Below are 72089 nucleotides of genomic sequence, written 5' to 3' on the forward strand. Positions count from 1 at the left end.
GTGTCAGCGTTTCCGTTCACGATGTCAGACCACTGGTAGGCAAAGTTCGATGTCGGATAGGGTGAGTTTGGGGGTAAAATACCTCACGATATTCGGACCACTGTTAGGCACTGTTATCTAGATAACTACCCCTGACTTAATTGTCTTGTGGTTCTTTCTTTTACGAATGAAGGTTCGTGGTGAAACTTATTCCATTCCCCTCATTTGATGTCTTTATCGATCCTCGTTTGCTGCTAGGAAATTTCTGAAGCAGCTTCGTCAGTTTGTTGCTCATATCGATCCTTTAGGCTAGATCTTGTAAGATCATTGTATAGGATCAGTACGTGGGGATCGACGTTCGTTAGTGCTTGTAGTATAAACCTCGGGCAGCGATGGACTTCGTGCCTATTCTTTAAGATAATCCTTAGGAATGAAGGATAGATGATTCTTAGGGTAGATCCGTAAGATTAAAGAAGATAATGGGGATGTGTAATTGGGTTGATTGTTTGATGTTTAAACAGAATAATTATATTATTGTGGGTTGAAAACCCTATGTGCTCACCAGGTTTCCCAACCTGATGTCACACCCCAAACCGAAACGGCGGAAACGTTCGGGGGTGGTTGACGTCATGCGTAGTATCACAACAATTGTATCATAGCAAGCATAGTAAACACAACCAGACATTGAATACATATATGAAAAAGGTTTACATTGTTTAATACATAGTTTTGTTCATATCAAAAGTAAAATGGAAAGGCGTGACTCTAACGCTCCGACTTCTCCAAATTCCTGGAAGTACCTGTCTACTAATTCCCTGAGAATACAAGCAGTTTTGAAAGAATATCAGCATAAAGCCGGTGAGTTCATAAGCGTTTAGTTTTTGGTGGAAATTGTTCTTTGATCCTTTTGAAAAGTGTTCCTCAAGAAAATCCTATATTTTCTTAATAAAAGCATGTTTGAAAACCCATTTCTTCCATGACGTCCAGATTCGTACCAAGATACGTACAATCCAAGGTGTCGTGGAATGAATATGAATATCCATTGATTACATGATAAACAAATCCGTTTTGAATAGCCGGTTTATCCCGGGAAAATCCTATATTTTCCCTAAAGGTTGATGGTTGATATTTCGTTTTAAACTGAGGTATGCAAGTATCTACCATACTCGTATTATTAAAAGCAGTTTTCTTTTAAAAACCCTGGTTACACCCAGAGATGTACATTAGCTTTAAAAACTAAGTAAAAGAAAATTGTGATGAACTAAGTCCTGAAGATATTATTATTAATACCCTCCAGTAATTAAATCGGTTATTACTTTGAGGTTAGTTCACTTGATTCATTATTACAAAAGTAAATCTCTTTTATCTACATTGTGAGTTTCATGACCATAACTGACTGGATATGGCCCGCAACGGCCGATATCCTTAATGACTTTGTCACCCGTAGACCTGCCGGTCCGACTGTAGCTAGTAGCCAGGTGCGGGATTGTCAGTCCCGTATAGATCTATACACAACAGTCACGCTCTCCCTACAAGAGATTCTGGTCACAAGTGCTAGTCCTACACTCTGATTCTGTGGGAGTGTTACCAAGGACGTGTCTCCAACTAGACTAACAAATTTACAAGTAATAATATGGAAAATCCTTTTTATGATTTGCAGGAATCCTTTATAAAATGATACATTTTACGACATGATTCACGAGTTCGTTACCCTAGTTTTGAAAACTGTTTCTACGAGTTGATTTCTTAATCGTTTGGTAAAAACTGTTTTCCATGTTAAAAGCATACTAGAAATATAGTTATCTTAAACAAAATAATATATTTTGAGCACAAGTTTCCTTGTACTTTTGCTTGTATTCCCCCCTGAAAACATGAAAAACTCGGAAAAGCATAGGGGTATGAACTCACAGTTTGACGTGGGATTTGGATGTAGGTCGATAGTAATGCTGAGTGTCAATTGAAGCCTCGGACCCAATTGGATCCTATTTAACACATGGTTGCACATACATGTATTAGGTAAAGGCATAACACTATTTGTTATGGAAGGAAACCACCTTAGGGACTAGGAAACACTTGAAACTAAGTGTTAGAATCACAAGTGATTGAAGAGGGGAGTTTATGGCCGTAATCAGGAGTGTACGGTCACGGGTTTACGGTCCATGGGTTTACGGTTCTATGGGTTCACGGTCTAATGACCTTACGGTCATAAGGTTTACGGTTCATGGGTTTACGGCCCATGAATATACGGTCATTGAAGGGTGTACGGTCTAAGGAGATACACTAGACCGTAAACACCTTTTGTTCATGGAAAAGTGACGATTTCAAGGCAAAACTCAAGAATCCTAACTAGATATAAGTATAAGAGGATGATACTTACGATTTAGAGGCAAATGGGGGTGTTTTCGGCCCAAAAACCCTCAAGTGTTCTTGATGATCTTGAGGATCTTGAAGATCTAGACTCAAAAGATGAGATTTGTGGATGAATTCAAGAGTGAATCAAGAAGAAGAGATGTATTAACTCAAAAAGGGAAGGAAACACTTACATTTTAGGGGATTTGCGAGAAGATCCTATGATACTTGAGAGAGTTTTCGAGATTCTAGGCTTGAAATGGAAGAAATGGTCAAAAATGACCATGAAATATATATATATATATATATATATATATATATATATATATATATATATATATATATATATATATATATATATATATATATATAGGAGGGAGTTTACGGTCACCCTGACCGTAAACTCAAGGGTCCTGACCGTAAACGGGTCTACGGTCTACACGAGTTTACGGTCGTAAACTGTCCTGACCGTGAACTCGATGATTTTCGAGGAAATTTCAAGTTTTTCGCGTGATTCCTGGTTTATTCCGAATCGTATAAAATACATATTATTTATTTAAATCTTAAGGTCCTTCCAAATTAAGAAATTTGACGGAATTAAATAAAAACCCAAATTTTATTAACGGAAACTGGGTAAGGATAACGGGAAAAGTTTCGGGTTGTCACACCTGACCCACTCAGTCTATTTGTATCACAGGTGTCGATACGAAGCTACTTTACACTGAGAGATTTAAAGGAGATGTAGATCACTAGTGTAAATAAATGTAAGGTCTGTTTATGCTTATGTTTCAGTATTGACGATGACATCCCAAAGTTTTAATATGAACAAAATACATTTCTTCGGAAATGCTTTGATAATATATTTATCATGTTTTTCTGGGAACAAATTTCGCAATATATTTATTTAAAAATATACTCTGATTTTCAAATAAAGCATAAACAAATCGGTCTTTTCTGGCCGTGAAATTTGGGGATGTCACATGTGCTTACGGTTTTCGATTTATGTTTTGAATATTTATGGTTTCAAAGGTAGGAGCTCAAGATGATTGCAAGGCACACACCACCTCGTTCCGCGTTTTGTGATTTACTATGATTTCATATGTCGATTGATACGCTTGTTTTATTGGGTTTGTATCGATGATGTTTTTGGAATACTTATTTTATTAATTTAAAAATGGAACTTCTGTGTCTTATTTTTGGGACGTTACAAGTTTGTATCAAAGCCTTGATTTGATGGATTCGAACATACTCTCGGGTGTGTCTGAACTCAAACTGAGGATTTTGTAAAGTTTTTCAAAAATGAGAGAAAAAAATTATTTAAAAAGGAGAATACATTTTCTAAAACAAGAAAGGGTGTGGTGCATGCAATCTACCGAACTCAAGTAAGTTTTCCCAAAATACTCATACATGTTATCTGTTATGATTTGATTTATGAAATTGTGAACCACATGCTAGTTGGGGCTAAGGATCTGCTCAGTGTTTGCATGATAGAATGTTAGGAGAGATGACTTGTATTCCTATTGTATGAACTTGTAGATTTGCATGCTAGTTTTGATTGGTCAGTGATAAATTGGTCTGATATGTGATGTCTTGTAGCTTAGAAAACATGAGATGCTAGATTGTGTATAAATTGTATGCGTAAGACAGTCGGCAGTGAGTGAATGTTCCTAACATAAGTTATGTGTGAGATATTAATTAGTGGAATTATTTATATTGTTGATTTAAATATTTAATACGATGAATACTTTATATATATGATAAAGATATTAATAAGTGGAATTAATTAATTTTTAATTAATAAAAAATAAAAACATCACAATGATACATAGAATTTAGGTAATTCAAAAATCTCATAGAAAACGATACGTGTAAAAATGATTTTCATTTGTTACCATAGAAAAGTTAAAACTTACTACCAAGTTCTAATTTTGAGAACTTCACTTCCTCTAATCTTTGATTTTGTAAGTTGTAAATTGTAATGAAGTAAATAGCGATGAGATTCTCCTTTTCGGCGGAACACGTTTTCACAGGTTCAAAACAAAAGAGCGTGCCCCACAAGAACTAAAATCCAGAGAAGACGGTGAAAATCAACAATTAATTGGGTCGCAAATTCAGCTCCTTGCGTGGGCCTTTTTTTCGATTGATAATCCCATTAAAGTCTCACTGTACTTTCACCTAATCTCTCTCTGCCTCTGTGCACCCTAGATAAAAACACTCAACTATACAGGTGATACATGAGCTCCAGCTCTCATAATTTGGTTTTATACGCAACCGACATCCCCAAATTCCTCTAATCTCAAAATCTGTATCCTGTAATCCCCCTATTTTCCACTGGCAAGAAATGGGTAATCGATTTAGTTGCAAGACGAAGAACAATAGTAACGGGTCAAAGAGTAGTAGGAGATTCGGTGGGGGGAATCGATCACAGAGGAAATTGCAATCAGATGAGGAGTTATTACACATGCAAGCTTTGTCTCTTGCAATTCAACACCATCAATCGTCTCAGCGATTCGATGGTTCTTTGTCTAGACGAATTGGATCCACCAGTTCTCGCCGCCGCAATAACCCCATCTCGGATCCGACCTTGACTAACCCCAAACAGCAAAAACAGGTCACTTCATTTATATCCTTTTGCTTTTTCTTTAGTGGGTTTACTTTGCTTATTTAATATGTTTAATTTTTGTGAAAAAGCGTGAGGGAAAAAGTTAATTTGATTTGTTTGAAGAATTCAATAGCCTAAAAAGGAGCTTTTTCTTTTTCTTTAGTAGTATCTTGATAATCATATAGCCTTTCTGCAGCGTTGACTATTTCTATTGGGTTGCTCCTTTGTTCTTTTAACTATGCATTCATACCGGTTTTGCCTTTGAAGCAACTTTTAAGCTTTTTGTGTTTTTTCTCAAAGGGAAGCTTCTATATATCTAACAATTTTGTTTCAAGATAATGGCTAAATTTATGATGTGTTGAGAAGGGATGAGTAGAATCGGAGATAAATGATTACAATAGGACTTGTTAGTACCATAAGTTCATATCTTCATTGAATTTACCATTCAATTTCCATCTATTGTATATGTTCTCTGTTGTTGTTGTGTGTGATTTGGAAGTATGGGACACTGCTTGATGTTTATGAGCATTGATAGAAGCTTTTAGTTTTTGGTGCAAAATCATAAATGAAATAATTTATATCTCCAAAAGGAAAACTGTAAATCAGTTCGTAAATTTCTGCATAAGTACATTTTCTGCACTAATGGTGAAATCATTCTGTAAATTATCCATAACATTGTACTTGAAAAACTCCACCCAATTACAACATTGTACTTTCATTTATTGTCTTATCAGGACATTGTATTTTAAATATTCTCCAAAATACATTGCTATAATTAGGTAGATCTTTCAAACTACAATGGTGTGAGAAGAAAAAATGAAAGTGTTATGCTATAATACACGAATAAGTGAAAGTATGTGGCTATTTCTTGCAATTAACACTTTTTTTTATATTCAGTCACCAGAATTCTTGGAGAATCTTGAAACGAAGAAAATTGTTTTGATACATGGAGAAGGATTTGGAGCATGGTGTTGGTATAAAACCATTGCTCTTCTAGAAGAATCCGGAATGCTTCCTACTGCATTAGATCTTACTGGATCCGGTATTGATTTGAAGGACACAAACAATGTCACTACACTTGAGGACTATTCAAAACCACTAACTGATTATTTGCAAAATTTACCCGAAGATGAAAAGGTAAAACATATTTCTATTCTACCTCTTTTTACTTTTAACATCATTACATGATTGTTTTTTATAGCTTGGTTTATCTGTAAACATTTGTAGGTAATTTTAGTGGGACATAGTAGTGGAGGTGCTTGTGTTTCATATGCATTAGAGCATTTTCAAGATAAGATTTCTAAAGCAATCTTTTTATGTGGGACAATGGTAGCCGATGGACAAAAACCCTTTGATGTTTTTGCTGAAGAGGTATGTATTTTTTGCACATTATACATATTGTTTGGTGTTCACTGAAAAACAGCTTATTGGATTAAGTCATGTAGTATATAAATTCTCTTTTTGCAGCTTGGATCTGCAGAACTGTTTATGAAGGAATCCAAGTTCTTGATACATGGAAATGGGAAAGACAATCCAGCAACTGGATTCATGTTTGAGAAGCAACAAATGCGTGGATTGTATTTCAATCAGTCACCTGCAAAAGTAATATTCCACTCCATTTATGCATTCTTGATGATTCATGAAACCTGATATAAGAATTTATTTCATGGAAAGTTTATTATAAATTGATGGATTATGAGTGATTGCAGGATATAGCTCTGGCTATGGTTTCAGTGAGACCGATCCCACTGGGACCCATAATGCAGAACCTGTCACTATCGAAAGAGAAATATGGGAAGGGGCGTAGGTTTTATGTTCAAACACTTGACGATCATGCCCTTTCACCAGATATTCAAGAAAAGCTTGTAAGAGAAAATCCACCAGAAGGTGTTTTCAAGATCAAGGGTAGTGATCATTGCCCTTTCTTCTCTAAACCACAGTCACTGCACAAAATTTTGCTGGAGATAGCTCAAATTGCATAAGGGTCGAGTGGGGGATATGATAGAAAGAAACTGAGATGTTTTGTTTTTATGTATTTATTATATTCATATTGTTATCAAATGTTTTAGAGTTTAAGTTGTTAATTTGTTCATAGGTGCCCGGTTATAAAGAACATCAATATAGCATCCCTTTTTAATTCCCAAAGTGTATGAGGTTGATTTTAACAATAATTATTACAAAGAGAACCCCTTAATGTCCCATAAAATCCATATGAGGGATAATTGTGATTCTATAGTGGCTGGCTTTTGGTTTGGGGGTCGTAAATTGGGGATAACAAATTTGGGGGAAAGTTTGTTTAGGGTGAGTAAAAACAAAATTGAAGATTCGGAACTGAAAATCATTAGTTTGGTTTTTGGTTGTTACAAAAATCAAGAGGTTTGGTGTCATTGTTCTTTACATAAAAACTGAAACCCAAATCGAACAACCAAGAGCATAATGTTTTATGTATAAGTCTTATTAATTATGTTAAAATTTAATGTAATTAATATACAGTTCTTTTTTTTTTTTTTTTTCTTTTAGTGGTACCTGTCAAACCCACCTTTGTCGATCAAATGGGGGCAAATCACGGATCATTAATAATATTTTAGGCAATTTTAGGCATATGGGAGACCTTGGATCCTCCGTGCACTACCCTCCGTTCTAAATTTTGCACTTCAACCATAGAGACTAAAAATTAAATTATGAACATACATATATGTCTTGTATCAATAAATTACTTTTCTTTTGCTGAACTTTAATGAAAAACACAAAAGTAAAAAGAAAACATGAAAAAAAAAAACCTTAACTCAAACATAATCCGTATTTCAAAGTCCAATCGATTTTTTTCGTTTAGCGAACCAAACATTGCTTCTAGCTTTATTTTTCAAAAAGTTTTATATTAATAATCATAATCTTAAGATTGAAACCAAGAGAATCGATGAAAACTAGTTATAGGTGGCATATTATGCTTACTTCGACACCCTTTATGTAAATCTTTTTTACTGACAAGATTGTGATTATTAATATGTCACCTTTAACCAGTTTTTTTTTTCAATATTCGGCTATGTTTGACAGATTAGTTGAAAAACTAGCTAGTAACTGAAAGGGTAGTCGATAGCTGAAAAGTTAGCTACTAGCTTATAAGCTAGCCAACAAAAAATGACATTTAGTAAAAACTAACTTATAAGCTAGTTGAAATATATAAAATGATATAAAAAGACATTTAGAAAATATATATATTTTTTTTTATAATTAGTTAAGGATATATTTGGAAATTTTTTAAAAGACTCTTGAAAAGATAAATCTAATTAGTTTTTTAAAAAGCAAGCTTATCAGCTACTTTTTGGCTTGCCAAACATAACGCGCCAAACACAACCTTAGAATACCAAGTTAAAGTTTAAGGACCATACGATATGATTTCCATGACCATTACATGCAATATTTTTTGTCATTTGGGTTTCAATTAATGTTTATTCATCCCTCATAGACGTATTATGTGTGTATGTGTCACACCCCAAAACCGGAACGGCGGAAACGTTCGGGGGCGGAGGACGTCATGTACAGTATCATAACAATGCAAAGTAGTAAATAAGTAACAACATCATCCATTGCATTAATAGTATAATTTCATACAAGTGTGTTCTTTAATAGTAATAAGACACCAAAAATGAATAATCAAAATAAAAGACGAGTCTTGAACATGCTCCGTCTTCTCAAAACCTGCCATCAGTACATGTCTACTGGTGACCTGAGAATACAAGTTATTTTGAAAGTGTAGATCAGCATTTAAGTTGGTGAGTCATAAGTATTTAGTGTCAATGTTTGTATAAGTTTGATGAAAATGTTTGTGAATGTTCATTGTAAATGTTTGTATATGTTTGAAAAACTCCTAGAAAATCCTATATTTTCTACTAGTATAAAAATAGTCTTTTACCAAGACCCGACTGTTTTGTATGTTTATTTCTCTGTAAAAGTGGAAGCTTTTCCCAAATATGACTATCGTTACTAGAATATAGTTTTATATTACCCTTTATGTGAGAAGATCACAATTTGAATATAATGGGAAAAATGTATGTGTACTGTAGTATTATTTGTATTAACTACTGAAGTAATAACTACCTTAAAACCAATGGTTTAATTAAGGCAAAATGTGATAAGATTGTTACCATACTAAACCGACTATAACACGACGATGAAAGACGTCGGAAGAAATGACATTTGGCACCCGTAGACTTGTAAGTCCCACTGTAGCGAACAGCAAGGTGTAGGATAGTCAATCCAGTATAGATCTATACGCAAACTCACGCTCTCCCTCCAGGAGATTTTGGTTACAAAACGTGACATAACGAAATGGTCGATGTGTCATGAAGTAGTATCTCACATTATGTTATCTCTTAATCTTGTTATAGTATACTTGTTATAGTAATAGTATTCTATGTATAGTATTCTCTGTATAGTATCCTTTGTATAGTGTTCTCTGTCTAGTATTCTCTGTTATAGTGTTCTCTGTTATAGTGTTCTCTGTTATAGTATTTGTATATGATAATATTCTCCTAAACTATACCTATTATAGTTTACTAGCAATTTCTATAGTTTGAATGAAGGAAGGTATGCCTTTGTTACCCAAAGGTACTGAACTGATTGATAGTACTTTTATATCTACATATGTATACATAATATATAATTGATATTTAAACGACCTTCGGACAAATAACCGATACTTTCAAGCCACATCCAAACAAGGAAAAGGAAATTAAGCGAGTTATCAGTCCTAAGTCCTTTAAACATTTCTTATATAACTATACATATATAGACATGCATTTGAAAATATATAAGTTTAAAAAGAAGTTCTGTAAAACATTTGAAGAGTTTAATAATAAATATTGATGACTTGATTTCAATTTATAAAGCGATTTAAAAGCAGTTTGATTGATAATACAGTTTGAAAGTATAAGAAATCCTTTGTTTGAAACACAGTTTGAAGTATATGAAACCCTTTGTTTGAAAAATAGTTATAAATCACATGTGATTGATTATATAACTAACATGTTTTCTACTTGTATCCCCCCCCCCCCCCATAAAAGCATTTAAAATCATTTAAAAGATAGATTAAGGGGTATGAACTCACCTGTAGTGAGTGATACGGAAGTATGTTTGGAAATAGGATGTAGAGTGTCAGGTGAAACCTTGAGCACACACAAAGATCCTAATAAACATATAATGACATGTATGTGTATTTGCTTAGTGTATAAGCAACTAATTATAAGGGATAACACCCTAATAGACTAGGAAACTCTTAGATTGAAGGGATACAATCACATATGATTGCATAGCTAAGGTATATGGCCACCCTATAGAGTTTACGGTCCAAATGGCATGACCATAAGTGTTTACGGTCCAAGTGGTTCACGGTCTAATGACCTTATGGTCATGGAGTTTACGGTCTAAGGAGATCCAACCGTAAACTCATCAAATCTTGCACAAATGATGGTTTACAAGGGCTGCATTCAAAGGCATCAGATTCTAGGGACCATGCTTAGCCTTAGGAAGGGTTTAGGGTCTCTAATGCACCTTTCATTAGAGTTTACGGTCTAAGGAGATACTCTTAGACCCTAAACACCTTGTTCTTGGCTAAAAATGATGTTTTCAAGGTGATTAACTAGTGATTCTAGTATATAACAAGCTAAGGGTAGTGTACTTACTTATTAGAAGCTTGTAAGGGTGATTAGGATCCAAGAACACCAGTGTGTGTTCTTGGTGAAATGAAGAATACTTGAAGATCTATCAAAATGAAGAGATTTCATGGATGAAATCATGCATAACCACTAGATAAAGAGATGTAACAACAAATCAAATGAAAGAATTCTTACATTTTTGGAAGATCAAGATGAAGATCTTATGATACCTGAGAGAGTTTTCGAGATTTTGGCTTGGAAATGAAAGAAATGATCAAAATGATCATAATTTATGTATATATAGGGAGTTTACGGTCACCATGACCGTAAGCTCTAAGCTTCTTGACCGTAAACTCCTTTTGAGGAGGTTTACAGTTTGCTAGCTGGTTTGGAACCCTAACTTATAAATCCAAACACTGATTCCTTTGATGCACTAGGCTCAGAATGCTCAAACAGACTCTAAACAGTGCTAAAAGTTAGCAGAAACAAGTCTGACTTTGATTGAAGTGAATGGTTGTACAAGATAGAAATTTCAGGTTGTCACAGTATGTATGTCTATTCTCTAATGCATGTAGTAATTGATGAGTTTGGTTAGCAATTAGTAGAGTTGTGAGGTTAACTTGGGGTGGAAGAATATCACATGCATATTCATTTACGTAAGGTTCATATTATGATGATATATTATTAATGGTTATATAATATTTACTGATGATGTGATTTTTGACAATGATTTGATATTCAACAAATGTTTGTGGAATGTTGATGATATAATATCTATTGTGTATAAAAAGTTTCTTCATGACTTTAAAGATCATATAAGACGGTTGTTATTCTACAAAAATAACCCATGCATTTTTTTTTTCCAAATATATTTGGTGAACTTAAATGTCAAAAAAGAATCCTTGAAGGAGTAAAATTGAATATACGAAATAGTGTAAGGACCAAACTGATTAGGGATATGATAATTTTACCCTCCGCATACAACTATATAAACGAACGCAATTAGGGTTTTCATATCTTTTAAGCCAGACGCCTCATCGCTCCGCAGCAAACAGCCGGACTAAACCATCTTCATCGTAGGTTTGTGTTCTATTCCTCCATCGTCCTCTTATGTATATCATAAATCTATACTATTGTTATTCTCCATTATGAATTGTTCAATTGAATTCCGCTCGAAACTGTTATTTATTTATTTTTTTTTATGTAAAACCTATGTTTCCGAAATGCGCTCTAGCACTGGCTTCTTTCCGATTAGATTCTCACTCTCAATGATATTTTTAAAGTGATTTATATTTTTCAGTTCGTAATTGATATGCTTGTTTTAGCTAGCGAAAAAAATTTGCTACTAATACCGACTAGAAATGTAGAAGTTTCATCGATTTTCTAATTTGTAAAGAAATATGTTGGAATTTTAAAATTGTTCTTGTTTAATAGGTAGTATTCGTTAGCAATGCCGGAGTCTCTTTATGGATGGAGCTCATACGGCGTACATGTTATCCTGTTCGATTATTTGTGCAATGTTTCTATGTTGTTGCCTCACACATTACACATAATTGCAAGCTTTTTTACATCAAATTTGATCTTTCATTCGTTCAGTTAGCTTCGATCATTAAAGCATTTTGCTTGCTATTCTTTGTAAAGATTGATTTTTTGTATGTTTGTTGTGTGAACTTACTTCAATAACTTTGAACTTAAAGTTAATAACAAGAATTTGGGCATTATACTGAATTATATAGGGATAATCCTTATCTTTATAGCTAATCTTGGCCTCTAATTTTGTCATTCTTTTTGTTTCTAGATTTAACGGTTGTCAAAAGAACTTGCAAACATGCAGAACGAAGAGGGACAGAACATGGATCTTTATATCCCAAGAAAATGGTATGGTTTTAAGCATGTATATTTTGCATTATAAAAGCAACAAATTGTGAAATTAGCTCAATCTATTTTTTGCTTTTCCAGCTCTGCTACAAACAGGCTAATTACCTCAAAAGATCATGCTTCAGTCCAAATCAATGTAGGGCATTTGGATGAAAGTGGCCGATATACTGGTCAGTTTTCCACATTTGCTCTCTGTGGTTTTGTCCGTGCCCAGGTTAGTTTCGTCATTTATCATATGGCATGTTTATAGCAAATGACTTAGTCTGTGATCATGTTTTATTGATATTTTTTCTTTGTATTTGTTTGTGTGTAGGGAGATGCTGATAGTGCACTTGATAGGCTGTGGCAGAAGAAGAAAGTTGAAGCCCAGCAATAGATTGCTTTACCCCCATTGGAATGTTGAGTTTTTCTTGGTGGAATTTTGTTGGACTTTTATTTAGATTCTGTTTCACTTCTATCCGGGAATGAAAGATTGCATTTAGTTTGAACATCAAGTTTGGAGTTTTATCTCAAAGTTGTGTTTTGGGGGTTATATTTTCACTACATATTTATATTTTACTATTATAAAACAAACCAAACAAAGTAAGTTTAGTTGAACAAACAAAAAAATATATAAAAACAAACCGATTTTTGTGCACTTATTTATGAATTGATAATTGTGAATGAAGAGATATTTGGGCAGAGTGGCAGAGATGACTGATCTGTAAAATATATTAACCCTCTATTCAAAGCATTCTAAATCTGAAAGTTATTATAAAATTTCTCAATTCTAAACAAAATCATTGAGATGATGAAACGGATTACTGAATGTAAGCAAGTGGATTATGTTTTTTTCATTCGGTTTCTTCAATGAACAAATTCGTTATGAAATGTTGCTTTGTTTAAAAACAAATTTTTTTTTGTAAAGTAATGAAACTTTGGTCTTATTTATTAAAAAATCACAACTTTGTTCTTTTTGAATAGAAAAAGAGAACGGAAAATTGTTAACATCACCTAATGAAAAAACAAATCTAAAAGATTTTTCTACATACTCTAGGCATATTAAAGAATAATTTATTAAGTTTCTTTTCAATGTTTTACTGAATTCATTCAAAATTTAGTAATAGGTAACCGTTATCGAACCTGATTCTCATCGGTTTAATGCATGATCTAAAACTTAAAAAAAACACTGTTGTTGGTCCAACGAGTTCCATCCAATAATCTAAAAACCAACTGGTTTGATTTTGGTACCAGTTTTATGAAATTTGGTTGGATACCTGCCGATGCGCAATCTAGTATTATAAAAAAAATTTAATTAATGTTATAAAATAACTAATTAGCTTGAAATATATTGATTTAATGGCCTTTATTGCAAATATATATAGATATGCCACAAGTAATTGCCCCTACGTGTATTATAATTTTAATATAATCAAGAATAAATAAATTATGCACTAATAATACGCAAATAGTTGTGCAAAACTCATGTTCTGGAAAGCATGTGATAATGGAGGGGGAGCGTCAAGAAGTCAACCCTTGATTTCAAATTATTAGACTTTCTCGATTTCATTGACTTCAAGAGTCGATCGATCTTCTTTTTCAATCCACGTTGATATCTTTGACCTGCCATGCAAATCCGATACATCCAATACAACCTACGCCACATGATACTTCGAGTCGTTTGTGGGTAAAACATTGGACATAATAAAATATTTTTATACAACTGTCTTCATTTTTTATGATTAATATTTTCTATTATAACATGTAATTTATTGATGTAATATTTTTTTGTTATTTAGTAACTAACAAACCAATCTTGCTTTCTGTAAAAAAAAAAATTATAAGCCATCAATATTTTTAGAGCCTTTATCAAATTTATCAAATTTAATTGTGACCCTAATTTATAATGTAAAAATAATCAATTTTTAATAAGGAAAATAGGAAGTTGAATAATCAAAAGAATCAATTTTTAATAAAGAAAATAGGAAGTTGAACAATCAACCAATACAACCCATATAAATAATTCAATCAATAATTGAACCTATAAAAACTTAAGAAAATGCTACAAAAAGAAATTTGAAAAATATTATCAACAATTTATCAAAAACCAACTACAATTTATCACATTCCCATTGCTATCTTTAAAACCAACTACAATTTATCACATTCCCATTGCTATCTTTTTTTCCTCTTTAAATTGTAAATATTATAAGGTCGGAACCCACAACCTTCCAGATAATTATGTCATGAAATGGACTGTTTCACGCAGAAGAGCTATTCGAGCTCCGAGAAAAAGAAGGGACCGTCAAACAAGCCATCAACGCCCTCTCCAAACACGAAACAACTTCACTCATACACGGTCGATCTCTACCCTCCAAAGTCACACAATCAACTGCTAAATATCCAACATATTTCACCGCCTCAATTTCAAAAGGTGTAGGCGGGGGAACTTTATGATCTAAAATTCGATGCATCTCCTCATGCACAATATACGGTACCACCACATCCACTACATTCCTCCTCTCTCCCGCCTCATTCTTGTGAATCGCACGAAGCCCAGATAACAGTTCCAACAAAACAACTCCAAAACTATAAACATCACTCTTAGCATTCAACTGCTCAAACTTGTAATACTCCGGGTCCATGTACCCAACCGTACCCGCTGCCCGTAACGAGAGGTGTGACCCATCATCCGGCGGGCCCATTAGCGACAGCCCGAAATCCGATACTTTTCCAGTCCAATCACCATCAAGCAAGATGTTGGAGGACTTAATGTCACGATGTATGATCGGTGGTTCCGCGTAAACATGAAGATACTCTACTCCGCGGGCCGCGTCTAAAGCCAATTTGATCCGGGCGGGCCATGACATGATGTTTGAGCTAAAAAATTCGTGTAAATGTTCATGAAGGCTACCGTTTTCCATGAACTCGTATACTAACACGAGTTCATTGTTTTCTTCACAAAACCCTAGTAATTGGACTAGGTTTTTGTGGTTAACACGCGAGAGAAACTCGAGCTCGTTTACAAACGCGTTGTCTGTATCTTCTTGGCGCTTTTTTGTCCCCCCAGGAAGGGAGGAGGAGGACGTTGACTCGGCCCGTTTGACCGCAACTTTTTGACCGTTGGGTAATATGGCGCGGTAGACCGAACCGAAACTTCCGATCCCGATTCGGTTTTCATCGGAGAAATTGTCAGTTGCATTGATGATTGTTTGTAAAGTGAATTCTTCCAAGTGATTTGCGTTTCCTGTACTAATTAAATGTGACAACTTCTTTACGAGAATCCGGTTTGAAGTTTGAAGTTGTGATGTGATTTGGATGTCTTCCATTGGTCCGGAATCGTGGACCCGGCTACCTTCGTTTGATTTGCAGAATCTGAAGATGAGAAAGATAAGAACAGCGAGGATTGATGAGCAACCGACGATTCCAACCACCAAGAAAGCAACCATTTTGGTACTCCAACCACTGTTGCGCGGTGGTGGAAGTGGTGGCGGGACAATCGGTGGGACTGATTCCGGCGGGTCTTGATTGTAAACACACGGCTTGCAAATCATTAATGTTCTGCTGCAAAATGATCCGTAGTTTGGAATTGTACCACAATTGCATGTGGTTGTGCATAAACCAGGAATCACGTCTGTGAAAATTATAGAATTTGAGTTCAAAGATTCATCCCCCCAACAGTAGAGCGAATAATTCGAAGTCAAAATCCCACAAAAAATACCGCGATTTGACTGCAATGCTTCGAAAGAAACCTGTCGTAGATTTTCCGGCAAACTGAAACCATTTCCGCCCCAACAAATCACTGTTCCATTATCCCTGATTGCACAAAATCGATTATCTCCCATGGAAACTGATTTGAACACACCATTTGGTTTCGAAATCATAGCGTCTCCCCAACAATCTAAACCACCAGTGGAATTAACGGCACAAACACGATTATATCCGGCGGAAATCACACTGTAATTCCCCACCGGAGAACTGTTAGTGATGTTGAAAGTATTACTGTTACTTCCTACGCACCTTATTTCTCCAAATTCAGAGAACCCACAAACGTAATTCTCTCCAACTGTAACACTGGATCGGAATTGAGATCGATTGACGTTGGAATCATCATTGAATTGATCCCATTGCCAACACAGGAGCTGATTGGTAGCACTAACAATCCCGCAAACATGAGAGTCACCGGAATCAATGTCTTGGAGAGATGGGCCAAGGTAAACCCTCTTATACAACGTACTTCCATTGTTGAGAAACCTCCAGCAAACTATAAACGAAGTGGGTGTTGTTGATGGATTCGAGAACGGCGAGCTTAATGCACAGAGGAATCCAGCTCCGCCCACGATTCCAACGAAGGGATACCTGTTTCCTTCGTTGATCGGAAGTTGAAATCCGTCGGGGGAGCTAGTAGTGGTGCAATTGAGGCGGGTCTGTTGTTGGGTAGGGGATTTAGTTAACGCACAAATGAGGGTTTGGTTGGAACTGATGTGGGAAATTGATACAGTTGGAAGCGAGGAGATGGAAGGGAAATTGAGAAAAAGGAAGAAGGCTAGAGAGAAGAGAGCGAGGAGGGAATCCGCCATGGAAGTGCTGGTTTCATGGTGTTTGTGCGTGTATGTGTGGAGGTGTGTGACTGTGCAAACGCGGTTTGTTCGGGATTGTAGAAAGTGAAGGGGGGAGTGAGAACGAGTGAATGACAATTTAAGCACGGAAAAATGTCTATTTCCTACGACACTCCAAATACTGGTTCAATTATAGTATTTTATAAGATTTATAAACATTTAAACAGTATTTTTTTAAAACAAAAAATATACTAATATAATTTTCAGATTCATATTCATTCGATATATTACTCAATATAATTGTTGTTAATCATGGTCCGGGCCATGCGCTGAAAATCATATGCCTTGTTTTTATAAGTTTATTGTAGCTGTAAAATTGGGATACGATTTATCACGTTATTAAATTATTGTAAACCGTATTTTCTATTAGATTAATATGTTCATTATGTTTTCTATAAAACATAAAATCGTGTTTTACTTTTTTTTTTTTTATCAATTTATATATCAAGTTGGTTTTTGACATGATTGTCGACAAACGTTTGAAGGTGTTACAAAAAACGTTACCAATTTATGCATATAGAAATTAGCAATATAATTAAATATGGCTGCATAAAGCAGTAAAAAATCTATTTTGCTACATAAAAACAAATACACATTTAAAATAAATAAGCATTTTCCACTTAACTCATAATATTCACCCTTTTTACCTACAACTTATGACAATGTTTGCACACTCTCAAGTCCCACTCCCAAACCACAGAAGTTTTACACACTTGGACTATATTTTTACCAAATTGATTACTTTATCAATTGGATTTTGCTATGATACAGCAAAATCAATACTTATTTATTATTTATTATTGTTTTTTTTTAATTTAGATGTTACATCTTGCATCCAAAGCCCATTGTAATTTAATTTCTTATAAGTAATATATTAGAATATACGTAGATGAGAATATATCAAACTAATATAAAACCTTTCCAGAGTCCAAGGTCAATTTACTAATGTCTAGGAAGCATACACATAAAGTGACATAGATAATTTATGTGAACAAAGAGTCTACATATATATCTCCTTTGAGGAGTTTTTGCTTATGGAATGAACAAGTCATTACGAATCACATGTCAAGATAAAAAATATAAGTTCCAAGAACCAATGACAATGATTTTAATGTACAAGTTTTCTAAATTTTATCAGCTTACTAAACAAGTTTTAGATTTTTTATTAATAGTTAATGTTGGGGGAATATACGGGTGATGGTGGAAAACTGGATTCCTTATGTATCGTGTAAGTTTACTTTCCGAACTGATATTTACACTCAATGTTTAGGTTACAGGAAATCCAGTCTAGGATAATTCAAAAGAACACGTGTGTATCTAGGCACAGACAGTGAGGTTCTTGTAGGGTGCCCGGTGTTGCATCGATAACACCTACTTTCCCTGAACGTAGTGGAAATTTTTTCTGATTTTTTTTACCTATTTTTCTTGCACCGGCAACACCTAGTATGTATTTCTGCGTCCGCCCCTAGGCACAGAAACGCAAACCAAATCGTCAGATAGTTCTGTGTTCATTTAGAAAAAAAGAAGAGTTGAAAAGAAGGTTTTTTATACGGGTCAAAAGAGGAACGTATATATGCATGAAAAATTAGGGTTTAATCTTCTAAATTAGTTAGAAAAATCTCGAATTTAATGGCATAATCAATGGTTTCCAAAATTGATGAGATTTGTTAATTTGACCATAATCACTCACTAGAATTCGGTTTTTCCTTAAAGAAACTAATTCAAATTTCTGAAGACCTTTTGGGGTGCTGCCCCAAGCCCCACTAGGGGCTCTGCCCCTAGGACCCTACAAGGGGGCACGACCCCCTTAACCCACGTCATTCTGTCGTGCCGGCTTATAATTCGATCTTATACATGCATGCACTCCACATTCACCGAACATGTAATATAGAGTATAAATAATAAGCCCCTTAGCTCACGTGTCAGTTCTAATTACACAAAATGTCAGGGAACACTAAAATCACCAACAATTAATAATCGAACAAATAATTGAAAATTGAGAATGACCAGATGCATTCTAATTTGGTTAGTCAATTTTAAATGTACAAACCAACTTTAACCCATCTGCAATTATGTACTAACTCGAGGTGACAATTTCGAACTACGAATGAACAATTCGAATTGACTTATATGTTTATCTCTAACAATCAAAATGGGTAAAATCGTAGTAATTGAAGCTCAAAAGTAGTTTTGATAGTGAGGGTATAAGTTTTTTTTTAAAGTAAAAAAGGGTTTCCCTAATGAGTATGCACGGGCTAGCTTACACGCACCATGACTAATGCCACATGCGAACATGAAGTTATATATCATGTCCTGAAGTCACACCAAATGAACCTTCATGGCCACAGGAGCAAATAGCAACAACCGGATTAAAACTCAGGTAGATGAAATATCATCCATATCCCCTAAAATGTTTCACCGGCCACTACTCAAGTGGTTTACAAAGCGTATAAGTTTAGAAATAAGGGGTACAAGTCTTGATGACCTCACCGATGAGGATTGGAGAGTTGGTGACTCATTTGTGCCATGCTCCAAAACTTTGATGCAAGTTAACTTGCTTGTTTATATTTGTAGAGATTGTTAAGTTGCCAAGATGCTTATTTCTATTTGCGATGTTTAGTTTGTGAGCCATTTTTGGTGTATCTTCAGGACATTTTGGGCTTGAAGTTGCAGTTCAAACATTTTTTACCATTTGCAAAAGAATGATCAACCCAACCAACCTAAACTAATGATCCATATTCAAATATTATCTTTTTGACCTATCATAGCATTTCTATTATAAAGAGCATCCCAATAGTAGTTTTTTCTAAATCTATTGAAAATCTTTTTACCATCGGAGAACAAGGTTTTTAGGAGAGGTCACTCAAAAAACTTGTTTTTCTCAACCTTTTAATTTCTTTCATGTTTTGTCACATTTGATCCTTACATTTAATAAAACTTTATTTTATACCTGAATATATTTAGATATTAATTTTTTATAAGTTAATCAACTGGTTTAATAAAAAATTGAATATATTTTATAAAAAAATTATATAATTTAAAAGAATTTATCAAAACTCTAAAAATTAAAAAAATATCAAATATTATAAAACATCATTGTTACATTATATTTTATGGTTTTTGTGTTTCTATAACATAACTATATATGTGAGAATTTTTTACCTTTTATAGTTTTGGAAAAAATACCCTGGCAAAATTATTTTGTTACTTTTAATTTTTGGCATTAAATGTCTATAAAAAGGATAAATATGGATGACGTGTGTTAGTAAAATAATACTAAATATCAAACAAATTTTTTCGGAAAAACTACCTAAAAAATACCAAAAATATAACGCATGTTAGTAAAAATGATAATAAGGGGATTTAGTAAAACATTTAAAATATATAAAAGATAAAATTACTTAAATTTTAAAAAAAAAAAAGTTTAAAAAAGGTGGATATAGATCCACTAATAAGAAAATTTTGGTCGGAAGGTAAGAAAAAAAATTTATGTATATATTTTTGGCGAATTAAAAAATGAATCATTAGATCAATAAAAAATGTCATGATTCACAAAAAAAATTCTGAAAAAACATCGTAATGATTTATTTTTGCAATGGTTTTGTTGCTATTGATATAAAAAATGAATTTTTGCTTAATTTACTGAGAAATAAATTATGAAGATGTTTTTTGGAAAAAATTTATTGTGAATCATCTTACTTTTAATTCATCTAATGATTTATTTTGTCGGTTTGATAAAAAAAATATGAATATAAATTTTTGTTACCTTCCTACTAAAAATTCATTTTTATTTGATCCGGATTCTTAAAAAAGTTAATAGGAGATATTTGATTAAAAAAATTTGTTAGATAAAAGTTAATGAAAAAATAATACGACAAAAACAGTAAGTTTTATGAGATTGACGGTTGGAGAATTTGTAAATACTAATAGCCTCATTGATCAAATTAAGAAATTTGAAATATTGTAAAAGAAATTATATAAATCCACTACTTGAAAATGGTCCATGGGGGGATACAAGAAGTCCAAAATTAGGAAGATTAACGTGTGAGTTTGAACCACGACCCTTTCACATGACCCAGCAATATTGTTGATTTTGACTTTGTCAATTGGGAAAAACTAAGAAAAACAAAAAGCAAAGAAGAAAAAGAACATATGGGTTGAAGTTTCGAATATTCTATACTTTTGATTTTGATTACTGTAACTTTTTATTATAATACTCATTTTTACCGTGCATATTACGTATAAAAAGTTGGATTTGTGTGTTTAAAATAACAGTATAACGAATAGTTGATTATTTGATTAAAGTTAATATTTGATGATTTCATATTGAAAATTTATTTTCTTACAACGTCTTACATACGAATTGTACAGTATTATTCAGAGTCACTTTAGTTGAATACTAGAAAACTGATTATTATCTCTTTAAGTTATAAGATTAATCTTGATATACATTCAAACTACAAAGTTTCTTATTTTGATTTTTAAATTTTCTTTAAAAATAATCAGATTGAAGAAGCAGGTACTGAGTTGTTGCAACAAACTAAATTTTAAGTGTATAATATAAAATTATTTAACGGTTATTAGCTTTAAGTCATATTATAGCGCAATTGTTTAATTGATTTTGGTTTTAATTCTTAATTTTGCAATAATCATGATTCATGATGAAAACAAACTATTGAAAGGTTTTTTGGACCGATCGAGGGCATGGTCCACAATTGGGCTGAGCTTTTATGGGGTGGACAGGGACCGGTTTGTGATCGGGTTTTATTGGTGTTTTTTTTTCTTTAACTAGACCGGCTGCCCATCCTCTGTCCCGTCCTAAAGGTAAGAGCCTAGAGGTGCATAAATCATATTTGATAGAACAAATTATTGAAAGGTTAAGTTTTGATTTTATTTCATTTTTCATCCCTCAGGTAAAAATACTAAATTGTCCTTTGAGTTATTTTTCTCAGTTTTTAATATTATTTAATTATTATTAATGAATATAAATAATTAAATAAACTAAAATGGACACACCCAAAACCTACACCCCACACTCTCATGTACAAATGTACTTCTCTGAGTCATTTCAATTCATCTGAAGAACATCACCACTGCCTCAGAACCCCTCCATCCCACTGGAAGCTTCATCAGAAAAACTATAAACAATCACCATCACCACCGTTCGTCTTTTATCTCGTCGGAAACACCACCTCACCAGAAACACCATCGTTCGTCTCCTGACCCTTTAACAAAACCGATGATGGCATCGACTGCCTGCACCAACATCACAAGGATGATTTCAAAAAATCGATTCAGGCAGATGGCGAAGAGGGAGGAGTATGGAGGGAGTAGATGGCCGACCTCTCGGTGGATTAGATGGCGGCGACGAGAAGAAGAGATGTGACTAATGATGTAACATCCCAAACTTTATAAATATTTTTTTGTATTAATAAAACCATCAACCAATATGTTTATAAAAATCATAAAGGAAATCAAAGTATGTCAACAATCATCCATAAATACATGAGAGTCAAATAAGGCAGAAAATCATGGTGTGTGCAATGCGATCATCCCGAGCTCTTCCCCTTCGAACCGGAAGTACCTGAAACATAAATTGAAAACCGTAAGCACAAAGTTTAGTGAGTATCCCCCAAATTACCACATACTATAAATACAATAGGCCTTGCCCGACCTCCATCAAGTCCTGCCCGATACAGATCTGTCAGTAACATGTGATGGGCTCCGCCCAACACACTCATCAGGCCCCGCCCGACATACATACAAACACATACAAACACATACAATACATGCAAGAGTCACACAGACAGCTAGCATTCTAGTAACAATAATATATGGGCCGACATTGGTGCCTTCGACCCGCTAAAACACTATAAGGAGACTCGCCTCGATCTGATAATAAACAAATAACACTTGAGCTGCTGAACCGGAAAATCCACGTACTAAATCACAAATAGTAAAACACTAGTTAATGGGCCCCTCAACCCATGGCCCACGCCCAGAAGACCTAAGGCCCAACAAGCCCCGAGAGACCTAGAGTCCACCATGGCCCAAAAAGGCATAAGGTCCAATAATGGCCCAAACAACCTAAAACCCAAAAAGGATTCTTGGTGAGTACGCTTAGCGTACCACCAGTACGCCCCGCGTACTAGATTGCGCCAAAAGAATCGGGAACCCAGACGTGTACGCTCAGTGTACGTTTGCGTACGCCCGACGTACGTTCCAGTTAGCCAAAACGTCATTAAGCACTTAATGCTTTAAGTCCAGACGTCCATTTTGCAGATCTAGCTCTAGGGGAATGTCTTAAACGATAAAGTCACCAACTTGATGCCTTTGTATGGATCAAAGAGACTCAAATCCAAGATTTGGCATTCTACTTCCATCAAATGATCATTAACTCATGCATGGTTGATCTACAACCACCAAGATGCACACTTTATGAACTAGGAACCTCAGAAGCATCAAAAGGGACAACTCGAATCTTCTGGAGTAACATTTACTCACAAGAACTCACTCGTGGGACTAAAATGTGCTCAAAACTCAACTAGTCCTAGATCTAAGCATAGAATAACCAAGGTCAAGACTTTATACCTCTATTAAGCTGAAAAGGATGGATAGACCATGGATCTAGAAGCTCTTACTTGATCAATGCTCCTTCACCAAGCTTCTTCTTCTTCAAGATACACCAAAACACATATAAGGATCAACTCTCTCTAGAAATGCGTTAGGGTTTCGAGATGGTGCTTAAAGGAAAAATGGAGGCTGGTAATGAGAGAACCTTGGGGCATAAGGTTGCTTAAATAGTGTCCAAACCCTAAAAATTAAGGTTTGACCCATGACCACGTACGCCCAGCGTACTCACACAACCCCCACTTTTCATTTAAATGCCATTTGTGACCAATTTGCAAACAATTCTCATACCAAGGATCAAAATGTAAAATACCTGGAAATCGAGTGTTACAAATGAACCAGATCTCCTTCCGACGATGGTGAATGTGATGGTATTGGTTGTCAGAGGCTTCTAGCGGTGTCATATGGTGCAGATCAACGCCTCTCTCTTCCTGCCGGAAACCATCGTCACCGCCATCTACTTCATCTGTAAGGGTTAAGGGTGGTGGTGGTCTTCTCTACTCTGTCTTCCTCTCTATGAAAGTGAAAGGTCACCACCACCACCCACTATTAATTCCCTACTCCGGCGTAGTTGTTTCTCCGGTTTCTTGATCTACAAAGTCGGGGATGCTTAAGTAGAAGGCCGTTGCCACCTACTTTGTGCTAACACCACCGACGCCATCCGTCAACACCATCGATTTGAAACCACTAAACACCCGATCGTGCTTTTAGGATCTAAAACCCTTGATGTAGCTTTGTTTCTAATTTTCATTCTGGTTTGTTTTGGTAGTGGTAGTGTTTAATGGAAGTGGTATCGGCATTTGATGGCAGTGATGGTGGCGGTGGTGTTTGCAAACGAGATCCAGATCTGTGTGGTGGTGGATTGGTGTATTTGTGGTGTCCAACCCGGTCGTATACTTCCCTTTTGTTCACCATATATGCCTCTGAACCAATACCAACTCCTTCGACATTTGGCATATTCTCATTTTCATTGTAGCGGCAAATTGCCTTCCCCTCATCCTCTAAAACCACATTATGCAATTTGATACATGAGTACATCAGGCTACTTATTCGTCCGCGCTCCATAGATCATGTCGGTACTGCAACTATCTGCCAACGTCTCTTAAGGACACCAAACGCGTGTTCGATATCCTTCTTAGCAGATTCTTGTGTCGCCTTAAACTTTAATCTATTGTCATCATTTGGACATGAAAATGATTTCACAAATATTGCTAACTCATGATATATTCCATCAGTAAGGTAATACCCACACTTGTATGATGTCCCATTTTCTTGACACAACACATCATACGATTTCTCAAGTTAGATGTCGTTGAATATCAGCGATTGATCTAGATTCTAGAATATTGATGTTGTTGTTGGCACATGATGGACCAAAAAATGCATGCCATACGCAAAGATCATACGACGTCACTGCTTCTAAAATTATTGTCAGCTACTTTTGATCACCTCACATAAACTGATCGAGCCATGCATTAGGGGCACATTGACCACCCCCAATGCATACAATCAATACTACCAAGCATTCCAGGGAACCCATGCTTGTTTTCATGTGTTGCATATAGTTTGTGGGTGTCGCTAATTGTAGGCTTGTGTAAATAGCAACCACGCTAGAGAATAATCACAACTTTAGCAAACTTGTATACACAATCTCGTGTCGTTTGTTGTGACATCCTCAAATACTCATCCCATGAGTCTGGTCTCATGCCGAATGCTAGTTGACGAATTGCAGTTGTACATTTTTGAATTGTAGAGAAACTTTGTTTACCTCTTCCATCAACCCGATGCTAAAAATATGGAAATCGATTTTGTATATCATCAACAATGCGTAGAAATAATACCTTACTCGTCCGGAACCGACGCCTGAATTTTTCCGCGTACACTACATCATCGGCAATGTAGTCGTTCACACGTTGGTTGTGCCCGGCTTGTTGATTTCTCCGTAAAGGAGGATTTCTTGTTTTTGGGCGCGACTTTCGCATTCATTTTCTTGCAAATAAGCAAGTGGTGTGCGCCTGACGTCTCAGATAAACCGCGTTTCCCACAACGCCAATGTATCGGACGAAGTGGACAAAGAAGAAGACATTTTGAAATAATTTTTTTGTAAAGTATAAAGATAGTTTTGTGTTTGTTGGTGATTTTAAAATGAAAAATGGATGTTAATCTATAGGAAATTTAAACCAAAAAATCCAAAATTGTCCAACGACTCGATTCCAACGCTCAAAAGAAGAAAAATAAAAGTGGTGTGGTGAACGTGTGACGTGCGGCAAGGACACCACATTTTATAAATCGGAGTCGGTAGGGTGTTTCCCGCATACCACAGACTACCGCGGCATGCAGTACAAGGCACACCGACATGTCTAAAAATTTTGTATTCAACCTTAAACGGTTATTAAAAAATCATATACCAAATATCTGAATCGGGTTTATTCGATCTTTCAGATAGAGGCAATTTTTCCAACAAAAATATGATATCGGGTTTTTTTCACCGGTTTTTATTTGATTTTTCAAATGAGAAACGATTATTTTGTATAGACAAATTTATAGCTTTTTCTAGTCATTGGAAGACCAAAGTGACAATTTTAATCTAGACTTGATCTAAACTAGTGTTGGTTGTATTGGTTTCAACACATCGCTAAAACACTTTTTATTTTCAAAACTCGATGTTTTCCGTAATCTCGTATTCTTGATTCTAAAATTCTTTCTTTCATTTTCATTCTTAAAATGACATCCTCACAAGCTTATGTCTTATTGATGGAACAAAAGACTATATAAACGACGAAGTGGTCAAATTTATCTAATGTAATTGAAATCCAACTATTTTGTGTAACTACGATTTGTTGTGAGCTTATGGTTGTTATTCATTGTATGTTTAATGGAATGTGTTGTGTATTGGGAAACTCACTAAGATTTGTGTTTATGTAAGTTAAATGTTTTTCATGTTGTTCCAATGACAAAAGGGAAGGGAGCGGTTTGACTGTACGTGCATCAGGATTGCTATGTTTAATTTGGACTTCCGCAAACTCTAGTTTATGTTTTTAACTTGATATTTGGTGTTTGAAACTATTTTGTAACTATAATACTTTTTATGCAAATGATTTTTGAGTTGATCACTTATATTTTAAAAAGAATTTTTTTATTTTAAATTTGGGACGTTACAATTTAAAACAATGTTGATCATCACATAACATCATGGATCCATGCTCATTGAATTACAATCTACGAGTGTACCTTGTCTTGGATATTCTTAAGAATCCAAAGTAGAATTCATTTATCATTTTCACACCCACAATGTAGCAATCTACACTAATGTAGTTTTTGTTTTCTCTTCGTGCCAATGTCAACTACTAGAAAATAATATCAATGTGTCGTTTCTTGATGACCAAGCAAATCAAAATCCAATAAGGGTTTGTGTGTTCCCGGCTCAACAAGAGGGAAATGAGAGGAAGGTCTCGTTTGATAGTTTCTGTCTGAGAAAGTGATGTCTGGTAAAGTTTTCTGACTGGGAAAGAAACCATGCTGTTTGATTGTACATCTGATTGACTGTGATGAATGATGAAAAAAATTAATAATTCAATAAAAAATAAATTTAAAAAAAGTTATTTAAAAAAATTAATAATCCAATAAAGAAAAAAAGAGGCGGAGTTTGGTGTATAATTGTCTTTCCAGCCCATTCAGCCAGAAATATATGATTTTGGGGCTTTCTGGGAAAGACATATCTTACCGGGAAAGACCCCTTCTTTTGTGCAAATCAAACAGTCTTTTCGGTCCATTCAGCCAGAAAGATCTTTTTGGACCTGGAAAGATGCGTATCAAACGGGGCCGAAGACAGTTCGGTAAGAAGAGGCTTAGAGAGAAGCGTAAAAGGGATGCCTTATATAGGCCAACCCTAATCTTACTTGATGACCAACAACTAATTTGAATAATGACATAATTATTATTAACTAAATAGATAATTATCAACATAATTCAAATATGCTTAATTGCAAATAAAATCCCTCTTTTTTATATATATTTTTTCTAATTAAACTATTAAACTATTGATGAATAAAAAACTAATCATTTTTAAAAGAAGCAACAACTTATTTAACAAGTGTTTATCACCTACTACTTGGTTAGTTCTCAGTAAAAGTTATTTTATTACAAAATATTAAATGAATACGAGTTGCATGATGCCATGTATTTAATATGATTATCCAAAAGAACGATTTTTTTTTGGGGGGTTAAATATGGCTTTTGCTTGTGTGTTGGGTTTGGGACTTGGGCGACAATAGAGAGTTTACGGTAAATGTTTCGAGAAAGTACATTGATGAGTCCTTGTTACTGGATGGTAATGAGGTTACTAGATGGAGTCTATTTGGCCCAAGGATAGTTAACATTTTTCTACGGTGTGTTTTGTTGAATTGACTTCCAAATAGGCTGAACTTGGTTCCGAAGGGCATTGATGTGCCTTTGGTTTTGCATCCTTTGTGCTACATGCAGTCTGAGACGTTACATCATTTGTTGTTGAGTGTGGAGTAGTTGCGAGAACTTTGAATGCGATCTCCGAGTGGGTTGGATAGGATTTTTTTTGAGGTATAATAACATCACAAAATTACTTTGGTAGGTGGACTCTTGACAGATGTCCAAGGTCAAGAAAATGACAATAAAATCTATTGTGATGACAACTTGGTGGTGCTTTGGCGTTTCCATAATACCACAGTTTTCAAGAAAAAATGTACACTGTAAAATATCTTTGATTTTATTGTTGATTACTTGTTCATATGGTTATATGAATCGTAAAGTGAATGTAAAGTGGGTCTTTTGGCTTCAAAGCCCAATTAATTCTTTGTAATCGTTTTCTTTAACAAAATTCAATTGTTTACTATAAATGTTTGGTGCATATAAATTTTAATTGAAAATGTAGCCAACAACTTAGGTTTAGCCGAAAAAGAACCAAATTTTATCTGAAAAAGTTAGTAATTTCAACGAAATTATCCAAAAGCTATTTAAAATTTATTCAAACAAATATGATCAACAAAGTAATCCAATAAATGAGTTTTTTGATATGGACAACGCCACAACGGTAGTAACCATGACCATGATGTTAATATCCAACTTTAATACTTCAAAAGAGGAAGTTAGTAACTTCAACAAACTTTAACTCAAGTAGCGAATTGAAATTATAACATCAAACTTTTTATCCCACGTGAATATTTAAGAATTTAAAAACACATATATTTGGCCGGAAGGAACCACAATTTCTGATTCCAGCCGTCATATTAGTTGTCAAATCCTCAACAATAGCTTCAGACTTCGCTTCTCTTAGTTGTTATATGTAATATCAGTACAAAGGTCAATACTCACATCCGAATCAATGGAAGTATGCATTTGTTTAAAAGATTACTTGAATGACATCAACAACAAAATTATACTTTGTTTTATAATTATCGGATTAAACAATCAAAAACCATAGGTTAGCCAACTAATAAAAGTCGTATTTCATTTTCTAGTTTTGTTTTATGTTATTATTATTGTTATTGTTTTTTTTTTGTTCTTTTTCTATTTTCCTGATATATATATATATATATATATATATATATATATATATATATATATATATATATATATATATATATAAAAGAAAAGTGAATATGTGGCTGTCATGTATGTAATATTAGATATAAAACTATCAAATTGACTTTATTCTGATTAAAAAAACACAATTTTTTTCATTGTTAGCTTCTTACTATTGCTTTTAAGGTCATATTATTTCTGATTTCATAATTTATCCGCAACATGTATATATATAAAGCAAGTCTGTATTTTGTCGGAAGTTAAATTTAGTATGCAAAAGGATTCACAAAACCATGATACTCCGAATATCCAGTTCTAATCTGGCCATATCGGATCAAATATTTCTGGCCCAAATCCGGTTATATCCAAACCAGACTTTTTAAAAACCAGTTTCCCATTTAGGATTTTATCCTGCCCATGTCCACCTGATACCAAAAAGCATCGGTACACTATTAATTAGCAGAGTATATTTTCAACAGAACACTAGTATCTTAAATACTCAAACACCAAGAACTTAAGTTAAGACTTAAGACACCAGATTTAGTAAACTCAAAAGAGTCTGGAGTCAAATCATACAGTCACTGAATTGTAGTCTCCTAGCTGTTACAGCCACCAGTCCTAACTCATGCACTCACTCAACTATTATAGCTAACGGATTGCAACAGATGATTAATTTGCTTGCTTCTGTAGCTCTAAATTCACTCACTCCCAAAAACAGACTTAAACTTCTGTAGTAAATAACTCAAAATATGATGATCATCATCAGGGTGCACCAGTCACCCCTGGAAACAGCTCTGATATCTTATTGAACACATCCATAACCTGAATCATTCAAACACCACATCTGTTAGCTTCATTTCATTCATTAGCTTTTTAATTAACTCATATTTGTTAATCTGGATAAAAAACTATTTTGTTTCATGGAAGTATTTTTTTGGCTTACCTCCTTGTCATTTTGGTACTTGATAATGCTCATAGGGTTTTGAGAACACTGCAAATATAACAGTCGTGTTATCTCTTTATAAAAGTTAATAAGTGGCCCTAAAGTGCAAAAAGAAAAAGAAGGATAAAAAAACATACATCCATGATTGCTGCTTGAACTCTTGGGTTTTGAAATGCCATGGCAACCTCGGGATTAGCCATGATTTTGGAAATAACTTCTTCAGGGGTAAGCCCAATTTGATCTTTAACAAAAAAAAGATATAAGTAAACACATACATTTATATTGGTAGGGAGTATAAAGATATTTTACAAAGTTGTTTGATTTCATCAAATCTTACCAAATTGCTCCTTGACTTCGGGACTACTAATATCAAAATTTTTCAAAGAGTCCATCATACGGTTGTCCCATTCAGGACTTCCCCCCATGCTATTCCTGCAAAATAAAACAATTGATTGGATGAGGGAAAATACAACTCACAACTTGCATTAAAAAAAAACACTTGTTCTTTCACCATTTTATCTCAACTATTTTGTGTAGTTATTAAATAATCAAGCTTTTTGACCGTTTATAAAGCAGCTGTAAAAAACTCAAGATCTGACTTGATAAGAGCCAAATGGAAAATTTAAGTTGTAAAGTAAAGATTATTCTCAAGTAATATTAGAATGGAAAAAGATGAAATTAAAACAAAAAACGTACAACATATCCTGCAGTTGTTGACGATATTGCGGGTTTTGAAGCATCCCTGTTTTAAAAAATAAAAATAAAAAGCGTATTAGCAAGGTTGACATATATATGTACAAAATCATAAAACTTAATTTGAACAATAACTGACATTTGAAGGAAGTAGGGTTCCTCATTTCTTCTGGAAGATAACTGGAAGAAACAAAATTAAAACTTATGAACAACTTTATTCACCAATCAAAACATAAAGTTGAAAAACTGGAAAATCGAAAACTTACGGGTAGACCATTTTTTGTACAGTTGGATCCTCCATCATCTTCTCCAAAGCTTCAACAGACATAACAGGACCTGTTGTACCAATAGACGAAGCTCCAGAAAACGGATTATTCATCGGGTTGGAAGCAGATCCATTTTGGGAACCCTAATTTCATCAACCAAATCATTTTATATATCTATTCAGATATTAAAATGAATCATATTTCACATTCAAATTCTTACTTGGGTTGCAGACTGAGAATCTTTCGGGGATTCAGTCTCTTTAGATTCTTTGAAGTTTTCAAACGGGTTTGTTTTCAATGTTTCCTCAGGCGACACATCAACAAAAGCTGATAACATTTGAATTATAAATTCTTGCAAAAGTAGAATTACAAAGGGTCAAAAGTGTCATTACATACCGGACTTCTTTGGCTCCTTTGGTGCTTCAAATTCATCTATGGAGTTTGTGGCTGCAGGTGGTGCCTCTGTTTTAGTAGGAGGCACATCTACAGTCACTGTTCGCTGGGAAGCAGGTCCAGATGAGGCGGCTGATGGTGGTGATGGTGTCGGAAACGGAAAAGGTGATCCCGGTGAAGAGGCGGTTGAGCCTGACATTGGTGGAGTCGGGAATGGAAACGGGGATGCCGGAGAAAAGCCGGAATTGGCAAATTGGTTATTTTGTGTGTCCATTTGTCCCATCATGGTCTTGAAAGCTTGTTGCATGGCATATTTCTGAAATTAGGAACATATCAAAAAGCTTACTCCATGTTTGCTGTCTGTCTGGATAAAGTGTTGTCTGTATTAAGAACTTTACCTTTAAGTACGAAGCGGCCTGTCATTCATGAATTGTAAAAAGTCAAACATAGAAATGACTCATAAGAAACAAATCGTTCTTGAAGAAAGTGCAACGAATGTATTATCATACTTACCCATGAAAAAACTGCTGAGAAAGCAACACCAACTCCTACCCAAAAGAGAGGAGAGCCTCTGCAAACACAAGCAAACCTTAAAAGGTCATGTTTACATTGTATAAAATCAAGAATTGAATGAAATTAGGGAACGTAAGATGATGCTTATTTACACTTGCGAAGATGGGGGTGGCACTGCAATTTGTGGGGTTGCACCAACTGAAGAAGTGTGTTGATTGCTTGAAGAAGAAATTCGAGCAAAGCAATCTTTCCCAAGCCTCTCTAGTTCTATATATACATGTGAACTCATTTAGATTCAAACCATAACTCAAAGGAAGTAGATAGCAAAAAAAACTGAATTAAAAGGATGAAATGCAAAGAATTACCATTTGATTTATTAATTGTTCGTGGGGTTGAGCCCTGCGGCTGAGACACGGCGGCGATTGAAGTTTTGGATTTGGAGAGCAGGCCGCTTCTCTTTGGGATTTTGAACGAGCAAAACAAGGGTTTATTGGATATTACACCATTAGTTCGAGGGTTTGCAGTAGAACCTAGTACTAGCTTTTGAGAAGAAGCGTAAACGGCTATATTATCCATCAATCGAAGCTCCGTAAAGACTACACAATAAAGGGTTATAAGGAATTGGAGTTATCTTTGACCTTTTCTGGGTGTAAAGTAGGGTGATTTTGCAGTTGCTATTGGGTGTGAAGAAGCGGGAGGAGGATTGAAGAAGGGGCCTGCTTCTTCTCTACTTCTCTATATCGGCGACATCTCCAAACTCAACAACCTCATCATGTTTAATCTCAATGAGACGACAAACTCTTCCCTCAGGGTTTCTTGCTTTCTTTTTCTTTTTCTATTTTTTTTTTTTTTTTTTTACACAAATTTAACTAAATTAATTTTATTTTTATATATTTATAATCTTAATATCATTTTGGTTCATGGATTTCGAAAAAAGTTTCAAAGGAATTTGAATGAAGTTCCAATAAAATTGCTTTTAGTTGTCAAAATAAAATAAAAAGAATCCGAATTCTCTAAATTTTATTAAAATATACATTAAAAAAATTGATTTCATTATATATATAATTAATTCCCAGCAGTAACTTTATGTTTTAAACTTTTGTCATATTTTTTCTCATGAGACTTTTAGTTCTTAAGACCAATTATGAATAATAAAATTTTCTTTTTTGTCCTTTTGTCATAAGAGTTGATAACTTCTGACCTTCTGGGTGAGTCATCTGATTATTTCCCTTTTTTGACCTCATTATGTGTAGAAGAAAAAAATTAGAAAACGATTTTTGCCACACTTCTTTGCTCACTTTGATGTTTTTAGTCTCTAATGAATACTAAATTTATCTGTGTTGCCTTTTTGCTCCAACATTTGATAACTTCCAACCTCATGTCTGAGCCATCCACCTCTTTCCTTTTTTTTACCTCATTGTGTGTAGAAGAAAAAATTAGAAAACAACCAATAATTAACAAAAAAAAAAAGGAATCATCAGTCATAAAACTTGCATCTTACAATTTTCCAACATATTAAACTGTTTCAAACCCGCAACGTAGTGCGATGATTTTTACTAGTTTTTTCTTAAAGGGAAAAGTTTTAAAATTTCATTTCCATTTTATCAAAAAGAAAAAAATATGTTTTTATTTCATCTTTATTTTACTCAAAATAAAAACATATTATCATCATCTCTCTCACACACATTCACCCACTCGTATCTACCTCCACACACACACAAAAAAACACACCACCTTCACCTCACAAGCATCTGTACACCTAAACCCACCCCACACCCACACACCAACCCATTTTAAGATATGTTGTGAGATACATTTATAATATATTTTAAGACACATATGTGAATGGCCATTTTGAGTTCTTCTTTGTCACTCTAGGATGCATTGTAAGATACATTTGTAATACATCGCATATTGTAATAATTGATGGTCTAAAATTTTATAGATTCTGACATTCTTAACTACAGGTTATCGTGGATCTTCATAAGTTATCCCCTTGAAAGGGTGATACTTATGCATAATGTTCATAGCCATTACCATAGATGGAAACTATAACATCCTACAAATACTAGATAAAATGTTGTTTTTAATTCAACCAAAACATTCATTCATTACTTTCAAAATAGTTGTAGTATCAAAAGTATTTCCAATAATATCAGAGTGGCAACAAAATCATAAGTATGAAATCTCATGTGGATGTGAAGCAATCATACCAGACTCTTCCTTTTGGAACCAGAAGTACCTGAAATATTTAAACCGTAAGCACATAGCTTACTAAGTTCCCCAAAATACCACATATTATACATAACATAACAGGTCTATTTCAACCCCAAGAAGGTGATATGAGCGAAATCATAGTCTTACCCCTTCCATGGTCAAATCATGGTCTTTACTTGTACAAGTGTCAGGGACAAATCTTGGTCTTCCATACAATTGTCAAGGGGAAAATCTTGGTCTTACATGCAAACGCCAAGGGTCGAATCATGGTCTTCCATACAAATTCCAGGGGTCAAACCCTAGTGTTCCATGTAAGTATCATAAAGACTAGGGGTGTGCAAAAAAACCGCAAAACCGAAAAACCGAGCCGATCCGACCAATCCGAAACCGAAAAAACCGGAACCGAAATAAGCCAAACCGAAAAAAAACCGAAACCAAAAAAACCGACTCTCTACGGATCGGTTTCGGTTTGTATATTTCGATATCCACGGATACCCGAACCGAACCGTCATATATATATATATATATATATATATATATATATATATATATATATATATATATATATATATATATATATATATATATATATAAAAGTTAATATAAAAATATTTAAATAGACTTAATAAAATAATAAACTGTATCATCTCATATGCCAGCTTTATTTATATGTATGGTATTTGTCTAGAACTCGAGAATATAATTTTTAACACCTTTATAAACTTTCTACCTATTGTTTTTTTTTAAACTGTATCGGATGTCCCCGAAGGGACTCTTTTAAACTGTATGATATATGTTTTTTGTGTGTAAATTCTTATGGCTGAAATTGAGAAACAGTTTTTACATTCATCAAATAAATTGTTTTATTATGTGATTAGAAATATTATTAAAAGCAGAATAAATATTTTATATGTATATTACAACAACATAAATTAAACACATAAACTATTGTTAACGAAGATAACATGTCTGTGATTTATTTTATAAAATGTTGTCAACTTTGGTGATGACTTAATAGTAGTTTGTATTTTTAATTAATGGTTATGCTTTTTTTTCTATTTAACGGGTACCCGTGAACCGAACCGTGGATACCCGCCTTCATACGGTTCGGTTCGGTTCGATTCGGTTTTTTGCAAAATTCGGTTCGGTTTCGGTTAGTGCATGTCAGGTATCCGCCCCGTGGTCACGGTTCACAATTTTTGTAACGCCCCATTTCTGGTATGTGACTTAATAAAGTAATTTTCATTTTCCTAAGGGGGTACTCGACGATTCTGTAGCCCGACTCGTCGAGTAGAGACGGGATGATCACACGATTTAAGTTGGCTACTCGGCGAGTCCATATGTTGGGACTCGGCGAGTCTGCCTTTTCGGATGAAGCCCTAATTTCAAGGGTTTGTATCCTATTTAAACGTCATTATAGCCTTCCACCCCAGCCTCCAGCACCTTTAGAGCATTTCCCCTGTAAACCCTAGCCCCCATTGTTGAGCTTGAGTGTGTTTGTGCTAGATTGGAGGCTTTGGAAGAGAAGGAAGAGAAGAAGGTCCTTAGAAGAGAAAGGAGATCCAAGAGTTAGCCTCCATCCGTTTCTCATTCAGGTAATAAAGTTATTACCTTGTGTATTCCTCCATTAAACCCTCTTTTATGCTTGTTATGTCTTCCATGGAGCCTTATATGATTCAAAACTTGAGATATGGACTTTCCTTTGGATGGAAACCTTAGATCTGGACTTTATTGAACTCCGGGAGCTCATTATAGCCACCTTTATGCAATCATGACCTTGTTCCAAACCCTAGGTGCTTAGTACTTGATGATTTTGGGTATTTTAGCCTCATACCCTTGTGCATGCACGTAAAGTTGGAAACTTTACGTGTAAAACCTGTCCTAGAAGCTCAGATCTATGATTTGGAAGCACTGAAATCGATTAGAACCGACTGTATAGTAATAGCATGCTTGGGACTCGGCGAGTTGTTCTTCAACTCGGCAAGTTGTTCTTCAGGCTCGACGAGTTGTTCTTACGACTCAGCGAGTCGCAGTCTGGACGTGTTCATATGATGAAGGAGAACTCGACGAGTTGTTCATACAACTCGGCGAGTCGGATGAAGTTAGACTTGATGTATGTATCGAAGAAGAACTCGTCGAGTCTTCGCCAAACTCGACGAGTAAAAACGAGTAGAGGACTAGAACGGATGAAAGGGACTCGGCGAGTTGGCGGCCCAACTCGGCGAGTCCGGTCAACTGGAAGTTTACTTTGACCAAGAAGTTGACTTTGACCCGGGAGTTGACTTTGAACGAGGGTGAAATAGTCATTCTACCCTGAGATTAGTTATCAGTATTTGATTTAGTGTTTATGGGATTTGTAGCCGGGGAGTTCCAGAGCAGCAGTCAGACCGTCTCAGATTTAGCACCTCAGCAGTCAGCGTTACGAGGTGAGTTTCCTTCCAGTAGGAACGGGTCTACGGCCACAATACCGACCCGTTTAGTTAGCAGTAGTTCCGGACTTCGGTCCGATGCAGTAGTTCAGTGTGCTTGAGGTCTTTGTGATTCAAGCATGTCTTTGTGTTATGTGTTCCGGACTTCGGTCCGATGCAGTATGCAGTATATGTGTTTATGCTAGTAGTTATGATTATGCTATGTTATGTTCAGTCAGTTCTGGACTTCTGTCCGATGCCGGGCGGGGCCCGATGTAGTGGGCGGGGCCCAAGCTAGTTCCATACCTCGGTCCGATGCCGGGCGGGGCCCGATGTAGTGGGCGGGGCCCAAGCTAGTTCTGGACTTCGGTCCGATGCCGGGCGGGGCCCAAGCTAGTTCCGAACTTCGGTCCGATGCCGGGCGGGACCCGATGCAGTGGGCGGGGCCCAGTATTTGCTTATATGTCATTGTATGGTATGTGGTAGTTTGGGGGAACTCACTAAGATTTGTGCTTACAGTTTCAGTTTTTGGTTTCAGGTACTTCCGCAAGTAAGGTGAAGAGCTCGGGATGATGGCATGGCACACACCACAGCTTCAGTTTTATCCTGAGAGTTTTATTCAGATATTTTGACATGATTGATACAGTATTTGTTTTGACACTGTTACTTGACTTTTGAGTTACTCATTCTACGGTTCTTAGTATGTATGACATTCGATGATGTGATTTTTAGTAATATTAAAACAAAAAATTTTTGGGTCGTATTTTGGGATGTTTCAAGTTTATTACTATCTGAATCGAACCGCCCCGTGAACACCCCTAATAAAGACAACTACCATCTTAGTACACTGAGAGAACTCACCTCGCAACGTAGTCAAAAGCTAACCAGCTTACACAGCCAAGAAATGAGTACTACACACCGCAAACCGAATCATACAAGGTAAACCCGTGGTCTACCTTCAAAAACTAGCATTTTACCAAAAGTCGAAATTGGTCAAATTCAATGGTCAAAGTCAATTCTAGTTGACCTTTACGTCGTAGTCATCCTTTGGCTACGTCGTGGGACCTTCTCAATAAAACAGTCACGGTCGGGCCAGCCACCACGTCGTGAAAAACTAGACAGAAGAACTTAATGGATTAAGCTCTCATCCAGTTAATCTAAGAGCTCTAAAGCTCAGATCTAATGCCCCTTAAGGTCTATATGGATAAAGTTTCCAACTCTATCCATTAAATACTACCCAATAAGTCAAAATCTATAATCTTAAGCTCTTAATGGTTGCACCAGTTGCATGGACACCACACAAAGTCATGCAAGGCCACTTTCCAACCAAAACCACGGTCTAGAAGCTAGATAATGCACTAAAATGCTCTGGAGTTCACCCAAACTCCAAAGACAAGAAGTTTGGGACTAAAAGACTCACAAAATGACCTAATATGAGATCTAAAGATATAATGGACAAGGTTGAGACTTTATACCTCCTCAAGGTCAGAAATTAGATAGAGATGTTAGATCCAAGTCGAAGCCAAGCTCCCAAACCACAAGATGGACTCCTTCTTCTTCCAAACTTCACAAAAATGGCTTCAAACTATCAAAACACACACACAAAGAAGCCGAGGTTTGAGCGGGGTCGTTCTCAGATGATGGAGGCTGCCACATGAAGTAGTCCTAGGATTTGGTGCCTATAAATAGGGCACTAATACCGAAATCTACGGTTTTGAACTCCAACCATTGTTACTTCATGGACAAATCCTTGCGACGTTGTGATGTGACAACCCTTTATTTCCGATATTGTAAAAGTCAACCAAAGTCAAACTTGGGTCAACTAAAGTCAAACATGTCAAATAAAGTCAAACTAAATCAAACTTATTATTTTGATTTACTTATTAAGGTTAGATTGATAACCTTTATGTGTTTAAAAGCCTTTCATTAGAAGTGTTGCTTAAATTCGAAGTGTAGTGCTTAAACCGAGAAGTCTCGCATGGGTTGTAAACCTTCGGACCGCAAACCCTCGGTTCGCAGCCGAGAACATACTTTGGACCGCAAACCCTCGGTTCGTAGCCGAGAACTCCCTTCTGACCGCAAACTTCGGTCTTATCCACTCGGTGCGAAAACCAATGCATGTGTCCCATCATTGATTTCGGTCCTATACGTATGGGGAGACCGAAAACACTTCCTCACTTCTACTATTCTAGCCGAAAACACACTTTTCACTCTCAAGAACTCCAACCGAAAACCCCTATTTTTCTCTCAACTATCATCCGAATTCGACTTGTATCACCTTCGGATCTTGCTTAGAACACCAAGTGTTCTTCCTTTCATCAAGATCCTCAACCGAAAACCCTTGAATCTCCTTGGTTTCACCAAGAACACCAAGATCTTCATTAGGCCAAAAACCCAAGAGGCTGGCCGAAAACTCATTACAGCCTTCCAAAATCACTTCAGACATTCTTATTTGTAAGTGAAACTTACAAATTAGTCCATTTCCTTAACGTACTTGCAGTTATATTCAATAATAATATACATATATATATTACGTGAAATGCTTTTAGGACTCGTTTTTGTCTCGGGATCTAACTTGTGGAAAACTTCCTATATCGAACCTTCAATCGAATCACTCACTTAAGGTGAGTTCATACCCCTACAATTTACCTTTTACAATGTTTTTAGGGGGGGGGGGGAATACAAGTAAAACACAATAGAATTGTGTTAACTCTTACATATGAAAACAAACAAACAAAGAATTTATTATGCTTACAGATATTGTTAAAAATCATTTTCAAACTCTTTTAAACTATTTTAGATTTCTGTTTATTATCAAAATCATATTCATTTGGATATTTGTGTATAATCATGCTTTAACGGACTTAGGACTATTGTTAAATACCTTGACTCATGTTCCTTGTTTGGTTGTGGGCTTAGGGTAAGAACACTAGTCTGACTGTCAGTTAAATCATAATTATACATGCTAAATATATACATGAATATTAAATCTCATTTTCAAGAACATACTTAACTCAATTGCATATACTGAGCAAATGAGTCTTTTCTCCAAATCACTTACAGTTCAAACAAACATACTAGTAAACTATAATAGGTATAGTTTAGAGATCAGTCGTACTATTTTCTAGATCAGAGAAACAATACATGAATCAATACATACATACTGCTACATTTCAATAAAAAGTACACTAGTCATTTACAAGTACAAGAAGGAACTTACATATTATATGTAAACAAGTTAACTAGAATGTGAAACACTATTTCATGGAATGGCAATATTCTTGCTAAGTCATGTTTTGTAACCAGAGTCTCCTGGAGGTAGAGCGTGAGTTTGTGTATAGATCTATACGGGACTGACCATCCCACACCTTGCTGCTAGCTACAGTGGGACCTGCAGGTCTACGGGTGACAAATGTCATATCGTTTTCGACGCCTGAAGAACGTCGTGTTTTATACTAGTCAATCAAGCATGGTTATAACCTTAATCAAATTAAAACCTTAATTAACCAATTTTGTTACAAGGCAGTTAAGTCATCAGTAGTGTATTTTAAACAATACTACTGTAAATCTTCATTTTCCATTACATACATACAATGATATTCTCACATAAGCAATGCATACTATTTTTCTAGTAAAGATAGTTTACAATTATGAAAAACATACATTTTATACTATTTCATGTACAAACATACATTTATACTATTTGAAGAGAACAAAACATACAAACAGTTGGGTCTTGGGCATAAGACTACTTTTCATTTTAAGAAGAAAATATAGGATTTTCTGGGAAGTATACTAACATTTTCATGAAACAGATACAAACATTTGACACTAAAATACTTATGAACTCACCAACTTAAATGTTGATACTCTCTTTCAAAATAACTTGTATTATCAGGAACCAGTAGACAGGTACGCTAGCACAGGTTTTGAGAAGACGAAGTATGTTCAAGACTCGTCTTTACTTTTTGCTATACATTTTTGGTGTCATACAACTATACAAAGAACACACGTGTATTAACTATATTATTAATGCAATAGATGTTGTTGCTTGTTTTACTATTGTGCATTGTTATGATACTATACATGACGTCCTCCGCCCCCGAATGTTTCCGCCATCTCGGTTTGGAGGTGTGACATGTGATGGTTCACAGATGCACGTTTTTGTAAAGTCCCAAAAATGCCAATAAAAATTTCATTTTTAAAGCATAGAGTCATAGAAACATTGGTTCCAAATCCAATCAATATAAATTGTATTTTCAAACATCAGAGTATATCTACAACAATCAATCTAATGCATACTCAGTGAACACAAGTAATCATACAGATCTACCAATCTAACACATGCTCAATATAACAACAATCCAATATACCAAGATACAAAATCCAGTGGGTCGCCCTTGGTGCCTTCGAACCACAAGTACAGTGAGGAAAACTTACCTCTCGGTCTGAAAAGATAGTTGAACAGGATACTGCTTCGAATATCAGCTCTGCAAGTCACCTGAACACCAAATACTGACCAGTCTCAAGTACAACTCAAAATACCCGAAATACACCTAGGTCAAACTTGGTCAAAATCTTTGTCAAAATCAAAAGTCAGAGGAGTCAACCGAGTCAACTCAGCTGAGTATGTTGGGTATACTTAGCTTGTACACGGGGCGTACTAGAGCCTTGACAGATTGTGGGTTGTTGACCGCGTACACACAACGTACCATTTTGTACGCCCAATGTACGTGTCTGTCAACCACCTTCTCTAATAAGTACTTATTTCATTAAGCACTTCCGTCCAAAATCCAGATTTAGTCCTCAAATGATGTTCTTAATCATAAAGTTTCCAACTTTATGATCTTGCATGGCTATAAAGTGGCCAATACCCAAAACCCTAACTTCTTAACTCATTAAGACCTCATAGTCCATGCATGGAGATAAACTAATAACCAAGATTGTATTTTTATAACCTTAGACACTCCAAAACGTTTGGAAAGGCAATATATTTAATCTAGAGCATGCCATACTCAAGAACACCATTGTTTGGGGACAAAAGCACATACTAACATCATACAACCTAGATCTAACCAAATAAGCATCAAGGTATAAACTTTATACCTTCTGGAGATGGAGGAGGGTGCAAAACTTCTAGATCCAATGCTGCTCCAAGCTCCCAAGATGTTATTCTTTTCTTCTCCTTCCTATATGAACACCAAAACACACACACACACACTAATGGCTCAAGAATGCTCAAAAATGGATTAGGGTTTGCTAAGGTCGAATATGGATGTGGAGGCCGATGAATGAGGAGGGTTTAAAGAGTTAATGATGTTTAAATAGGGTCCAAAACCTAAAAATTAGGGTTTTGAGTCACTAACTCCGAAGTTACAATTTAAGTCCTTGAAGTATTGATCTCTTGCTACATTTGGAATGCATAATTCTACGCAAATTATATAAAAAAAAATTATTGAAGTAACTAATTATTTTTTAGATCTATAGGATGTATATTTTTTTTTCTCTTTCATCAAAAGATAATAACTTATTTTTTTATTTATATCATATTATCTTACAATCATCTTAACCATCTTTTATTAAAAAAAATAAAAAACAAAATAAAATGTTGAATCATTCAAGTCACATTTATTAAAATACAATATTATCCTAGATTGACAAAGATACTTTAATATTGTTTAGTATTAAATTTTTACAATTTTCTTATTTTATCAATCTATTTTCATTGTGTATCTTATAAACTCGTGGTTTGCATGAGTTTCTAATCTAGTGTTATAATGATCACCGTGTTATATGTAGATTGTTTGACATTTATAAGTCAAATTCTATATACGAAGTTCAAAGTTATCATATCATTAAAATTATGTTTTTAATCTTATATATATATTTTTTATATAAATTTTGTTTTTATTAATTTCAAGGTTTCTGACGCAGGACATGTGGCGATTTATATATTAGTTTATATTAATTTATTTAATTAAAACTAGACATATACTGATATTATGGAAAATCAAATAAATTTATCTTAATAAATAAAGATATTTTTGCCAAATAGCACATTCTCCTTAATCTTAACATGTAATTTTGTCATTAATTTAGAGTAATTTTGTTTCCACATGTTATTTTCTTATGTTATTTTCTTATTTTTTCCATGTTTATTTTATTACAACATCATTAAAGTAATTAAGCCATATTATTATAGCAATTAATTCCAATTGATTATAACCCATTGTTTACTATTATTTATTTAAATGTGTTATTAAATAAATACATGTTTGAATAATATAAAAATTAATTTGAGTTAATTGTATTCGAATACTTAATTTAGTTATAATTGTTTAATGATATAATTTATAAAAAGACTGTAAGCATATGACTATGAATGATTCAGCTTTAACTTGTAATTTAAAAAAATATAATTTATTCATTTTGATTATTTATAACGGCATTTTGTTTGAATCAATATAAATTAAACATTTATATAATGTTAGTTGTTTTACTTTAAAAAACTAAAGAATAACTACTTAATCAAGAAGCATTAGTATGAGAATGCGACTTTACTTTAAAAAGTAAAGAATAACTATTATAAAGATGTGGAAATAGAATCTTTTAAAGTGCAATATATTTATGGAGCTTTCCCTTAATATTCAAGTTGTTAAAATTTTTGAAAAATCTTGGTATATATGTTGATCTTTGAAGGCTTTTACCTATGTTTATGGCTTTTGGATGAGTGTTGGTGAATTCTAAAAATATCACGGGTCTTGGTGGTTGCTTTGTTATTAGACTTATTAATGTTTAAGTATTTTCTTGGGGCTAGGTTGTTGTACTTTTAGGCGCCAACATGGTACCTTGAATTCATCATAAGTTGCTTTAACAAGTGGTCACTCCATGAGTTTTACCTGCATAAATTTTGTCCGCTTTTGCTGCATTGTGTTGAAAGGTATAAAGGTCATTATGATTAAGTAATGACTTTTGAATATAAATTATTTTGTCAACCGTATTGATTGAATTACTTACTTATTCATCACTTTGTTTGTATATATTTCAAATTTTTACTTTAAAAAATGTTTAATGTTACACATTGATATTTAAAATTTTTAATCAACCCGTGTAGGACACGGGTCTTACACCTAATAAATAATAATATGTTTATTTAAATTTTTTAATCAATCCGTGTAGTACACAGGTCTTACACCTAGTAAATAATATGTTGATAAAATGGATAAAGAATAAATAAATTCGTGTTGCCACGTATGTAAACAGGGGCAATATTGTAATTTAAAAACCGGAGCCTTTACTACTGCACAGGAAAGCATGGGCCCAGAGTGAGATTTTCTAATCACTTAGCAGATTTTGAGAAAGGGGAAAAGATTTTAGGGCTAGCAAGAACCATCGCAAGAACATCACAAGGCACAAGCTCTACAACATTATTGCTTGAATGCAATTCTTCTTCTTCAGTATCTCCAGGTTTAAAATTCGAAGGTAAATCCCTCTCTTCAGCTCTCGCTCTGTTTAACGTACGAGAAAATCGACGAATATGTTATGTACAGTGCGGAATTGGTTCACTTCCTTTAAAACCCAGTTCGAACCCGATATTTGAACACCGTTTTCCGATTACCCATTTAATTTATCTGTTTTTGAGCTTTTACTCATTTGGAGTTATTGGGGATTTGCGAAAGAGCTGATATCGATTACAATTATTATGGCCGATGATTCTCTAGCTGAAATCACTGAACAATCGCTTGCTTCTTTAACAGACCATCAGCAACCACCACTTGAATTGGTAGATTCTATTGATTTATCAAATCATTTAGTTATAGGGCAAGAATTCCCAGATGTCGAAACTTGCAGAAGAGCTTTAAAAGACATCGCCATATCTTTACACTTCGATCTCCGTATAGTCAAATCCGACCGTAGCCGTTTCATTGCCAAATGCTCAAAAGAAGGTTGTCCATGGCGTGTACACGTCGCCAAATGCCCAAACGTCCCCACATTTTCAATTCGCACCCTCCATTGGGAACACACATGTGAAGGTGTCAGAAACCTCCATCACCAACAAGCTTCAGTCGGTTGGGTTGCAAGATCAGTTGAATCACGAATCAGAAATAATCCACAGTATAAACCAAAAGAAATCTTACAAGACATTCGCGATCAACATGGTGTTGCAGTGTCATATATGCAAGCTTGGAGGGGAAAAGAAAGAAGCATGGCTGCTTTACATGGAACTTTTGAAGAAGGGTATCGTCTTCTACCTTTATACTGTGAACACATCCGAAAAACAAACCCCGGAAGCATAGCCTCAGTTTTTTCAACCGGACAAGATAATTGCTTTCAACGCCTATTTATCTCCTATCGCGCATCAATAATTGGGTTTTTAAACTCATGTAGACCACTTCTAGAACTCGATAGAGCCCATTTGAAAGGAAAATACTTAGGTACACTTATATGCGCCTCTGCTATCGATGCAGATGACGGTTTATTTCCTTTAGCTTTTGCGGTTGTTGATGTCGAAAGCGATGAAAACTACATGTGGTTCATGTCAGAGCTCCGGAAGCTTCTAGGGGTAAACACTGACAATATGCCTCGCCTGACGATCTTATCAGAACGCCAGCGAGGCATGGTGGAGGCGGTCGAGACACATTTCCCGACCGCCTTCCACGGATTCTGCTTACGTTACGTAAGCGAAAACTTTCGCGACACGTTCAAAAATTCAAAACTAGTCAACATATTTTGGAGCGCGGTGTACGCGCTCACTCCCGTTGAATTCGAAAGCAAAATTTCCGAAATGTTGGAAGTTTCACAAGACGTGATTCTTTGGTTCCAAGATTTCCCGCCTCAGTTATGGGCGGTTGCGTACTTCGAGGGCGTCCGATATGGTCATTTCACATTGGGAGTCACCGAATTGTTGTACAATTGGGCTCTTGAAGGGCACGAACTCCCGATTGTTCAATTAATGGAACACATTCGTGTTCAATTAAGTTCGTGGTTTGAGAACCGAAGAAATATCGGGATTAGATGGAACTCGATTGTTGTTCCGTCTGCTGAACAGAAGATTCTAGAAGCAGTTTCTGATGCGCGTTGTTATCAAGTTTTGCGTGCAAATGAAGTGGAATTTGAAGTTGTGTCAACTGAAAGAACAAATATTGTGGATATAAGAAGTCGGGTGTGTTCTTGTAGGAGGTGGCAACTCTACGGGCTGCCCTGTGCACATGCGGCGGCTGCCCTGATTTCGAGCGGGAAAAACGCGCATGTTTTTGCGGATCATTGTTTTAAGGTTGAAAGTTATCGGGAGACGTATTCACAGATGATTTATCCAATACCGGATAAAAGTGTTTGGAAAGAGGTTTGTGATGAGGGCGATTTCGTAATTCTACCACCGAAGACACGGAGGCCGCCCGGGCGGCCGAAAAAGAAGGTGGTTCGTATAGAGAGTTTGAAGAGACCAAAGAGGATTGTTCAATGTGGTCGTTGTCATATGTTGGGACACTCTCAAAAGAAGTGTGCGATGCCAATTTGAGTTTGATAGTTTGTTTTTTATTTTTTGTTTTTCTTTTGTTGATGCTGTTTTGACAGTGGGCATAGAGTTGTGTATTTGTATGCTTAAAAAAGTTTCGTAATAATTCCGAATTTGCATTTATATGGCATGTGGAACAAGGTATAATAAGTATTATTATTCCGTTGGTATCATACTATAGGGAATTAAGTGGGGTATAGATTTAGACATTTAGTTGTTGGGTCTTTCAAGTCGATAAATTTAATTTTTAAGAAGATGTAACATTATGATGATTGATAACAGTTATAACACTAAGCAGGAATAAAGGATTTGCAAAACAAAATACAATGAGAATTCACCAACTCTAAAACCAGATAAATTAATACCAAGCTTTGACTAGCGAAAATAAAATAGGAAAAAAAAACATGTTTTGATTCTATGAACAAGTTTTACAAACTCAAGCAACTAGTACTCCCTTTTGAAGAAAAAAACTTTACTATGAGTCTAAGCAAAACCATGATAGTACTTGAGACATGGACAACATGTTAAAGGTCATCATTGACATTTGTTCTCGACTTCCCACTTCACATAATTAAGTACTCCATCATAGTTCACATAATTAAGTACGGGTACTAATGTAAGAACCATCAAATTGCCACAAATCAATGGGCCTAAAATATAAGTGAAAAATTAATCTAGATGTTAGAGCAAGAAGTCACATGCAATGCACATCCATATAATGTCTATCATCAAGTGGAAGGATGTGCCAAAAAGATGTTGAAAACTCTGAAAGTAGTCTATGATGGATTTTATGAGGTAAAGGCTAATCATGAAAAGAATCTAAATGGATTTTGTTGTTATTATTTTAAATAAATGTAATTGTTTTGCTATTTTTTGGAGGAAAAAAAAAGATTAAATATGTTGTTTTATTTGGTTAAGAGTAAGTAAGTTGTTATTATTGGTAAATACATGTAAGTATGTTGCTGTTTTTGGCAATTAGAGTATGTATTCTCAATTCTGACACTTTTCAGACAACATTTTAGGAGTTTTGGCTCCATCTTAATACTTTTTTAAAACCTTTGTTTTTTTACATTCTCAAAATTGACGACATGCCATCTTACATAGAATCCGTATCAGTTCGATAACCGTAATCTCGATTTTTAGAGGAGTAAATAAATGCACAATCCATCAAAGGGCTTCTAGCCTAACGATACCAGATGTTGCCCTTCCTTCTCGAGGTCGAGTGTTCAAGTCTGGTGTTAGACATAGGTCAAATTAGGAGTAGTTTAAGCAGGTAAAATGAGGAGTAGTTGGACATAGGTAAAATCAGAAGTAGTTTAGAAATATGTTAGATTTGCCGTTACAAAAATAATAAAATAAAATAAAAATAAAATAAATGCACAACCCTTTATTGCCGCTAATCGTTGGAAGCCCGTGGTTTGATATTATTAGAAGTTATAGAGAATTATTGATTATGTAAATTTATTATTTAAAAAGGACAAAATTACAAAAATGGTCCCTGTGGTTTGCCAAAAGTAACAAACTTAGTCCCTATCTATTTTTTTTTGATTCGTTTGGCCCTTGTGGTTTGTAAAAGTTGCATTGGAGGTCCTTTTTCATAACTTCGTCTGTTTGTAACCGTTTGGGGTCATCCATGTGGGGGTATATTCGTCTTTTTATGTTTGGCGCTCATTTAAGATGGATTAGGCAGTGATACGTCATTAAGCTATCCTCTGATTAACCAGAGTCCAAGAAACCCCCCTTCATCTCCACTTCACTTTAGCTTACTGATCATCTTGACGATCTTCATCCTTCATCCCTCGCATCCGATTTTAGGGTTTATCAACTAAAAATGGTACTGTGTATGTGGAATTTATGTGGTCCTCATACGATTGCACCCGACCTTGATAAAGATTACAGTGAGTTATTTAATCTTTTGTTTGGTGTTTCTTGGTTTGTATATTCAAAGCTCATCGATTTTTCTTTTTTCAGATGGTCACGACAATTTCTTCACTTTAAAGATACATCATGGTGGATTTTTTACAAAGTTCCCTGGTAGAAAGTACGCCGAGGGAAGGTTGGCATTCTTTGACTTAGTTGACACTGATCTTTTTTCAGTTCATGATCTAAATGACATGATTCATGAGATAGGGTATTCTAAGGATGACACAATGTACTATCATTATAGAATTCCTAATGTAGACTTAGATTTTGGATTGAAGGCTTTAGGAAATGATCAAGACGTTATATATATGGCTCAATATGTCCCTCAAAACAGAGTGATTAATGTGTACGTTGAACATGGTTCTACAAGACTTCACACTTACTTCATGTCCCCAAGTAAAGTTGTTATCGAGCAACTAGATGATGATCCTTCTCCTGAACTTAATAGGATTAGGCCCAAGAAGAAAGGAATCGGTTCTTGTAGCAAGAAATTAGACATGAATGTCCCACTTAAAGAATCAGCTAATCAAGAACAAATAGAAGATGGTGTGTATGATTTTTCCATGTCCCTAGTTCCTTTTGAGCCAAACAAACAAGATGTGGTTAATGAGTTTAAGGATGATTTGTATTTCCCTGTACCAAAAGAAACTGATACAATGCAAGAAATTACAGTTGATATTAATTGCTAGGACCATAGGGAAATACTAGATGATTTTGAGCCTTTTAGTAGTGATGGATATCAGAATATAGGTGAGTTTGAAAGAGGGGTTGAAGTTGAAGAAGAACAGGATGAAGAAGATGAACAAGGGCATGCAGAGGATTCAAAAGACGATCCAGAAGAGCATACAGAAGAAGAGGATGATTCTGACTACATTGTTGACCCAGAAGCTATTTTAGATGACTGGGAGGTTGATATGAGAGAGTTTAACAGTTGTGTGGATGAGGTTGAATGGTTTGGACAAGGACCAAACATAGAATTAGATTTAAATAAAGATGATGATTTAGGTGTGATCAACAATGATGAGTTTGAAAGTGCAGGATATGAGGAAGACCTAAGGAAGAGAATGTTAAAAAACCTGAACAAGAAGGTGCCTTGTTCTTCTGGGGTAGTTCATGTTACACCATTTTTTGTGGGTCAAGGTTTTAAAACCAAAAAGGATATACAGGGTCACATGAAGATGCTTCAATAAAAACAAGGAGGGCCCTACACATGGCCAAAAATGAAAAATTGAGAGTAAGAGTAAAATGTAAAGGGGTGGTTCCAGATTCCACTGGTGGTGGGCCCTCCACTGTAAGTAAAGTAACATCGAAGGGCAAAAACTGTAATTTCACAAAAAGATTCTTGTCCTTTTGCTATTCAGATATCTAGATCTACAGAAGAGGAACAATGGTTGGTGAAGACAGTTATTGATGAGCATTTATGCTTACAAAGTAGAAATGTGAAGGCATGTACATCTAGATACCTGGCAAGCACTATTCTCCAAAAAGTGGATTCCGACCCTCGCATCCCAGTAACAGCCTTACAGGAGGAGCTTCAAATGGATTTGGAATTAAGCATATCAAGAATGAAGGTGTTCAGGGCTAAATCAATTGCAAAGGAACAACTGTATGGTGACTACGAAAGGCAATATAATTTGCTGAGAGATTACTGTTTGGAGTTACAGACCAATAACCCAGGTACAACAGTGAAGCTGGAAGTGTGTAATGAACCAAATCCTGATGTTGAAACTCGTATTTTCAGGAGGATATACATTTGTCTTGGAGCACTTAAGTTGGGGTTCAAATCTGGAAAAATGGAATTACTGGGATTGGATGGATGTTTCTTGAAAGGACCACACCCTGGACAAATTCTAACAGTTGTGGGTCTTGATTCCAACAATGGAAAATATCCACTAGCTTATGCAGTTGTGGAAGCTGAGACAACAAGCTCATGGACATGGCTCTTGGAATGCCTTGGTGGTGATTTGGATTTGGATGCATCATGCAACTTCACTTTTGTATCCGACAGACAAAAGGTATGAATACATATAACATAAGTCTCTTTTAAAGCTTGTAATAATACTAACTATAAATTACATTATATGTAGGGAATAATACCTGCAATAGCAAAAGTGTTTCCAAATGCAGAGCATAGATGGTGTTTGAGACATATACATGAAAACATGAAGCTGCAATGGAGGGGAGAAGAGTTTAGAGATCACTTGTGGAGGTGTGCTACCACAATACAGAATACCATTAAACTGATTAACCAAAACCATACATTACATTAAGATTCTAATACATGACATCCCATCCCAAAATCAACTGGTAATATCCCATTCTAGTTCTATACACCCATCCGACATTACATATCCAAAATACATCCCAAAATACACTTACCAAATACATCCCCAAATCCAACTACTACTTAGTGCATACATATATAAACGAAAAAAAAGAACCAAGACAGAAGAAGCATCCACTTTAGCTTCACAACATCTGCACGAGCTTGAATCAACATCATTTGAACATTGTTCAGTTTCCTTAGCAAGCCAGGAATCACCTCCACAGCTCTATGGCACATCGGATCGTCCACCCACCCAAGAAATGGACAACTTCGACCGTTTCGAGCACAAGACCAGAATCGCCTTCCTGGGTTGAGGTCTGTCCGAGATGTGACTCTCACAGCAACACTTCCACACGTACAAATCACCATTCTTGGAAGAGAGGAGAGCTTCGATTTTTTAGAGATGGTAGCTTGATTTTTCTGAACGTTGGCTAGGGCTTTTTAAAGGGGGTGGAGAAGGTAATGTGAAAATACCAAAATACCCCCATATTTTTTTAACTTAATCACCCAAACGGCTACAAACAGACGAAGTTATGAAAAAGGACCTCCAATGCAACTTTTACAAACCACAAGGGCCAAACGAATAAAAAAAATAGATAGACTAAGTTTGTTACTTTTGGCAAACCACATGGACCATTTTTGTAATTTTGTCTTTAAAAAGTGTTGAAAGATACGTTTCGGGAGTCCGCACACCTACTTTGACTTTATTATAATCCGTTTTTGGTCCTTGTAGTTTGTATTGTTTATTACTTTAGATTACATTTTAAAAATTTACAAGAAAACGAAAAATCCATATTTTTACCTTATTGTTACCCTCATTGCTTCATTTAGAATTTCCGATCTCACAATGGGATTTGTTCCTTATTTCCGTGCGGTGAATTATCATCACCGACTATGTGCAGATCTTTTCATTTTGAAACCTCGAAAGCTGGAAAACAATTGGATTAAGATTGATCACGGTGGTTAGCCGATTGATAGCGACAGTAGTAGCAAGAGTTGATCATGTTCATATGCACTTAGCAGAGAATGTGTTATGTTGGTAACACTTCAAAAAACAATATGTGTCTTCACATGGATTGTTATTCCAATATCAAATACAAATATTCGTTTTAATAACCTCATTTTTATTTTTCATTTTTATATGTTTGCTTCGAAAATCATTTTAATAACTTTACTTTTATTTTTTTTTTAAATGTTTTTTTGTATATGTTTTTTTACAATCCGTTTTTGAAACTTCATTTTTAACTATTTTTTACAATTCATTTTACAACTTTATTATTTTTATTTGTAAAATTGACATTGCAAAAATGGATTCTAAAAGAACATGTAAAAAAAGTAAAAGAATGAAATTGTAAAAACGAATTGTGAAAAACATTTTAAATGAAGTAAATATATGACGTTGTAAAATTATATCGTGAAAAATGAATTTGTAAAACGGATTTTAAAAAAACATAAAAATGAACTAAAAATGAAATTGTAAAAATAGAATGTGAAATAAAACATGCAAAATTACAATAAAATGTAAAGTTATACAATCGAATTGTAAAAGACAAATAAAAGCGAAGTAAGAAATTGTGTTATAAAAACGAATAATAAAAAAACTTATAAAAAAAGATTAAGTTATAAAAACATATCGTAAAAATAACGTATCCTAATTCCAACAGTTTAGTTAATAATTATAGGAAAAATGGATGAATAACCTTAAATAAATATAAGAAAAAGATAAATAACAACATATAGCAAAAAAATAAAATAAAATAAAATAAAATAAAGGGTATCAATAGCTATTGTAGGTAACAATGACCATTTTAGACTAAGGGGCTGTTTGACAGGATCTGAATTTTTAAGAGGTCTGAATTTCTAAGAATATCTGAATTTTCAAATGTTGTTTGGTTGGAAATTACAGAGATGAATTATAAAAATGATCATTTTACCGTTCAATTTTATTTTTTGCTGATTTTTTTTTATAAAATAACCAAATCAACTTTTTTTATAAACACTATATAAAATCCAAATTAAATATAATTGAAAATTAATATTAATCCAAATCAAACATAACACTATCAACAATAAATTTCAACATATCAACACATAATAACAAGATCAACAATAAATTTCAGCAAATGAAAAAAATCAGCAACTTATATTAACAATTAGGAACACATTTTCAATAAAAATTCTATCTGAAGAATCAGTTGAACTTGTATAAAAATTTTCTGAAGAATCAGTCCTCTCATGTATATTCTTCATTACCTAACCATGAGCTGCACCACAAATCAATGGAAACATGATGTAGGAAGGACCAATCAAGTATGAATCAAAATAATTATACCTAATTACAACTACTGTTCATTAATTTCTTATACGAAAAACAGAATTAATACCTATGAAAAGAAAAAAAAATGCAGAAAAACATAAAACTGGGAATGAATTTCAAAACTCGATTTTTAGACATAAAATTCTGCATAGATTCTTCAAAATCTCAATTTCAAACAATTTTCAGGTTTCGATTTCGATTTCAATAACTCGATTATGAGAAAATCTATTTCAAAATTGGAGAATGAAAAACACACCAACGGAGAAAGACCGGAGGAAGGCGGTGACCGGTGGTGGTTGTTGGGGAAATCGATTTCATAAACTCAATTTCAGAAAATCGATTTAAGAAAATTTAGGAGTGATAGAATTTCAGCGATTGGAGAAGAACGAAAGCCAAACCTGATGCCTTGCTGTCGGACCGGGGGTCTAGGACGGTGGTGTCGGAGGTCTCGTGCCAGCATGGTACGACGAGTTCGACCGAGAGGGTTGGCATGGAGACGTTGAAGAGGGCAGAGGAAAGAAGAGGGAGGAATTCTTCGGTAGCGAGAAGAGAATAAACAGAGGCGGTATGGTAGGGTTGGGGCATAAAGGGAAGCACGTCTTTTTTTTTTCTTTCAGATGTCCCGAATAAGAGGTTATTTTAAGATTAAGATGCAAAAATAAGAGATAAACAAACACACTTAATTGGACAGATTCAGACATGCTTCTTTTTAAGAGGTATTAAGTGGTAAACAAACAACCCCTAACATGACATTTTAAAACTTAAATTTAATTAATTGACGAAATAGACACAAAATCAGTGTTCTAAAAGACGCGTCATGACGCGCGCTAAGGCATGCCACGACGTGAGGCGCGACTAACGAAAAACATCATGACATTGCTGTTAGGCGTGATATGACGTGTTATGATGCTGAGTTTTTTTTTTCTTCGTTTGAGGCATGTTCTTTTTGCTCTTTGTTATGCCTTTTCTTATCGGACATACAAATATTGTGTTTTTTTGTTAACTTTTTGTTATTAACTGTTGATATAACACTTTTAAAAACTGGTTATATTTGATATAAATCTATACTTATATGGTAAAATAATGAGTAAATTACACGAATGGTCCATATGGTTTAGCGTAATTTATTCGTTTGGTCCCTAACTTATTTTTTTTTACTCGGAAGGTCCCTACTATTTGTTTTTGTTATGCGCTTGGTCTCTATCTTACCTAAAAAAAAAAATACTAATTTACCATTGATTTTATAATTTATTTAAATAAGCACACCTCAATCCGAGCCCCTCACCTTACCTTACCTACCTCACTATTTTTCACTTTTTAAATAATAGTCTTTTTAGGTAAGATAGGGACCAAACGCGTAACAAAAACAAACAGTATGGACCAAGCGCGTAATAAAAACAAATAGTAGGGACCTTCCGAGTTAAAAAAATAAGTTAGGGACCAAACATGCAAATTACCCCAAACCATAGGGACCATTCGTGTAATTTACTCTAAAATAATTATAGATTAATTACATCACGCCTTAAAAAATGCTATGACTTGTAAAGTTTGAGGCTTAACCTTGCCACCACGCTATACATCACGCCTTTTAAAACCTTGCACAAACATAAAGATTAGCGACCAATATTGACCTTAATATTTATTTAATATATCAAAGAATTATATATATATATATATATATATATATATATATATATATATATATATATATATATATATATATGTTCATGTGTTTTTGTGACATCCCCATTTTTACGGCCAGAAAAGACCGATTTAGTTTATGTTTTTTAATAAAAATCAGAGTAACTTCTTAAGAAAAGTGTTGCGGAATTTTGTTCCCAGAAAAAACATGATAAATATGTTATCAAAGCATTTCCGAAGAAATGTATTTTATTCTTTTTAAAACCTTGGGATGTCAATGTCAATACAGAAACATAAGCATAAACAGAACTTACATTCATTTACACTAGTGATCTACATCTCTTTAATACCTCGACGTAGTGTAGCTTTATATCGACACCTGTGATACAAATAAACTGAGTGGGTCGGGTTGGGAAACCTGGTGAGTACATAGGATTTTCAACCCACAATAATAAAGTTATTATGTTTTATCATCAAACAATTAACCCAATTACCCATCCCCATTATCTTCTTTAATTCTTAGGGATCTACCCTAAGAATCATCTATCACTCATTCCTAAGGGTTTTCCTAAGGAATAGGCACAAAGTCCATCGTCGCCAAGGTTTATACAACAGACACTAAATCCATAGCTGCCAGGGTTCATCCAACGGGTGCTAAGTCCATAACTCTCATTTATCGACAATATTATTTGTGGGAGTCCACCTGCAATACATGTCAATGGGTTTTTATAGTACACCGGGTGAACGTATCGTTCACAACACCTACAGGTAGCGAGCCTGCTAGTGTTCCGCAGACTGTCTAGAATAGTCCATGGTTGTCATCTGAACTCTGCTAGATGACGGGGCCATCGTTTGGGTAAAGGTTTCTCTCATATTTCACCTCTCACCTCTCACCCTCATCTCATAATCTATATCACCTTTTATCTCATCATCTAACTCATCTTTCATCACACACCAACTATTTCATCTACCCATGTTTTACCCAACATATTTGTAGATATAAAATACATATACAGTTCAGATAGGAAGAAATAGTTTAGATCTGTAAAGAAAATACATATACGGTTTAGTTCTGAAGAAAAGTCTAGATCTGAAAAACAAAGTTTAAATCTTTCATCATAACTTTCAAAGCATAAAATACATATACAGTCTAGATCTGAAGAAAATGTCAGATCTGGAAAAATAAAAGTTTAGATCTTTCATCCAGCACAGATCTCAAGTATAAATCATCCATATATCAGGTTTAGATCTGAAAAGTTCAGATCTGCAGTGAGAAAGTCCAGATCTGAAGGAAAAAGTTCAGATCTGAAAGAAAAGGGTTAGATCTGACAAAAATACATATACCATTCAGATCTAAAGAAAAGTCTTAAATCTAAAAAGGAAAAAAAGTTTAGATCCGAAGGAAAATCTAGACCTGAAGGAGAAAGTTTAGATCTGGAAGAAAATATTTAGATCTGAAGGAAGAAGTTCAGATCTGAAAAAGAAAGAGGTTTAGATCTTTCATCCAGCAAACATCTCAGGTAAACAGACAACATATATTTATACACATAGCACATAATTTATATAAAATACTTCATATCTATGTGTAAGATGAAAGTGACTATGCACTCACCTGATAAGGAGTGATTCGGACATCACTTCGCTTCTTAGAATAATCTCCTTTGACGAATCCGGGAAGTTTGCTTGAAAACCAGGCTCTACACGGGCAGAGTTTCGAACCGAAAAAAAACTCTTTTTTCTCAGAGACTCCGGGCTCTCCGAGGCTTTCTACTAGAGCTAGAAAGGTTCCCTAGGCTTAGGGGTGAATTAGGGTGGCTAGAGAGAGAGTAGAGAGAGAAAGTAGAAGTGAATTGGTGAGAAAAAGTGGCAGCCCTTGGTCCCCTTTTATAGGCTGAGAAGCCTCGCTACGCTGGGCGTTCCTGCGAGGGTACGCGGGGCGTACCTCGTACGCAGGGCGTTCTTGGTCTACGTTGCGCGTTCGTACAGCCATGTGTCCGAAGTCTGCTGGGGCTACGTGGTCACCTCCGGAGCCAAGTCCTCGCGTACGCGGGGCGTTGCCTCTCTTAGGCGGGGCGTACCTTTCGGACCAGACTCGCAATTTACACACTCGACTTCTAAAATTCGTAACTTTCGCATACGAGCTCCGTTTTCGACGTTCTTTATATCCACGCGTAGGCAGGACTGTACTGTACGACTTTCGTTTAGATCACCAAGGCTAAAAAGTCCTCTATCGTAAATTCACTATTCACGTCACGCAATGTCGTGTCGGTTCTGTCGCGAAACTTCGATAGACCATAATTTCTTCGTTATAACTCGAATTTCGGCGTTCTTTATATATCCGGAATCCTTGTCACGACCACTACAACTTTCTTTGTAGATATCGGGTTTATCTAACATTTTATTATTTTTTTTACGCTTATTTTTATCCTTTATTTATTATATTATTATAAACAAGTAATAAGCACACAAAAGCACATAATTCACATAATATTCGAGTAATTCATCTTCATTACTTCGAAACGAGTTACAATGGTTGACCTAGACTATTACATCATCATTAATGCTTAGCTCAAAAACACGAGCGTTACAGTTTTATACAACTATTGTGTGGGTGAATGGACAATTATGGACCAATGGATGAAAATAATGAATGATTATGATTTTGAGGGTCTATGATATTACAATGAAATATCATGTATAATATTATCACTCAAATTTAATTATAAGGGTGTTTTAGTCAATTAAACTATATTAAAAAAGAAAATTTTTGGATTTTTAGGGATAATTTTGAATTTTGTTTTTAAAATTCATTCAATTTCAATTCTAATTTAATTTTAAATCATACCTGATTATAACCTATTTTATTATGTCATAATGACATTCTGTTAGAATGAAATTATGTTATAATGACAGTTTATGACATCCTTTAAGAAGACATAAATAAGAAGAAAAAATGAATAAATACATTATGAAAGAATACACAAAATCGATTCTTAAACTAATAATATATCAAATCAAAAAATCATTTTTGAATAATAACAACATTCTGAAAAAATAACAAGTATAATTCTTAAAAAAATAGCAACATTTTTAAACTGTAACTGTGATCAATCTTTGATTCATTCTTCAAGTCATTCCTCTAAGGTCTTCAAGCTATTTGTCAATCCATTCCTATCATAAATGCAATAAAAACTAAGAATGGTTAAAAAGAAAAAAAAACGTCAAAATCTCTTAAAAACACTAATTATGATAGAATATAGTAGAAATTAAATAATTATAATTTATTTTAATAGAATGTAATCCTCAAATCTCTTGATCAGAAAATAAAGTGGGTAGCTGCATACAATCTAATTTTTTTATTATATATTTTTATTTAATAATAAAACCTTATAATAACGATAAAGATTTTTTTTCTGACTCGTCTTGGGCATTTGAGAATATTTAATTCCTTAAGATCGACCCTGTTTCAATCATTTGGATAGAATGTATTCCGTGAAACACCAATTTTTAATCGAAAAAAATACTCCAAAAATATAAAATACACAAAATTAAAGAATTAAAATTTATCAAAAAAATAAAAGAATAAATGACAAACAAAGATTCTATAAGAATACGTATACTTTATTCTAACAAAATATTACTTAGAGTTTAATAGCTATAAAAATGTTTATTCTGCAATAATGATACTGTAAATATTCTTCCATAATGATTTTGATGAAACACTTATTGAAACCCATATTGAAAAACATACTTTGTAATAAACCTCCATTAAACCAAAACAAATGAATTTTGTGTTTCATGTTTCGTTTACCAAAGGAATTAACAATAATAAAAAAGGAAGATAGAAGTCTATAAAAAACAATTGCATTAGGCATCAATTAAAAGGAAAATCTTATAAAAACCCAACATATTTTCATCAAAGTTTTAAAAAAATCACTATATTATTTTTTTGTACGTTAAAACCCTTATATTTTTTTAAAATGTATCATTTAAGATATTGAGCTCGGTGAATCCTAGATAGCCGAAAATGCTAGGTAATCGATTCTCAACGTTTTGATTGTCACAATTCACTAGATTAAAAAATTTCAAAAAAATATGAGGGTTTAAATGAACTAAAAAAATAATATAATGATTTTTTTAATCCTTTCATGAAAATAGATTAGGTTTTTCTGAGGTCAGAAAACCTTAAATAAGAATTTCTTAAAATATAAGGGTTTTAACGCACTAAAAAATAATATAATGGTTTTTTACGTATTTGATGAAAATACTTCGGGTTTTTCTGAGATTTTCCCTCAATTAAAAAGGTAAACAAAAGGAATTAATATGTGTATCTTCATCACTCACTTTGTGATTGAAATAAAATTAAAGATTTATGCGGGACATGTATTCAAATCATAATAAAAAAAGTTAGTACTTACTCCTTTCTAATTTGACACACTTCCATTTGTAAAGACAAAACTGCAAAGATGGTCCCTGTGGTTGGCAAAATTTTGTGGCCTTAGTCCAAAAAGTTTTATGGTGCACCAATAGTCTAATTTTGGATTTTTTTATTGTTTTTGTCCCTATACACTTAAAAAGACGATTATGCCCTTATAATTTATATTTTTCATTTTCTTTAATTACTGAAATACATAAACTAATTTAATTTGTATTTTTCATTTATACTTCATTTGTCTTTTCTCTCTCAACAAACACACACACACACACTCACTTAAGAAAGATATAACCCCTAATGGTTTCCACCATCACCACCGACTGCCACCAACAACATCTACCATCATCCGCCACCATCACCACCGCTACCACTGACAACTACCACCATCCGCCACCATTGCCACCACCGTCCATTATTATCATCCAATCCGACCCTCACATCATCTTTCTTTCCTTAGACCTCGATGAAATTTTTCCACCAGCATGGGCGGATCTTATATAGGGCTAGGGGGCTGTGCCCCCCTCCCATTTTTTGGCATAAATGGTTCCTATACTTTAATTTTATACATATTAGGCCCAAAAATATAAAATTTTGACTATGCCCCCCTGTTCACCAATTTTTATACAAATTATATTTTCGCCCCCCCACCCCCCCCCCCCCCCCCAAATGAAAGATTGAAGCTCCGCCACTACCCACCAGCATCACCCTTCTGATCGAAGCTGTCCCTACTTAAATACCGCCACCTCCATCTTTCAATGATTAGGGCCGCAACCACCACCGTCATAGAATATGTCGCCTTCTTCATTCACCACCATCGCCATTCTCCATCTCTATTTGTTGCCAACCACCTCCGTCTCCCCCACCCTAACCTATTATTGCTTAATGAGATGACCCTTCACCACCGACCACCAAATCACTGTTCATCATATATTTTTTTTTCAAATTACTCTCGCTCCCAGATGCATCTCCCTCCCAGAAGACCTGAAAACACTGGAAAATCGATGGATTTAAAAAGACGACTTCGATTTCAAGGGTTTTATCACCTCTATCTTCTTCTTCGGTTTTGAATCTGCAGATCGATAGGTTTAAAGAACAGATCGGGTATGCTGGTCTCATTTGCAAATCTGGAAAGGAACATATGGAGCTACCGGAGAAGATAAAGGGGCAGTGGTAGGTAGTTCACATCACTAGAATTTGCATTTGGGTTGTAAGCCGTCACCGGAGTTTGCTAGGGGTAGGCGGTATTGCACAAGTAGGGCGCAACAGTGGTGGTGGTTTCCGAGCACCGATGGAATAGAGGGTGAAGTTAGACCGATTTTGGTGTTGTTGATAGAGAGAGAGTGTGTGTTTGTGTGTGTGTGGGGGGGGGGGGGGAGTGTGAGTGGGGTGAGGTTTAGTGGTTGATAATTTATTTATTTATTTTAAGTAAAATAATAGGAAGTTAAATAAAATAAATTAAAAATGAATTATTTAAGGGAATATTGGTCGTTTCATGTTGGGTGTGGACCAAAATCATACAAAAATGACAATTATAGGGACCAAAACCGCACAATGTATCCAAAATTGGACTAGTGATTCATCATCAAACTTTTTAAGACCAAAATTACAAAATTTTGCCAACCACATGGACCATTTTTGCAATTTTTTCATTTGTAAAATATCATAATAACGAAGTGCAGCTTCTAAGAACTTTCTTTTGTGGTCGGCGATTGAAGGTTTTGGGGCTAGGGTTGAGGTCGACGTATTTTGTGGTGAAGATGACTAAGTGTTTTTTTATAAGGAGGCATAGTCGGGAAGAACAGGGGAAGGGTGACGACTGGTGTAGCACTGGCGATGAAGAGGGCCACTGAGTTTTTTTGACCGGTGGTTAAATGAGGATGTAGCCGAAGGTGTTGGTGATGTACCACTCTGGAAAAAACGGTGGTGTAGGGTTTTTTTAGGTAAATAAAAATTGATTCCTTAAATAAAGAGATATCAATTATCAATTTTGGATATTAATTAACACATATATGTAATATTACTAATTTAACCTTATTAATTTAATTAATAATTAAATTATTGCTAAATTCTTATTGGTCCATTCATCCACACAATAGTTGTAGAAATTAAACCATGTGCTGATGGAGGAGGCCCACAAGTCTAGGTTCTCCATTCATCTCGGGGCGACGAAGATGTATCGGGATCTTCGCCCTGATTATTGGTGGCCATGCATGAAGCAGGAAATAACTTGGTATGTAAAGAGATGCGTGACTTGCTGGAAAGTCAAGGCCGAGCACCAGCGACCTCAAGGCAAAATGCAGCCGTTGGAGATTCCCGTTTGGAAATGGGAAGACATCACCATGGATTTCATCACAAAGCTTCCCCGGACTGCACGTGGATTGGATTCAATTTGGGTCATCATGGATCAGTTGACCAAGAGTGCTCACTTCATCCCGATCCAGGAGAGTATATCGGCTGAGAAGCTAGCCGAGATTTACGTACGCGAGGTGGTGGCACGTCATGGAGTGTCGGTTTCGGTTGTGTCAGACCGAGATGTTCGCTTCATTTCTAGGTTTTGGAAGTGGTTTCACGGCGAGATGGGTACTTGTCTTCACTTCAGCATAGCTTTTCACCCTCAGACGGATGGGCAGAGTGAGAGGATGATCCAGACTCTTGAGGACATGCTGCGCGCATGTGTATTGGATTTCGGTGGCAGTTGGGATATGTATCTTCCATTAGCGGAATTTTCGTATAACGATAGTTATCACGCCAACATAGATCGACCTCCCTTCGAGATGCTCTACGAGAGGAAGTGTAGGACCCCGATTTGTTGGGGTGAGGTCGGTCAGAGAGTCATGGGAAGTACTGAGGTGGTACTCAAGACAACTGAGATGATCCAACAGGTCCGGAGCAGGCTCCAGACTGCTCAAAGTCGGCAAAAGAGATATGCCAACAAGCGTCGATCGGATTTAGAGTTCCAGGTGGGAGATATGGTTCTCCTGAAGGTGTCACCTTGGAAAGGTGTCATTCGGTTCAGGAAGCGGGGAAATCTGGGTCCCATGTACATCGGTCCGTTCAGGGTTGTGGCTCGGGTGGGCTGGGTTACATATCGACTGGATCCGCCAGCCGAGCTTAGTCAGATGCACAGTACTTTTCATGTCTCCCAGCTGCGAAAGTGCTTAGTGGACGATTCCGCAGTTGTGCCTCTGGAGGATATTCAGGTGGACGACCGCCTGAATTACATCGAGAGACCAGTAGCCATCCTCGACAAGAAGACGAAAACCTTGAGGAACAAGGTTGTACAGTTGGTGAAGGTGCAGTGGCAGCACCGTAAGGGATCAGAATGGACTTGGAAGCCAGAGGAAGAGATGAGGGAACATTACCCAGAGTTATTTGAGGCAGCAGACTTCGAGGACGAAGTATGAGACAAGTGGGGGAGAATCGTAACGCCTGGTTCCTAGTACGCATTTAATTTATTAATTATTCAATTTATAAGAGCAACTCGACGAGTTGGAAGCCCCAAACTCGTCGAGTAGAGATCGTATGGTCCGTCGAGTAGAGTAGAGTAGTGATTTAAGTAATCTACTCGACGAGTTGAGAGGCCTCAACTCGACGAGTAGGCTGGCAGAGGAGAAACCCTAATTTTCGGGGTTTGCACCCTATTTAAACGTCTTAAACCTTCCATGTTGGCCTTATTTCCAGCCTCCAAGTCCCAAACCCCAAATCTCGAAACCCTAATGCTATTGTGAGTGTTTGTGAGTTATTTCAAGTGATTTAGTGTGTGTTTTGAAGCTATTGGAAGAAGGAGAAGCTTGAGGACACAAAAAGGAGTTTATAGATCCAGAATCCTTGTTCATCCATGACATTTTGCTGGTATAAAGCTTGAACCTTGTTTTGTAGTTGATAAGATCTTCTATTAGGGTTATTTTACTTGTTTTTGGTCCAAATGACTTGGTTCTCGGGATTTGGACGTCCCAAACAGAAAATGCTTCAGATCTAGGGTCTTGAGAGGTTTTCATGGCATAAAGGTTCCAACTTTATTGTAACATCCCAATTTTCAAGTCCAAAAATTTCTTTTTAATTAACTGACTCATAAAAAGATTCATAAGAAAATACTATGAAAACACATCATCTCATAAAACAATGTATCATGTCTGAAAACCCAAGTCATAAAATAATAACATATCAGAGTACAATCCCAGAAAACTACATGCAGAAATCAGTTGTGTGTGTGTGATGCGATGCTACGCCGCCGGCTCCTTCCCCTTAAACGAAGAGGTACCTGAAACCAAAACCGGAATCGTAAGCACAAAGCTTAGTGAGTTCCCCCATCATACCACATACCATACAATATCATCGGTATCTTTCAACCGGTAATCATCGTAGGTATCTTTCAACCGGTAATCATCGTCGGTATCTTTCAACCGGTAATCATCGTCGGTATCTTTCAACCGGTAATCATCATCGGTATCTTTCAACCGGTAATCATCATCGGTATCTTTCAACCGGTAACTGGGGACTATTCCACCCCCTACCACTAGCATACAACAACAAGATATAAACATACAGTCAGGCATATCCGGGTACTGACCTACCCTTCGGTCCTAAGGACCGCTGTCAGGGAAACTAATCCCTATTATACACGTAACATATCATACAGATAAAACTCATGACCAAAGCACGTAACCAGACCAAGATAATTATCACAAAGACAATCATCTTCTAAATACCCCTCTTTGGTGGGCCGGCATTGTGGCCTTAGACCCACCCCTACTGGAAGGTAACTCACCTTGTACGAGTAGCTGCTGATAATCTGTGCAGGAAACCTCTGTCTGCTGTTGCTCCGGAAATCCTCCGGCTACAATCCCCACAAAACACTCAGTCAGAATCTGATATCTACTCTTAGGGTAAAATGACTATTTTACCCCCAACCAAGTCCAAGTCAAAGTCAACTTCCAGTTGACCCGACTCGCCGAGTTGGGCCTTCAACTCGTCGAGTCCCTTCCCTTTACCCGTCCTTATCCACGACTCGACTCGTCGAGTTTGGCAACGACTCGACGAGTTCCTCTTCTTTACGAACATCAATGAACCTTCATCCGACTCGCCGAGTCGTATGAACAACTCGTCGAGTTCGCCTTCAACTGAAGAACAAGTCCTGACCTTGACTCGCCGAGTTGTATGAACAACTCGTCGAGTTCATCTTCAAACATAAGAAGATTGCCTTGGACTCGCCGAGTCTGTTCTAGCACTCGTCGAGTCCCATGAACTCCAGGTCTAAAACTAAGTCCAATGCGTTGGGTCACTCTTTCTGTCCTGCTACAACCCTTCTAACACCCAACTGAGTTATTTGACCCTCAACAGATATGGGACTCAAAGCCTTGGACTCGTCGAGTCCCAAGAACGGACTCGCCGAGTCGATAGCGTCCACACCCTAAATCCTCGATTTCTGATGAACAACCTTTGACCAAAAGATAGATCCAAGCCCCTAAGCTCGATCTAGCACGTAAAGTTTCGAACTTTACGTGCATGCATGAGACTTTTGAGCCTAAAAGGCTCTAAAATGGCTCTTATGTTACATGGGGCATTCCTTGAGTGCAAAAGCAACCCAAATCTGCCTTGTGACCCCTCCCAAGACTTAGATCCGAAGTCTTGACCCCCAACCATGTTTGCAATCATGGTTGGCTACCTCATATGGCTTAAAAAGCCCTAAATCTTCCCCAAAAAGGGATCTAACAAACAAGAAAGCAAGGTACAGACTTTATACCTTTCAAAGACTGCAAAAGATGAACCAAACTCGAATCCTTCAGTCTCCTCTTGATCCTTCTATGTTCTTCCTCCTTCCTTGAGGTCAAAACCCACAAAAATCACTCAAAAGCCTTAGATCTTGCACCAAAACACTTAGGGTTTGCTATGGAGGGTTTGTGGGAGCATAAAGGGGCGATGGAGGCTGTATAAGGTTGTTTAAATAGGGTGCAAACCCTCAGATTAGGGTTTTGTCCAGTCAGAGCCTACTCGTCGAGTCCGGGAACCGACTCGACGAGTCCATCACTTAAATCCCGCGTCTCATCCCGCTTCTACTCGGCGAGTTGGGCCTTCAACTCGCCGAGTCCCAGGCCAAAAATGCAAAACTCTTAAATGAAAGTACATACCAAGAACCAGGTGCTACAAATCTCCCCCACTTGTTTTAGACTTCGTTCTCGAAGTCTGCTACTCGATCCTGGAATAGCTTTGGGTAATGCTCCATCATCTCATCCACCGACTCCCAGGTCCATTCCGAGCCCTTCCGGTGCTGCCATTGCACCTTCACGAGCTCCACCCTCTTGTTCCTCAGATCCTTCGTCTTCCGATCGAGAATCGCTACAGGCCGCTCAATAAATTCAGGCTGTCATCGACCTGAATATCCTCTAATGGTACCACTGCCGAGTCGTCCACCAAACATTCCCGTAACTGGGAGACGTGAAAAGTGCTATGAATCTGACTGAGTTCGGATGACAGATCCAACCTATATGCCTCCTTGCCCACCCGGGCTATAACCCTGAAGGGTCCAATATACCTGGGACCCAACTTGCCCCGTTTCCTGAATCGGATGACGCCCTTCCATGGCGACACCTTCAGAAGAACCATATCCCCGACCTGAAACTCCAGGTCCGATCGACGCTTGCCGACATAACTTTTCTGCCGACTCTGAGCAGTCTGAACTCTGCTCCGAACCTGCTGAATCCTCTCTGTCGTCTTGAGCACTACTTCGGTGCTCCCCATGACCCTCTGGCCAACCTCACCCCAACATATCGGGGTTCTGCACTTCCTCCCGTATAACATCTCAAAGGGAGGACGGTCGATACTCGCATGATAGCTATTATTATACGAGAACTCCGCCAACGGAAGGTAGGTATCCCAGCTACCTCCGAAGTCTAAAACACATGCCCGCAGCATATCCACTAGCGTCTGGATGGTCCGCTCGCTCTGACCATCCGTCTGCGGGTGAAAGGCGGTGCTAAAATGCAGACGAGTACCCAGCTCGTCATGAAACTTCTTCCAAAACCTGGAAGTGAACCGCACATCCCTGTCGGAAATCACTGAAACTGGCACTCCGTGCCAAGCTACCACCTCTCGGATATAGATGGCGGCCAACTTCTCGGCCGAGATACTTTCCTGGATCGGTATGAAATGGGCACTCTTGGTCAACCGATCCACGATTACCCAAATCAAATCCACTCCCCGTGCAGTCTTGGGAAGCTTGGTGATGAAATCTATGGTAATATCTTCCCATTTCCACATGGGAATATCTAACGGTTGCATCTGATGGGTTTGAGCCATAAGAACTTTCCTATGTGCACATGCAAACCCTAATTGCTTGGATCTAGGTTTCTCTAATTGAACATGCATTGAATCCAAGACTTGCAATACTAGATCTAATGTAATATATTGAATCTAATCATATGAAATCAGATCTCAAAGAATACCTTGAATTACTTGCTTGATACTTCTTCTTCTTGGAGCTTAGAGTCACAATTGTCACTCCTCTAATGGCTTACAAACACCAAATAGCAAGAAGATGATCTTAAGAGAGAGGGAGGAGGGATAGAAATCGGCCCTAGGGTTCGTTGGCTTGCAAGAGTGTCGATTTCTCCATCCCAAGGGTCCTATTTATACTATGAGCTATTAGGGTTTCTCCTTTAACCCTAATTGAATGACTTAGGCCCTAAGCAATCCCAGATCCTTCTAGATACAAGGCTTGGATGAAATTAAGGTTCCCAAGCCCCTAAATTTCGTTCACCCTAATATCCATAAGGATACATAGCCCAAAATACAACTATCACACATTTGACAGTTTATGCCCCTTTATTCAATTAACCTCTTTAAGTCACCAAATTAATTCTCAATTAATATATGACTTATATTAATCAAATAATATTATTATTTCCTCAATATATTATTCTCATAATATATTAATAATATTTCTTCTCTCTTAACAAATCATCCTGTCAAGTTGCTATGGTGAAGGCAACCCAAAAGGATCATGCATAACCGGGTCAAGTACTTACCAAATATAGTTACAGCCTTAGACACTAATCCAACAGTCTCCCACTTGGATAAGTCTAGTAACTATATATGCAAATATAATCCGATTAGCAATCGTAGCTCTCAAAGACGCTGTCAACTCTGATCTTATCAGTATCCTGTCCTTTAGATAAGGGATCGTATAATCCTCTGTTCTAGATATCGTGCGGACAATTACATGGAACATGGTCATACTTATTGTCCTGCAATTTGTTTCTCGATCTCAGATTCATTTGACATAGAACTTAATTGAACACATCAATTCAGTCCTGACCGGGCCCGGCACATAAGTCAAATCAAATCATCGAGGGGCCCTGATATCGCTTTTACCCTCTTAGGATAAAAGGAACAGATAAACTTCGACTTATATGCATTTATTATCCACTAATCAATTTACACACAACAATACGTTTTATAACATCAAGTTACTGATGCGTTTGCGTATTATCAATGCATAACCAATTAACAAACAATAAACCATATATCTAGGTTTTAAGACTATATGATATTACCATCTTGTGATCACTCGTGATAAATTCCATGAAGTGATTCCAACAAGTGCGGGTTTATTCCAATGCTCAAATCAAGTTCATAAGCACTCATAAACGTTGCAGCAAACCTTTGCTATGTCTAATACACTTTAGACAATCTACACACCAATTCATGACAGTCTTCATTCATATCTACTTCCAACATATGAACGACTGTGGACTATTCGAATAATTCGATTATTATCAAATAATTAATTACTCAGGAAGTCAAAACATGCAAAATGAAACAATAGTTAAACAATTAACATAAGACAGTAGCTTTACTTATAAATAATACTCCTTTATTTAATCATCAAATGTCAATTACATTTATCTATTACACGTTTCCAAACTATCTAATCTAAACTAATATCGTCCTTTAGCCCAATGCTCCTAGCGTGCTGCAAATGCTTAACCCTGCTAAGTCCCTTCGTAAGCGGATCTGCTGGGTTATCCTCTGACGATACCCTCTTTACCACGAGGTGTCCTTCTTCTACTCGATGTCTAATAAAATGATATTTTCTGTCGATATGTCGAGATCTACCATGATCCCTCGGTTCCTTGGTCAAGGCAACCGCTCCTTCATTATCACAGAAAATTTCCATAGGCTCCTTTATGGTAGGCACAACTCCAAGATCACCAATGAAATTCTTCAACCACATAGCCTCCTTTGACGCTTCGCTCGCTGCAATGTACTATGATTCGCACGTTGAATCAGCTACTGTTTCTTGCTTGGAACTTTTCCAAGTCACCGCTCCCCCATTAAGGGTAAAGACCCAGCCCGACTGCGAACGGTAGTTGTCCCTGTCGGTCTGAAAACTGGCATCACTATACCCTCGCACCTTTAAGTCATCACTCCCTCCAAGGACTAAAAACCATTCCTTGGTCCTCCGAAGGTACTTAAGTATATTCTTGACCGCAATCCAATGAGCTCTGCCCGGGTTCCCTTGATATCTACTGACCATGCTCAAAGCAAAGGCCACATCAGGGCGAGTACAAGTCATAGCGTACATGATTGAGCCAACTACGGAAGCATAGGGTATTTGGCTCATCTCAGCTATCTCGGCTTCTGTACTCGGGCTTTGAGTCTTACTCAATTTGGCATTACTCTGTATCGGTAGTTCTCCCTTTTTCGAGTTTTCCATACCAAAACGTTTTAGTACCTTATCCAAGTAAGTATTCTGACTAAGTCCTATTAGTCTCTTACTTCGTTCTCTCACTATCCTTATTCCTAAAATATAGGAAGCCTCTCCGAGGTCCTTCATAGCGAAACACTTCCCGAGCCAGGACTTAACCTCCTGCAGAGTCGGGACGTTGTTTCCTATGAGCAGTATGTCATCGACATACAAAACGAGAAAGCTAACTATACTCCCACTGGCCTTGACATATACACATGATTCATCTTCACTTCGTACAAATCCAAACTCTTTGACTTTCTCATCGAAGCAAAGATTCCATCTGCGAGACGCTTGCTTAAGCCCATAAATGGACTTCTCAAGCTTACACACTCTATTGGGATGCTTTGGATCGACAAAACCCTCTGGCTGAGCCATGTAAACATCCTCAGCCAACTTCCCATTAAGGAAAGCGGTTTTTACATCCATTTGCCATATTTCATAGTCATGAAATGCAGCAATGGCTAGCATCACCCTAATAGACTTTATCTTCGCAACTGGTGAGAAGGTTTCGTCGTAGTCAACTCCAGGAGTCTGAGTGAAACCCTTCGCAACCAATCACGCCTTATAAGTGTGCACGTTCCCATCCACATCGGTCTTCTTCTTGAAGATCCACTTGCACCCGACCGTCTTACGACCTGGTACATTGTCAACCAAATTCCAAACTTGGTTGTCATACATGGACTGAATCTCGCTGTCCATCGCCTCTTTCCATTTTACAGACTCTGGGCCTGCCATGGCTTCCTTATAGCTATTAGGTTCATCTAGATTTATTAGTGTACCATCACTAATATACGTGTCCCCTTCGGTAGTAATATGAAAACCATAAAACTGGGGTTGAACTCTAACTCTTTCGGAACGTCTAAGAGGTAAGGACTCGTCAATTGGTTCAACTGGAGTTTCCTCCTCGGGTTGAGCGCCAGTGTTAGAGGTTCCTTCATCGCTAGATTCTTGAATCTCTTCAAGATCGACTTGCCTCCCACTGTCTCCTTGGCTTATGAGTTCTCGCTCTCGGAAAACCCCTCTCCTCGCAACGAAGAAAACATTGTCACTCGGCCTATAGAAGAGATATCCAAAGGATTTCTGTGGGTAGCCGATGAATATACATCGCTCACTACGAGGTTCGAGCTTGTCGTGAGTTTCTCGTCTTACGAAAACTTCACAGCCCCAAACCTTGATATGTGTCAACGAGGGAGCTTTCCCTGTCCACATCTCGTGAGGTGTTTTGGCAACCTTCTTTGTGGGTACTAAATTAAGGATATGGGCGGCAGTCTCTAAGGCATACCCCCAGAATGAGATAGGTAGTGAAGCACGACTCATCATGGAACGAACCATGTCTAGCAAGGTTCGATTACGCCTCTCAGCTACACCATTCAATTGTGGTGTCCTAGGTGGCGTCAATTGTGAAACTATTCCACATTCCTTGAGGTAGTCGTGGAATTCAAGACTTAGGTACTCTCCACCTCGATCAGATCGAAGCATCTTGATTTTCCTGCCCAATTGATTCTCCACTTCTTGTTTAAACTCTTTGAACTTTTCAAAGGTTTCTGACTTGTGCTTGATTAAGTAGATATACCCATATCTGCTATAATCATCTGTGAAAGTCACATAGAAGCGACTTGCATCCCTTGTGGTGGATCTAAAGGGTCCACATACATCTGTATGTATGAGATCCAATAAACCCTCACCCCTCGCACAAGTGCCAGTGAAGGGTGACTTGGTCATCTTTCCAAGTAAACAAGATTCGCACGTGTCATCTTCCCTAAGGTCGAACGACTCCAACACTCCATCCTTTTGGAGTTGGGCTATGCGCTTCTTGTTGACATGTCCAAGACGACAATGCCACAAGGATGCTTTATCCATACCATTGGAAGAATCCATACACAACACATCATTTCCTAGGTTATCTACAACCATAACAGTTTCATAAATTCCATTACAAGGCATTGCTTCAAAATATAAAACACCATTTAGATAAGCATAAATCGAACCATTCTCATTATTAAACGAATATCTAAATCCTTGTCTAAATAAACCATGAAAAGAAATGATGTTTCTTGCCATATCTGGCGAGTAGCAACAATTATTTAATTCTAAATTCAAACCATTCCTAAGCTCTAAAGAATACACTCCAATCTTGGTGACAGGCGACGTTCTTCTGTTTCCCATGATCAGATTTATTCTTCCAAGCTCCACATCCCTATTTCTTCCTAGTCCCTGCAAATCAGAACAAATGTGGTAACCACACCCTGTATCAAGAACCCAAGAAATAGCATGAGATGAATTATTAGATTTAATTGTGTAAATACCTGCAAAAGATGGCTTGATCTTCCCATCCTTGATGGCTTGCAGATATTCCGGGCAACTTCTCTTCCAATGCCCTATTTTGTGGCAATGGTGGCACTCTGCCTCCTTTGGGTTTGGGTTAGGCTTAGCAGGATCAACCTTGGTCCCACTAGAGGAGGAACCATTTTGGGACTTTACTTTGTGGTGGTTCTTTGAAAAAGCCTTCCTCTTCTTGCCCCTTCCCTGTCCAATAGCCAAAACAGGAGCAACGGGTGGATTAGGAGTTGGTGCAACAGACTTGTCCTTGAGGTTGCTCTCAGCAGTCCTCAGGAGCCCTTGGAGTTTGCTTAGGGTGACCTCTTCCTTGTTCATGTGGTAGGTCATCCTAAATTGGTTGTAGCATGAGGGCAAGGAGTGAAGAACAATGTCGATAGCCAAATCTTCCCCAAAGTTGACATTTAACTTGCGAAGACGATCAACATACCTTTGCATCTTTTGCAAGTGCACAGTAAGAGACTCTCCACTTCCCATTTTAGCAGTAATCATATTCGTTATGATTTCATAGCGCTCTTGCCTCGCGCTTTGGTGATACCTCTCCATCAAGTCTAGATGCATCTCATAAGGATACATGTCCTCATAGGACTTTTGGAATTCTGAGTTCATTGTGGCTATCATGATGCAATGGACCTTCGTTGCATCATGCTCATGGTTCTCAAAGACAGCCATTTCTTCAGGAGTAGCAGTTTCTGGATTGATCTTTTCGAGCTTCTCATCGAGAACATACTCTTTGTCCTCGTAACGCGCGATTGTGCGAATGTATCTTATCCATTCGCTAAAGTTCGTTCCATCGAATGTCACTTTTTGACAAAGGCTCATTAGAGGAAATGAGCTAGCAGCTGTGTTGTTTGCGTTAGACATCTACAAATAGAAAGAACAAAGTTTGATTAGATTAAGTCCCTAATTAACACCCAAAAAGAAAATTAGGGCTAGGACCCAACAACATTATTTACACATTAGAAAAGGGATGCCGTAATCCAATATGCAAATAATTTGGAGGTAAGTGAATGGCGATTCACTAATTCTTCACCATGAAAAACATAAGCTTTAAGTTTTAAATGTATTGAGAATTCCTAGATTTCATTGAGATTCATTGAACCTTTCAATGACATGTTTAAATCTCGATATGCCCCTCTCGTTTGTGACTGGGATGCCGAGGATCACAA

The 72089-nt window shown here is 36.2% G+C and overlaps 6 protein-coding genes across 6 annotated transcripts; 4 read left to right on the forward strand and 2 right to left on the reverse strand.

The window, feature by feature from the left end:
- The first annotated feature begins 4403 nt into the window (after positions 1-4403).
- Positions 4404-7067, forward strand: LOC145119457 (putative methylesterase 12, chloroplastic). The gene is made up of 5 exons (XM_079055148.1): positions 4404-4939; positions 5828-6067; positions 6158-6301; positions 6398-6532; positions 6640-7067. Exons 1-5 carry the CDS (start codon positions 4670-4672, stop codon positions 6910-6912), a joined length of 1062 nt encoding a protein of 353 aa, XP_078911274.1. The 5' UTR covers positions 4404-4669; the 3' UTR covers positions 6913-7067.
- A 4521-nt stretch (positions 7068-11588) lies between these two features.
- On the forward strand, positions 11589-12956 carry LOC145119545 (small ribosomal subunit protein eS21y-like). Its single transcript, XM_079055246.1, has 4 exons — positions 11589-11664; positions 12383-12462; positions 12544-12676; positions 12776-12956. Exons 2-4 carry the CDS (start codon positions 12413-12415, stop codon positions 12836-12838), a joined length of 246 nt encoding a protein of 81 aa, XP_078911372.1. The 5' UTR covers positions 11589-11664; positions 12383-12412; the 3' UTR covers positions 12839-12956.
- A 1560-nt stretch (positions 12957-14516) lies between these two features.
- Positions 14517-17138, reverse strand: CCR4 (CRINKLY4 related 4). Its single transcript, XM_079055344.1, has one exon. The coding sequence runs from the start codon at positions 17019-17021 to the stop codon at positions 14703-14705; it is 2319 nt and encodes a 772-aa protein (XP_078911470.1). The 5' UTR covers positions 17022-17138; the 3' UTR covers positions 14517-14702.
- Positions 17139-29760: 12622 nt separating this feature from the next.
- Positions 29761-32859, reverse strand: TIC40 (hydroxyproline-rich glycoprotein family protein). Its single transcript, XM_079055433.1, has 13 exons — positions 32420-32859; positions 32207-32321; positions 32055-32112; positions 31940-31957; positions 31545-31857; positions 31369-31475; positions 31149-31291; positions 31022-31062; positions 30886-30931; positions 30527-30621; positions 30327-30430; positions 30190-30237; positions 29761-30068 (listed from the first exon to the last, which is right to left on the reverse strand). Exons 1-13 carry the CDS (start codon positions 32628-32630, stop codon positions 30009-30011), a joined length of 1359 nt encoding a protein of 452 aa, XP_078911559.1. The 5' UTR covers positions 32631-32859; the 3' UTR covers positions 29761-30008.
- Positions 32860-44025: 11166 nt separating this feature from the next.
- Positions 44026-46316, forward strand: LOC145119766 (uncharacterized). Its single transcript, XM_079055517.1, has one exon. The coding sequence runs from the start codon at positions 44382-44384 to the stop codon at positions 46194-46196; it is 1815 nt and encodes a 604-aa protein (XP_078911643.1). The 5' UTR covers positions 44026-44381; the 3' UTR covers positions 46197-46316.
- A 3010-nt stretch (positions 46317-49326) lies between these two features.
- LOC145113551 (uncharacterized) lies at positions 49327-50857 on the forward strand. Its single transcript, XM_079049623.1, has 4 exons — positions 49327-49407; positions 49478-50131; positions 50204-50325; positions 50635-50857. The coding sequence occupies exons 1-4, from the start codon at positions 49327-49329 to the stop codon at positions 50855-50857; spliced, it is 1080 nt and encodes a 359-aa protein (XP_078905749.1).
- Positions 50858-72089: the final 21232 nt, after the last annotated feature.

This window comes from Lactuca virosa, chromosome 1 (assembly GCF_052849685.1).
Source record: "Lactuca virosa cultivar CGN04683 chromosome 1, Lactuca_virosa_CGN04683_v6, whole genome shotgun sequence".
In the NCBI taxonomy this organism is placed as follows: domain Eukaryota; kingdom Viridiplantae; phylum Streptophyta; class Magnoliopsida; order Asterales; family Asteraceae; genus Lactuca; species Lactuca virosa.

Excerpts from the sequence above, each read along its gene's own strand:
- LOC145119457 (XM_079055148.1), top strand. The coding sequence starts at position 4,670 with ATGGGTAATCGATTTAGTTGCAAGACGAAGAACAATAGTAACGGGTCA. Across the intron at positions 4,940-5,827 it reads ACCCCAAACAGCAAAAACAG|TCACCAGAATTCTTGGAGAA; the intron begins GTCACTTCATTT and ends TTTTATATTCAG. Across the intron at positions 6,533-6,639 it reads TCAATCAGTCACCTGCAAAA|GATATAGCTCTGGCTATGGT; the intron begins GTAATATTCCAC and ends GAGTGATTGCAG.
- LOC145119545 (XM_079055246.1), top strand. The coding sequence starts at position 12,413 with ATGCAGAACGAAGAGGGACAGAACATGGATCTTTATATCCCAAGAAAA. Across the intron at positions 12,463-12,543 it reads CTTTATATCCCAAGAAAATG|CTCTGCTACAAACAGGCTAA; the intron begins GTATGGTTTTAA and ends TTGCTTTTCCAG. Across the intron at positions 12,677-12,775 it reads GTGGTTTTGTCCGTGCCCAG|GGAGATGCTGATAGTGCACT; the intron begins GTTAGTTTCGTC and ends GTTTGTGTGTAG.
- CCR4 (XM_079055344.1), bottom strand. The coding sequence starts at position 17,021 with ATGGCGGATTCCCTCCTCGCTCTCTTCTCTCTAGCCTTCTTCCTTTTT.
- TIC40 (XM_079055433.1), bottom strand. The coding sequence starts at position 32,630 with ATGGATAATATAGCCGTTTACGCTTCTTCTCAAAAGCTAGTACTAGGT. Across the intron at positions 30,622-30,885 it reads CAACAACTGCAGGATATGTT|GAATAGCATGGGGGGAAGTC; the intron begins GTACGTTTTTTG and ends TTTATTTTGCAG. Across the intron at positions 30,238-30,326 it reads TTCAAGCAGCAATCATGGAT|TGTTCTCAAAACCCTATGAG; the intron begins GTATGTTTTTTT and ends TTATATTTGCAG.
- LOC145119766 (XM_079055517.1), top strand. The coding sequence starts at position 44,382 with ATGGCCGATGATTCTCTAGCTGAAATCACTGAACAATCGCTTGCTTCT.
- LOC145113551 (XM_079049623.1), top strand. The coding sequence starts at position 49,327 with ATGGCCAAAAATGAAAAATTGAGAGTAAGAGTAAAATGTAAAGGGGTG. Across the intron at positions 49,408-49,477 it reads CTGGTGGTGGGCCCTCCACT|ATATCTAGATCTACAGAAGA; the intron begins GTAAGTAAAGTA and ends TTTGCTATTCAG. Across the intron at positions 50,326-50,634 it reads TTTAGAGATCACTTGTGGAG|TTTCCTTAGCAAGCCAGGAA; the intron begins GTGTGCTACCAC and ends AACATTGTTCAG.